Source organism: Metopolophium dirhodum, chromosome 1, assembly GCF_019925205.1.
Source record: "Metopolophium dirhodum isolate CAU chromosome 1, ASM1992520v1, whole genome shotgun sequence".
NCBI classification, from domain to species: domain Eukaryota; kingdom Metazoa; phylum Arthropoda; class Insecta; order Hemiptera; family Aphididae; genus Metopolophium; species Metopolophium dirhodum.
In genome coordinates, this window is record NC_083560.1 from 6,184,340 (window position 1) to 6,245,287 (window position 60,948).

The 60,948-nt window shown below is 28.6% G+C and overlaps 1 protein-coding gene and 1 pseudogene across 2 annotated transcripts; both read left to right on the forward strand.

Annotated features, from left to right (window-relative positions):
- Window positions 1–35,010: 35,010 nt before the first annotated feature.
- Window positions 35,011–46,842, forward strand: LOC132935149 (transferrin 2-like). Of its 2 annotated transcripts, XM_061001615.1 has the most exons (17): window positions 35,011–35,106; window positions 35,218–35,344; window positions 36,139–36,296; window positions 38,740–38,872; window positions 38,971–39,113; window positions 39,181–39,298; window positions 39,565–39,744; window positions 40,177–40,340; window positions 41,374–41,553; window positions 42,092–42,256; window positions 42,332–42,420; window positions 42,500–42,666; window positions 42,943–43,078; window positions 43,151–43,209; window positions 43,306–43,449; window positions 45,401–45,572; window positions 45,636–46,842. In XM_061001615.1, the coding sequence occupies exons 4-17, from the start codon at window positions 38,854–38,856 to the stop codon at window positions 45,805–45,807; spliced, it is 1,908 nt and encodes a 635-aa protein (XP_060857598.1). In that variant the 5' UTR covers window positions 35,011–35,106; window positions 35,218–35,344; window positions 36,139–36,296; window positions 38,740–38,853; the 3' UTR covers window positions 45,808–46,842. The 2 variants fall into 2 exon arrangements, with proteins under 2 accessions (XP_060857598.1, XP_060857597.1); XM_061001614.1 differs by lacking the exon at window positions 36,139–36,296 and having other exon boundaries at window positions 42,943–43,209.
- Window positions 46,843–49,394: 2,552 nt separating this feature from the next.
- LOC132941948 (uncharacterized) lies at window positions 49,395–56,281 on the forward strand (annotated as a pseudogene).
- The last annotated feature ends 4,667 nt before the right edge of the window (window positions 56,282–60,948 follow it).

Consider the following 60,948-nt stretch of genomic DNA (forward strand, 5'->3'; position numbering starts at 1 on the left):
ATAGGCAACTGCCTCGTCGAGTGTCGATGTCGAACCTCTAGCGGTGGAATTCTGGTTAATGGAACAAGAAATTAATTTAACTATATTTCTAATTTCTTATTCTAGTAAATGGTTATGTAATATGCAACATCAATAACAATTTTTATTTTTATTATATTTATTATTTAACTGTTTATAAATTAACTTAACTTGAATTTGATTGAAAGTAACTCGTTATTCATTAAGTTAATATCAATTAAAATAAGTCAAAGAAAATTACATTTTAAAAATTTGAGTTAAAAAGTTAAAATTAACTTAAGTTTCAATGTCAATATAATTTTCACCTGATACTTATATCATCCTATACATAGTAATAGTATAATATAGGTAAATATAGCTATCTCTATATGATATTATATACTTATATTTAATATTTATATTGCCGCTGTTTAAGTAATTTATTTTACTAATAGTAAAACAATGTGTTGAATTAAATTTTACTTAAAACATTGCATTATAAAACTTAATTGTATGTATAAAATATAATAATATAAGTAAAAGTTATAATTCAACTCAAATAATGTTTTTGAATCATAACAAAATAATGAATATCGTTAATCTTCGTTTAAACATCTAATTTCGTCCAAGTTTCAACTTAATAGAATTTAAAGTGTATAAAAAAAATTGTGCTCATATATGTTTTAGATTTTTTAGTAACAGTATTACCTACTTATGAGATATCTCGTTTTCGGATCAAATGTGTACCAGTTATTAGGTATTTTTTCAATGCTCAACATTTTAAAAATATATAGATCTATTAAAAATTTGATATAGTTATACAAATAGTATATATTATAATAATTAAAAATATAAAATTTATCAAAAAAGGATAATGAAAGGATTGCTGAATCAAAAAACTTAAAAATTTATCCATAGACCATAAATTATTTCATATTAGAAGTTCAACACTATTAAACATATAAAAATTAAAGGCACACATTTTTTATAAACATTTTAATTCAAATTTTGACAAAATCTATCATAATCACTAACATTATCAAATTATTTTGTATTGAAAAATGTATATAGTTTTCAATTTTTATAGCTAAGAACTAAAAGTTCAAAACATGGTTAAATTATTTATAAATATAAGTTATACCTATTTAACTATTTCAAATCATAGATAACAAAAATTGGCAACAAAAAACAGCGGTAAAACGGAAATATTTACTCTACACCAGTTTTGAATTAAATTTATTTTTATATTTCTTTTGTAATGAAAAATGATTAGGTAACCCTAATGAATTAAAATCTTAATCAAGTACTTAAAGTACCTACATTTTATATAGACCTGCTATTATAATGTCTAAAATATTTTATATTTTGTATAGAGTCTGCATAGTACTTACCTAATAACTTATTATTATAGCAAAATTGAAAATATTATTATAGCATAATAATTATTCTATTTGATAATATTCAATTTTATTATTTACTTATATTATTTTTTTTATTAGAAATACCCACTAAAATTATGTAGGTATGTACAAAGTACCTATCTCCCACGTATGTACTATTTACATTGAAATAATCTTTAGTCATAATATGAACTATCATTACATTATACATATTTACATTATTATATATTTGAAATGTCAAGCAAATAATCTTATTAAACATTAAAGTATATTATTAGAAATACTCACTAACATAGGACGCCCCTCCAAACACAATATCATCGCCCACAGAGCGTTACTGTGTCCACTCGTGGATACATATAGATATTTTTATCCAAAGAGGCTTAACTTTCTCCATAGACCATACTTGGCCTATAAACCACATTCGTTTCTAAGAGTGTGTCTTTTAAGCTTTTATCAAATAAAAATAAGTATTAATTTATTACGAGTGTACGATTCTTATTTCCTATTTCTTCTTCGGTGTATGGCAGAGCGAGAAAAAATTCCAGGGTTCGAGACTGGTAAGAAATTGAATCATCAAATAATTTATCTAATTATCTCTATCGACAAATTAACTGTCTAGGTTATAGGATTCACGACCCCCTCCCCCCCCCCCATAATATCACTATAATTTAGGGAAGCTTCTGCAGACTCTTCAGTTGCTAATAATTCAATTATTGATGTGCTAGGTATAGGTTCCCTGTGTATAAAAATATTGTGTTTGATGTGTCTAATCTCATTCTATCATCAAAATATACGTTATGTATTTGTATAACAATTTAATTACCTAAATAATTAGGTAGGTAGATAGGTACTTACCATTTTGGTGTTATTTTCTTAAAATTATTAACTTTAAAATATATATTTTGTTTTTTGACACTTTTACGTCTCGACGGTGTTCTTATTATAATTACTAAAGTACCCAATCCATTTAAAAAATAAGTGGATGAATAAAACAAAATTACAAATGCGTAAATTGAAAAAAGACACTGCTTTGAAGACTAGCGTCTAGCAGTAAACTGAAGTATTTCCTTTGCAAACTATAGATGCATAGTTTTTCAAAACTAATTTGATTCAAAAATAGATTTTTTCTATTCTTCGTAAGTCGATTTCTCGATAATTTAATATACATAAACCATATAGATAGTTCCTACTAATTGCAGTGTTTATGTTACTATGATGTAGCCATGTAAGTAATTAGTAGATTATTAGCTATAATATATTATTTGTCTTATTATAAAATATGACGATGGACGGTGGTAGACTACATTCAATAGTAATATAATACATTATAGACTATAGTACATATTATTATGCTAAAATTCTAAATTTTTAGATTAGGTATAGGTACTATATATTACTAAATGTTAGGTTACTAACATACATAAATCATGATGGATACTTATGTTTGCATTACTGCGTTAGTGCTCAATAGAATTCAAATAAAAAATCATTTATATAAACATCTTGACGTGATCTCACTATCGCGTATCGTGTCTACACTAGACAAAATATTACTTTTATATTAAATTATAAAAGATCATCTATGTTCAAAATAAGTGTTGTGTATATAAATAATTTACTAACTATAATGTACCATTTACAAGATAATTATGATAAACCATTTAGCTGCGGGCTTGACTGCTTGAGTCAACGCGCAGTAAACAGAAAGTACAACCAAATATTATATTATTATTATTGAATATTATAATAATTATATTCTAGGCCATACGGGAATACGGGATTACGGAAGACGACGTTATCGCGGTAGTGCCATAGTCGTGATGAATTTTTTTGGGGGGCTATAGCCTTTTTTTGTTATATGTCGGAACTTCTTGTGAATTATTTCGCAAAAGGGCTATAATGATTCGAATATACAGAACATAATATCCTACAAATATAACTATAGACAAATGCACAAATGTAAAGGAAAATAATATAAAAAGGATTAAAGAAGTATTTAAAGTAAAATATAAATAAATCATATACTACCATACATCATATTATTATTATCAAATACATATTTTGTATTTGAATTAAACATAAAAAAAAATATTTTAAAATGGAAATTACTACTATAGTATAAGGTTTATTTTTGTGCAAATATATCAAGAATATCTTCAGAATTAACAATATTAGCTAAATTAATTTCAATATGAATTAACGATAGATTTGAAAATCTATATCATAGAATTTCTAAGCCATGTTTTTATTCGCTATAGTAGGTAATAGAAATTTTTTCAGTTCTCACATAATATCGATGTATAAAAACAGCAAACTTTTACACAGGGGGTTAAACAGATTTCCGGGCGGCTTAATAGAATAAAATAAAAATAAAATTATTTCTGAGGGGTTATAGCCCCCCTAGCTCCCACTAGTGGCGTTATTGCGGGTGGGGGGGGCAAGGAGGGGGGGAACTTGTCCCCCCAGAAATGTTTGTGGAGGCAAAAGTATCATTTTGCCCCTCCAAATAATCCACATTTAAAAAGTATTCTTAACAAGACTGTTAACATAATATTAAAATATTTTTTTCCTCAAATTACTTTATAAAAGTTTATATTTATTTTAGGTTTCTCTTGTTGAATGATATTATGTTGACGTATTGTCAGTGTTATTGCTATCGCAATTATCGCATTACTCGTGACTATTATTTTCTGTTATTCGTGAACACGTTATTATCTTGAAATCGTGATTATGAATACAGGAACGGGAGGTTAATTTTTTTGCCCCTCCCCTAGATTTTTATCCAGTTACGCCACTGGCTCCCACCATTCTACGCCTATGGCTCAGTGCTATTTTTATTAATATCACAGGAGTTCAGGACGGACATAATTGCGTTGTAGTCGTTGTAGAGTGGGGCGCCGCCGCCGCCGACAGAAATAACGGAGATGCAACTCGCCAGCTGACGGTGTAGAAAACTATACGCATTTTCGTAAAAACATTTTTCGTATTTCAAGTGCTACGAGGTCATTAATAACCAGGGTTGGGATTCTATAGCACTTAGAATTGCATAAATATGCGCTATAATATTGCCTTAAATATCGCTAAACATGCGCAAAAAAGAGGGGGGGGGGGGGCAAAGCGGTCATTTTTCCAGGGCCTCGCGCTCAAAATTTACATAGGAAAATATTTTGTATGAAAATCTTGTACTAAAACAAAAGAACAATATACATAATATTTTTTTATTTTTTTTTTATTGGGTAACCCGCGACAACATAGGCTATTGGATGTGGGGGAGGGCACTGTAGGTTTTTAAATTGGGTAGGTCGGTACACGTGTGTGTTGTGTTTTGGCAGAATTTCTAATGGGGCACCCGTAGGTCTCTGCCGTGCCCCGGGTGGGGGGATGGCGGTACTTGTTCTCCGGACACCGTGATTTGCCTGAAGAAAAATGCCGCCCGCGGCCAAGGTATCGAACTCGGGTCGGCCACTCCGTCTCCCATACATAATATTATAATAAATATGTATGCGTCAACGTGGATATGTATCTGCGTATGGCACGCCGGGTATGGTTGAATTGCACTTATTTTAGTCGAACTGCACTTGGGTTTAAAAATGGTAATGGCTGAACTGCTCTTGAGCTCAAAAAAGGTATTCCAAAATAAAAATCATGCATTTGAAGGGGTTAAACGTTTGTAATACACTAATTTCCCTTCACACTTACAGGCTTAGGACTGACAATGATTTTAATTATTGGTGTAGTTAAAAATGATTGTTTATGCATACCATGATTGTCCATTATGTTCATAAAATATTATATATACCATATATTGAATCAATATATTATATATTTAATCACTTATGTTATCAATTTTGATAATTTTTCTAGTAATAATATATTATATATAATTTTTTTATTCTTTTTTAAAATCGTCAAATATTATTACAATCATAAAAAAGAACGTCAATAGTGACCAGAAATTGTAACTGCTTTTTTTAAACGAGTGCAGTTCGACCATTACCTTTTTTGAAAATTTTTAATAAGTGCAATTCGACTATCCCGGGCACGCCGCACGGTATGGAAACCCGGATTCCTAGAAAGTTTTTCGCATTATTAAATTAAATTAGTCATTACCCGATATCGCGAGCGGCTGTCAAATCATCAGTAACTTACTGTTGTCACCAAGTCTGATAAGATAATATTATTATGATGGCTATACTATGAATTACGATAACTATACATAAAATTATTTAATGTACCTATTTGGAGGATTTGTGTGCGAACGAGTAACGACCACATTTGAAGTTGGATATTCTCAATTGTTTTGCGACTGTCGTCCTCGTCCGTTTCAAGAAGAGTTGGTAAATTTCAATTTATTTATCCACTCTTCAGGTAATAAATAGTTGAATATTGAATACACTTTATAGTCAAATACTAGTTTAATGATTTAAAATACCTTCTGAGCGTGTACACACAAAATACATTGATCGGTGTATTGTGTAATAACATCGGAATTTATCAATATAATTATATCAAATAAATTTTAATTTGTATATACTAGTATATTAGAAAACGGAAAAATCTAATATTCATAAACTTAAAACTAATAACTCAATTTATACGAATTATACTGAAAAAATCCGACGCGCTATTTAGTAAGTATACTCCTCTATGGCTCTATATACCTATACTATATAATTTGTATTTATTTATTTATTTTTACTATCAGTATAAAAACACGATAACTTTCATAAAATATTGCTCTGATCTTTAAACACATATACCTACCCTGTTTTTGGTAGTACTTCGTATTCTTATGGTACTTTGACATTTCTCATTTTAAAATTAAAAAAATTACATACTTACCAATTACAACAAATGCGATTTTTTTCAAAATGAGTAGTCAGCAGCGAGATAAGTATCGCAAATTTGTTTCAGACCACCAAAAACGACAGATCATTAAAAAGTTGAAAATTAACATTTACTAATGTATTTTTATTTCAATAAACATCATAGGTGTAACTAGGGTCAACATTTTGGGAGGGTTCAAGTCTTTAATAATTTAAAATTGTTTTATTTGGGACCCACATTTTTTATGATTTTTCGCCTTTAATTACACCTATGTTCTATGTGCTACAGGTGACTATGGTTATTGGTTAAATAAGTTTTCTCTAGGGCCTCGCAAAAGGTAGCGCCGGTCCTGGTTAAAAATATGCAATAAAAACAACAAAATATGCAAAAAAGGAAATTTATGAATTAATAATTTTTTAATCACTTACAAATTATTATAAGTAGTTACTTAAGATTTTAAATAACTTAGTCACTCTGATTAGAATCCAACGCATTCAACGCTCGTTCGTTGATAATCGATTAATAATCGCAGTAGAAATCGACAAAAAAACCGCAAAAAATCAGCAGATAACAAAAATTAGAACCAAATACCCAATACGAAATTATCGTAATAACTCAATTGACAAAAATCTAAAAACACGTTTACTAAAATATAATTTCATAAAATATGACCGATTTTGATTCAAAAACAGCTAAAAATGAAAAAAGTCTCAAAAAGTCCAAAAAAAAGCACTAAAAACTAAAAAATCGCAGAATATGCAAAAAAAGTAAAATAAAATTTTCATTTTGGGTTCTCTGTATCACGAAACACATTTTTAGCTTACTCTTTTATTTTTAAGCATCTCATAAGAAATATGTAAATGCTATAAAATCCCAACCCTGTTAATAACCATAGACACATAAGTAAAACATTGTTGAAAATGTGATAATTTTGTCTATGTTTTGTTGGAAACAGATTTCTGAAGATAAAATTAACAAGTGAGCATTATGGCATAACAAAAGATTATTTTATAAATATTAAATTATGAATAGTTAAAAAAAAAAAGAATGAGTGCCTTTGTACTCACGAATGATGTGTAAACATCTTAGCTGTAGTACGACTTTGATTGGGGAATATAATGCATGGTTTGAGTGGGAATTTGTATAATAAGGTAACAATAATCATACAAGATCGCGTTCTCTTTAAAATTTATATTTCTTCAATATTTTTTATACATGTAATTATTGGTTTATGGTAGCTGAAATAAGATATATAAATTTCTGATTGTATAACTTTTAAAAATCGCGCGAACACACCGTCTAGTGTGATTGGGGATTAAATGAATGGATGTTATGATGGCGTGATATGATAAATATAATTGATAATAAAATTGTATCAATGTTAAGTCATTATTTTATTATAAATGCAAAATATTTTATTATATTATAATATAATACATCACGGGTACCTATTGTAATTGTTCGCAACAGTAGGCAACAATAAAAGTAACCTGAATTGTTTTTCGTTTAAATTGTTTAAATTGTAGAAAAACGGTAGCGTCGGTAGGCACCTTTAAATATGTACATTACATAGGCGTGTCTACGGTGGTAGCCTAGGGTGCCTGGGCTGCCCCTGCAATTTTTGAAAGGTGCCGGTCAACCGAGTTTTAAGTCAGAAGGGTTACAATACTTATTTTTTTTTTTAAACTTGATTTTTTTGTGGGTATTGTTATAATTACCATTTATTTACAAAGATTGATTTCCTGACTTCCGAAATCGGAAAAACCTACTATAAAGACTTTAGACGGACGACGACGGTACGGTACGATACGCAGGTATTATTGTTATTATTGTTGTATTATTTTTGATTTGTAGCTAGGTGCCTAGGTGGTGTAATCCAAGGCTGTAGATGAATAATATTTCTGAAGTTACTGTAGATTATTATTGTAAATAGATAATTTAGACTTTTTTTAAATTTTATAAATATTGTAATAACGTAGAATTAAGATAAAATAGAAATAAATATAAATACGGCTTCTGCCGATAGTTATATTAAAATAGTAAAAGTTAGAATTGTAAAAATTACGCTATTACCTTCCTCCAGATGTTCAGAGGGCTCTCGAGATCGTATATTCGAGAATTATATCAAATACACCGTACAATATGATTTTATGGAAAAAAGCACATAGAACGTATTGACTGCAATCAACATAAAATATTATATCATATGTCTTACCTGATTCGCAGTTGTTCGTAGACAATATTGTAAGAGTTTTAGGTTTTAGATAAAATAAAGTACTACTTCAGATACACAAATTGAATTAACGAACGCACTGATTATTGCTTGCATAAGAAGTCCAGTTGTCGCTCGTTGAAATCGGTTTCTTTGGTACTTGAGAGGTTGTTACTTCGGTGGTTGGTGCTCATGCACTGATTTAAGGGACGGACGCGAGGATGCTGACCAGAGAGTGGTGGGTGGCTTTTTCACTAAATTATCGTGGGCCTGGGAACTAGATTATTCTTTGGCGTCAGCATAAAATAAAGTCACACACATCCTAAGTAATATTGTTATGAGTGCGTGTCAATATCTTAGTTGTCGTTATCAATGGTTTTATTTGATGCGACCGATTTCTACAAGCGACAGTCTGGCTGTTGTTTATTAATCTCTAAAATTGTAGTTTATTATAATGGTGTGTGAGCATATCATTACAATATTTCATTTTGGAGGGGGCTTAAAAAATACGGCTTTGGGTGTATAGGGCTTTTTTCAGTTCACTAATAAGGTAGCGCCGGTTTATTAGCTAGGCTGCCCCTGCCGATGAAGTCTAGTCACGCCTATGGTACATTATCTGTTTTTTTCGGGAATATTATTTCATATTAACGTTAAAATGTTTATTGTTTAAAGACAACTTATCGTTAACTAACTTAATGATTATTTAATTATTTAGGTTGATAAATATAAAATAAATATCATATTTCCGTAATAATTATCCATAGAAAATAATAGCTTTTATAGTAATTTATAAAAGTGCAATCTGATAGTATATAGACTGATAGTATAGCTATAGCATAACAAATGTATTTCCCGTTTGTTATATTACGAACTGTATGTATTAGGTAGGTATACGTAGCATACCTATACATTCCATCGAAAAAGTAATATTAGATCACAAATTGCAATACAAAATTAAAATATAAGAGGTGTACGGTAGTATTGATATTATTGAAAATTGAAATAATAAAATAAAAAATAACAATATATGAATAGGTATAAAATGAATAATACGATTAACCTAAGACGCGTATCATACTCAATATTTTAAATACACCGTACTTTCCGATTTCCGTGCGTGCGCGAGCATCAACGCATAATAATGAATAAAGATACGTGGGTATTTTCGGCGTTGTTGACTGTAAATTATATTTAATTAAATTAAATCAAAAAGTAATTACTTATTACCTTTTCAATTGATGAACCACAGTAATGTTTGAGTTACTCAATACCTCGTAATAATATAGTAATATAATATACATAGTAATACCTCGTACAGACACGACGACGACGACGACGACGCACAAAACGAGTCCGCACGGGCAGTCGTAGTGTATAATAATATTATTATACGATATTAACACGGATTCGCGAGTATACGTAAACGAGAATAATAATTAATTAATAATATGTTGGCAGCACACCGTACGAATTGCCACCCCACTCCGCCCGACGGTCCCCTCTACGCGCATGACGTCCGCCGCCTCCGCCGCCGTGTATGTTTGGTAGCCTGCGCGACGACCGTTGTATTTATAAACGCGGCCGACGTCCGCTGCGGCAACGAGTGATCGTGGTGGCAACGTAGGGTGGCGGTGTCGACGACGGCCTTGCACTGGCGGAGAGTGGCGGTGTCGACGACGGCCTTGCACTGGCGGAGAGTGGCGGTACAACGACGGCCTTGCACTGGCGGAGAGTGGCGGTACGACGACGGCCTATGCACTGGCGGAGAGTAGCGGTGCCGAAAATGGCGAATGCAACGACGGAGCGTGGCGGTGTAGACGCTGGCGTATGCACACCAGCTCCAAGTCACGTACGCACCGAGTCGCACCCGACGAACCGCTCACAAAAATCGAACCCGGCGACGGATGAAACGTCAACCCGACGCGCGACACAAAAACTGTAGAAACCACAACAGCTTACGGCAGACTGACTCGTTGTCACGCACACAGGTATGACCAGCAAATGCCGGCCGGTGATAACGAACAATGCGTGACAACGAGCGATAGGGAAAAGTTCTCGAATATTCCTCGTCCGCCACGCGCTCACGCGGACCGGTTCGAGGAAAAGGCGGCGGCTTGAACACATACCGTGATTTATTCAATGCGCTGAGGTATGTACAACGTCCGCGACAGTTAAGCCCGTGTTCCATCGATATATATAATATATATATATATAGTCGCGGCTTCTTTTTTTTTTTTTTCTTTAACTAGAACGGTAATTTCACTATTTATTTCATCTACAGAGCTAAATTATTCAATTAGAAAATAATATGTGTGGATTTTTGTAATTATGCATAATGTATATATTTAACATATTTTGCACAAACAAATTGTTAAATTCACAAGAAACATGAAGGTTTAACTTAATTAATAACTATAACAACATAACTAAAACTTATCTATTTGGCGTATATTCTCAGCACGTCAGTAATTGCCAATATTGGTAAAAACTGATCACAGTAAGGATGGATTTTCAAAAGTTTAAGACGGACACAATAACATTACGCGTGTCAATATTAAAGGTGTCGGTGCCGGTCATTTATTAAGGGGGCTGGAGCGTAATCCATTCTAAGGAGTAAAAACTAGGCATTTTATATTTCAGTTCATATGGGTTGTAAACTCCACCAGAATACTGGTTGGATAAAAATTTAATGAAAAGGTCTTATGTAAACTCCGCGCTCCGCCAGTTTTATTTTCTTACCTGTAATGGGCAAGCCCGGATTAAGGCATTTTGAGGCCCGGGGGCCAAAATTTCAAATAAGGCCCCTGTACGAAAAAAACGTATATTATTTAATATAAGGTACCGGTTATAATAAATATAATAACATATAGATATTAGGTATATAGCAATAAATAATAAATAATGTATCACTTTATTTATAAATTATATTTTACAAGTTTTTTTCCTAGCTAAATAATAATCATCGATTTTTTTTTAGGTGAGTTGTGCAGTGTTATATTGCCTATAACGAAAATAGTAATGGACAAATCAAAGGCCCCTAAATAAATTCTAACTATCAAGGCCCGGAGGCCATGCCCCCCCTGCCCCCTCCCTTAATCTGGGCTTGTTCACAAGAGCGCATGTAAACTCCGCCTCGAGTACCTTTTTTTAGTGTAAACTCCGCCAGGAAAATAAAACAGGCAAAATAGATAGGGTTCACGTAAACTCCGCCAGTGACAAAAATCAGGTAAAATTGAGTTCATGTAATCATGTAAACTCCATCAGTGAAGAAAATCAAATAACAGTACACTATATAATTAATATAATATACAGAATATTATTAAACAAAAAATAAAAATAATAATTGTTCGAACAAATCATACAAACTGCAATTGCCAGTATTATGTTAAAAATAGACAATTGTAATAAATAATAATAAAAAATATGTAGGTAGGTATATTATTATATTATTATGACATTATATGTTATAACTGTGAACTAAAATTATGAGACACAATTTGTAGATATCCAAACCATTAAGTCTAATATAAATCCATTATTATAACAATTTAGTATTTATAGCTTTCTCTAACACAATATTTTTTTTTTCATTTTGAATTTTTGAATTAACTTAGTTGAGAAATATCATTTAGTTTTACACAAGGAAGGCCTTAATACTGGCGGAGTTTCCATATACCCATTACCAAGCCCGGATTAAGGCCCCTCCACCATTATTAATAATGAAATAAAATTGTTCTCAATTTTATATCACGAAAAACTACTATAAATAATGAACCATGTTTGTGTTACGTACCCACGTATTAAGTAGTCATATATTAACTATGTACAGCGCGCCGCACGTTTCTAATAATATTTGACACTATAACTAATAAGGCAATTAGTATAGTATAACATGCGGAGGTCGTTGCAAAAGCGTAGAGAAAACAATTAAACTATGGAAGGTGTCGTCACACGTATCTTTCCTGGAAAGCCAACACCCATAAGCAGGATACGAGTCGACCAGCATACCAAATACGAGACCCGAACTCTGTCTCATGACCGAGCTTAGCCACTACCACAACCACCCACTCAAAAGGACACAATCATATATATAGAAGCCCAGGACAAGAGCTCTTCAGACGGTTAGGGACATTCAGAGTCAGGTCGTAACACCACTCACAGTTTAAATTCTATCTTAAAGAGTCGTAGCACCACTCTTTTACACCATATATTATTATAACATTGTAATTTTGTACTAAACATTCATCATACCTAGTACATCACGTATTTCATTTCTGCGTTGATGTATATATCGACGTCGGTTGGGACGTAACATTTGCAACAATTTGTTTGTTTGTTTTGAGAATTTTAGATTACCGATTTAATTATTTAAGTATACAAAAAGTTATTAGAAAAAAATATTTAGCTTTTGTAAATTAGGTATTTCAGTTAAAAGAATTAATGCATATTATACTAAAATTACCTAAGTTACCTAACCAAATGTACTAAAAATGCTATTAAAAAATTGCCGTTTTAATAAAAATTCATTTTCATTAAAATATAAGTATAAAATTAATGTTTTTAATTTCTTCAATTAAGCCCTAGGCCTAGGGTGCGATCGTCACGTTGACAAATCTAGTATCAACGAGCCGCAACTATATGATTCTATGATATAAATTTAAAATCATTCGTTCGTTTTCTAAGTTGGTAGACTTGGCCTCATTGTCTCCTATAACGCTTTACCACTGCATAAATTATATTTGAGTAGTTGGCATAAATCCTAATAATGTTATCCATTGTGATATATACACGACTTACACCCCTAATTCCTAAAACGTTTTGTTTCGACTTTCGAACGTCCAAAATTAAACGACATATATAATATGACCATGTTTGGATTTTGACGTGAATTATCTTATCATTATTACGTTGTACATATTATGTTATATAGGTACCTACTTTGTGATGATATTTTCTTATTTATAATTGAATGTCTAATAATATTGTTAGCTTAACATTTCAAATATAACAATGTAAATATATTAATATATCGGTAAAATGGTAATTCATATTAAGAGGACGTCACACCCACCTGTTGTCTCCGTCTTACACACGTACCTACAACATAGATAAAATGCGTTTATGCAGTCCGAAAAGAAACACCTATTATAAAATTAAAAGATTTAAATTTTGAGTGGTATTTTAAAAACGTTGATATTTTTGCTATTTCTAAACGATATTGGATATAATGGAAAAAACGCAATGACTTGCCTCAGAAAATATTGTCACAATTCAATTTTTTAATAGGTATTACTCTAGAACCAAAATTGAGCGATTTGTAGGTACTCAAAACGCGTTTCGTCTATGCCGTACGTGTGTAGGCCGGAGAAAACACATGCGGGTGTCACGTCCTCTTAATATTATGATTAATAATTTGATTATAAATGATTATAAAAATTATTTTAATGTAAATACCAAGTACTTTCGTGTGAAATTATGTTGTCGTAGTAGGTACTTTACACTTTGTACATTATATGTTAGTGCGTGGATCTACTTAAGAGGATGCTAAGCATGCATTTGTTGTCTCCGTCTGATACACATTATACGACATGGCAAATTTTCGTTCTCTAGTTTCAATAGTATGCTGTTAGTTTTGATATTAGAGTGACCTATCATACATTTTTAAGATAATAACATTATTTGTGGTTAAGCGTTGGCTTTTATTCGTTATTTTAATTTCCAAGCGAGATATGAGCATATTTAATTTTAGATTCTGAGCGAAGCGATGAATGTCTTGATTTTACAATGATGTGTGTTTTTTTTTAATTTTTTTTATTTTTTTGTCTGTCATCACCTTTTAGGACAGTAAAAGTGCTTGGATTTTCTTCAATAGTAACTTTTCTGATAGGAAAGTGAATCTAGTTGGTACTTTGGGGGGTCAAAAGTAAAAATTTCCCAGTAATTTTCAAAATCGCCGTGAAAAACAAAAAAAAATGAAGGAAAAGCTAGAATTTTTACTCAAAATCTGTTTTTGAAAAAATTGATTTTGGTTTTTGGTGTAACTCTAAAAAAAATGACCGTAGGGACATGAAATTTTGACTGAATGTTTATATTAGCATTTTCTATACACCATAAAATTTACAAAATATTTTGACTCTTTTTGAGCTGTTTACGGCCATTGTCAGTTTTCAATTTTTTTAGTTTTTTTTTCTATAAATATCATTAAAATTTTATCTGTTGAGTAAAAAAGCTTGAAAATTTAATAGAAGGCTCCTAGGTTATTGTTTCAAAGGCAGATGAAAAAAATTAAAAATCCTTAGTCACAGTTTTTATTTATAAGCATTTAAAGTTCAAATTTTGGCAAAATACGGAAAACTCACGAAAAATAGCAAATTATTTTGAGTTGAGAATTCATAAAAATTTTTCTTTTTAAATCTAAGATTTGAAAATGCAATATAAGATTACTCATAAGTTTGTCTACCTTTATCAAAAAAAAAAAATGTCTAGAAGAAACTTAAATTACATTTTTATGAGCGTCTGAAATTTATATTTTTACAACATTTGATATTTACTCGATTTCTCATGTAACAATTTTCTTATTTTATTGTAATTGAAAAATGAATGACTGTAGATACTTGAAAATTTAACTGAATGTTTATATTAGCATTTTCTATACACCATAAAATTTTGAAAATATTTTGACTCTTTTTGAGCTGTTTACGGACATTGTTAGTTTTCAATTTTTTTAGTTTTTTTTCTATAAATATCAATAAATTTTTATTTTTTGGGTAAAAAAGCGTGAAAATTTAATATAAGGCTCCTGATATATCGTTCTAATAGCAGTTGAAAAATATTAAAAATACATAGGCACAATTTTTTTTTATAAGCATTTAAAGTTCAAATTTTGACAACATTTATCAAATTTATAATTTATTAATTTTTTTATGGCTAAGGATTGAAAATTTAAAACAAGGCTCCACGTAAATAGGTTATATATAAATTACTTTATTCACAATAATATCATCAAATATACTTGGTAAAATCATAGGCTGACTGACCGTTTTCGTTCAGAATCGTTTTTCTTATACAATGATATTATATCATTGAATTCAAATTTAACACTATCCATTACAGTGACCCACTTGTAACCTACTGTACAGCAGAGCGACATCCACTTATCCACCTTTTTGATATTTCATATACCCATATCTTTCTTGAAACTGAAAGTTTCGAAAAATCGAAAGATCAAAGTTTTATAATAGATCAAATCACTCTAGTATCAAAACTAACAGCACACTATTGAAACTTGTGAACGACAATTTGCTATGTCGTGCGTGTGTAAGGCGGAGACAACAAATGTATGGGCAGCGTCCTCTTAATGTTTGTATTTTTAATAATATATAAGTTAATTGCTTAACCTTTCAAATAATAGTGTTTATAAGTGTTAATAATATGTTAACAGTGCTCGAAATGGAAAATTTTACGAACCAGAACGCTCATAAAATTAATATGCGGGTTATAATATTATTTTAATTATTTTAATATTCATGTTTATTTTACAATACAATATAATTAGTTAAACAGATACAAATAATATGAGTAATTTTAAACTTAAAAAAGGTGGGTAAGTGGATGTCGCTCTGCTGCACAGTAGGTTACAAGTGGGTCACTGTAATAGATGGTGTTAAATTTGAATTCAATGATATAATATCATTGTATAAGAAAAACGATTCTGAGCGATAACGGTCAGTCAGCCTATGATATTACTAAGTAGTAAGTATATTTGATATGATATTAAGATGAATTAAGTAATTTATATATAACCTATTTACATGGAGCCTTGTCTTAAATTTTCAATCCTTAGCTATAATTATTACATTTTAAATTTGATAATTTTGTCAACATTTTAACTTTAAATGCTTATAAAAAAAAATTGTGCCAATGTATTTTTAATATTTTTCAACTGCTAGTGTAACGATATATCAGGAGCTTTGCATTAAATTTTCACGCTTTTTTACCCAGAAATACAATTGTATTGATATTTATAGAAAAAATGGAAACTGAAAATGTCCGTAAACATTTCAAAATATTTGAATGCTAATAAAATGCTAATATAAACATTTAGTCAAAATTTCATGTACCTATGGTCATTTAATTTAGAGTTTCAACTCTAAAAATTGAACTTCTCTCTATATTAAGTATATTATATTTTGTCGAAAGGAAATTTTATAATTTTAATCCTCTAGATTGTGATACTGTTAATTTTAACCAACCGGAACGGAGGCAAAGTTTATATTACGTCCATCTCGAGCACTGAATATAATATTATATATCATATTATAATATATTGGTATCATGACACAAACCACCAATGCTCTATAATACGTGGCTCTTACCATCCCCCGCCCCTCAACTAATCCAGCGATAACATATTGTTACGAATATTATTACGATTGAAACTGACAGTTGCACCGAATCGGCGACCGTCGTCCAAATGACTAAAAATAATATTTCTATCAATATAACAACTATTTTGTAGGTTTACTCTCACTCTGAGCTCACAAGTCACAATCGTTGTTTATGATTATGAATGAACAACTTTTAATATAATATATCGTGTTGTCGTGTAGTGTAGTGTACCGTGTAATCCAGTCAAATTAGGTTTTCAGCTCGGAAAAATTCCCACCTAGCTGAATTTTGGTACAAACCTTTATGACATCGTTGTAAACAACGTGTAAAAAGTCGATCTCGATATCATGTACGCGTTAAAGGTTATTTGTGATCAAAGTTGTAATATGCTTGGCTCCTTGGAACCTACTATCGTAGTACTAATAGTAGATAAGTGGCTGCCAAGATATTATAGATGCAGGTCGCAGACACTTTATTTGATGTTGAAGTCGTGGTTAATGAATAAATAAAAGACAGATGTTGTTTATTGTGAATTTTATTATATTGTTCGATAATTTTCTAAGTCCAAAATAATGTTGTACAGAGTGGCGTGAAGGTGCTTGCACTAATGTGTGGTAGTACACGTCTGAAAACAGGCCGATTCGGGCTCCCTTTTATATGAAGTTCCCCGTACCCCTTGCCTATAGATACTGTATCTCGGCTCACGGATGTGATTTGTGTGAACATTGTTCCAGCCCACGCATTTTATGACTTCCAGTATAATTCTGTGTATTAAATTTGAAATAATCTTTTTAATATAATTTTAATATTTTTATAATGACTATCGTCGCGTACAGCGTTGTAATCAAAATAATCATATAGTATATATTTTTATATTTGAACATTTGTCTTATACAGAGCAATTATATGGTTCAGTGAGTTCCTAATATCTACCGTCTCTTAACCAAGACATTAAAATGTAATATTATTTACTAAACAGAAAGAACCCTTACCTCCGTTTCTATTATCCGATTTATGCCGAATTACAGTATAGTATAATTATGTACCTGTGTAATTTGTTTTATTGTTAAGTAGTAACTTGCTTACTACAAAGTTCACGGAATTTGCCTTTTTTTAATACCTCGATTTTTATTAGTCGTTCAATAAAAAGTTTTGGCTACAAATTTTAGAGGAAGTAATTACCTATAAAAAAGATTTTGTGACATTTTCACATAAAATTTATAGTTTTTGCGTTCAAGGCCAACAAAATGTACACTTTTAATGAAATATGATTTTTTCGCTAAAAACGAGTAGCCTTTGCGTTAATATCTCGCTGTATACTGGTTGTACAAAAAAAAGTTTTAAACAAAAATTGTAGAGGACAAAATTATCTACAAGATGGTATTATAATATATATTATATCCAATCGCAATTGTGGTGTACGAATTTTAACCGTACAAAATTACAATAATATTTAATAACGATAATAAGAATACATTCGTATTGTGCAGGATGTATTATGTACATTGTACATATTTCTGTCATCTGGATGCCAGGCGGCTAACTGGGTAGTCGTGGGGTAAAATGTTATTATAATATATATTGAATTTAAGGATTAAACGTCCTTTTCTTTGGTAACAATAGACGCTGCCGAAACCAGCTGCCAGTTGCACGTATACAATTGCACACTACACTACTATGGGATGATCATATTTAAAAAAATAAAATACAGGACAAAAATATTATCATATTATTATATATTTTAATAATTTAATAATATATAATATTTTTAAATTAATAAGTATTTATTATATTTATTTGTTGTCCGATAAGATAACGCTTGTGCACGGCATGGAGGTATAATTAGGCTATTATTAATATTTATTATTCATTAGTAGTGACTACTACATAGGCGTGCGCAGAATTTTTTCGTTGGGTATGTCAGTATTTATAACTCCCCAAAAACTCCTAAGAGCGTTGCATTCTCTATCGATTTTTCGTCAAAACGACTTAAACGTCTGACAAAAATTAAAGTACCTACTTATAGTTGTAGGATTTTAAAAATATAAAAATATTGGAATTGTTCAGTAGGTCTCCTTTACATCAGTGGGAGTGGTAATCGGAATAAAAATCCCCAAAAAAAAATCCCCGACCAAGAAAAAAAAATACCTAGACTACAATATTTCTCACAACCACATGCAAATGGTAGCACAAATATTTTTTGAACGTTAATTAGTATCTATAATTACCACATTATTAATATTTAATTACAAATACTATTATTATATTATACATATTCTACCATATTATATCATTCAAAAAAATGATATTTAGTGATAATAGAATATTAATGATAATATAATATAAATAATATTTTTATATGTTATGTTTTTACTGTGAGTAGGTGACTACATTCAATAAATTATTGTTTGATAATTATTTTATTATGTTTACAATTATTATTATTAATACCACTTATATTTTCAATTTTGTATAACAATTTTGTATACCTACTATGTTTTGAACTGTATTATTTGGCGTATCGATCACTCGAAATATATTTATCTGCTTTTTTTACTGTAAGTAGGTGCCTCGTGCCTACATTCAATAAATTATTGTTTGATAATTATTATTATTATTAGCAGTATTTTGTATAATATTTTTGTATAGGTAATATATATTACGTATATTAGATATAATACATGATTAGTAGATTTTATCATTTTAGTAACGTATCTTTCACACAAAACTAATACTAAGTTGTATTTTAAATGTTCCAAATTGTATATTTCATTAGTTTTATGAACTTTTTTTGCCCCGAGATTTTTTTTCCGTTCCTTGTTTTTAACTGTATTATTTGACGTATCGATCACTCGAAATATATTTATCTGCTGTTTTTACTGTAAGTAGGTACCTCGTGTCTACATTCAATAAATTATTGTTTGATAACTATTATTATTATTACCTATATTTTGTATAATATTTTTGTATAGGTACTATGTTTTTAACTGTATTATTTGACGTATCGATCATTAGAAATATTTTTATATGCTATATTTATGATGGTGAGACATGAGTAGGAAGGTACATTAACCATTCATTATTATTTTAATTTTAAACTACAATATTATAATTTGCAAATTTTTGTAGTTAAGTTGAAATTGCACATAATATATTATTGTAGTTTAAAACAAAATATTATTTATATTATCATTAATATTCTATTATTACTATATATACATTTTTTTAATGATATAATATAGTATAGTATAATATAATAATATAATATACGTATTTGTAATTAAATATTAATAATGTGGTAAATGATGGTTATAGATACTAATTAACGTTTAAAAAATATTTGTTCAACCATGTGGTTGTGAGTAATATTGTAATCTGGGGATTTTTTTCACCGGGGATATTAATTCGCATTTCGTAGGAATACCTATAATATATATTTTTTAATTTTGAAATATATTTAATATTGAAAGTTGACAAATTTATAGCATTTTAAAGTTTATTATCGTCAAGTATTATACTAAAAATTTAAAAAGTGCTCCAACCGATGCAAATTAAACTTGTTAATGCATTTAAACATCTTTACATTTTTAAAATCAAATCACTGGATGTATTAAAAATGTTGTTGTTTTAACTTTATACACTTTTGTTGATATAACACACCATATCAACCTACCCTAAATAGGTATTGGGTACCTAGTAGATAAGTGGATAAGTATTATAACTAAGGTAACAAATAAAATATAAAATATAATTTACAAATTTTATAGAATCGCGGAAAATTTTAAATACGGGCTCCACAGGGTGTTAATACAAATAACTCGCCATAGGTATAATGCGAAAAGAATAACATGCATTTTATTTAGCTTATCAATTGGTTTTAGAAATTTTCATTACATTGTAAACATTACTGTCGTCTAGACGCCAGGTGGTTAACTGGGTGGTTGTGGGGTAACAAGTTGTACATATATACAGAGTGTAACAGGAAGAACTGACAAAAAAAAAAAAAATGATGCTATTTAAACGTTTGAAAAAATTTGTTAAAATTATATGATTAGTAAATAATTTTAGATAAATACTCATGTTAACAAATTCCCAAAAATTAGAGCAAAAGTTATTTCATCTATCAGGTGGCTTTCATTTGGGCGAATGACCCAAAATAACATATCGTTTGGGCGAATTTATACATATCATTTGGGCGAAATTTACACGGACCTTTAATTTATCTAATACATCGTTTGGGCGAACTTTTGCTTGTAAAATGATGGTAATAGCGGTAAACCAAAGAAACATTTCAGCCAATCACCAATTTCTGAGTTATTGTTCAAGTAATGATTATGTAAAACAGTATTTTGCTGAATTTTCTTAAACCAATTTTGTGCAAGATGGAAGACACAGCAATTAATTTGGCATGTTGGAAAGCATTTAAGTATTGATTTATGAGCAGCAATTTCAAAATCCGAATAAAATTTAGTAATATTTAATTTAATATTTACTAATGTTCTACATAAATGAATAATTTCATATCACATTAATTCATATTGTTGAGTAGTTTTAGATGAGAGGAAACAAAATGCGACGGGTACATAAAACTTTTGCTTGTACACGTGAAGTGTATATAACTGAACAAAATGTTTTGGGGAGTAAGAAAAAGTCCCATCACCAAATACATATTCAGAATCGCATAACAATTTAAGATTAGTTGAGCATGTTATTATTATCATATTTTTTTCTTGATTAAAAAAACAAAACTGTTCATCATTAGAAGTAATATTTTCTTGAATTTCATAAAGTAAACGATATAATAATAATATTTAGCTGTAGTATTGTATACGTAAGTATGTTACTTCCCTATTATTCAATAATTTATAAATTCGCCTAAACGATCAGTTAATTTCTCGCCCAAATGATATGTGCTTTGCTCAGGCTTATTCGCCCAAATGAATGACGCCCCATCTATCAGATGTTCCTGTTACACCCTGTATATATATTGATTTAAGGGCTGGCCCGTCCTTTTTTTTGGTAACAATGGACGCTGCTGAAACAGCTGCCCGCTGCACGTAGGTATACTGTATACAGGTCGAGTAAAATATATTTAATATTATCATGTATCATTTTAATGTTCTAAACATAAATTTTACTGTCATTTATCGATTACGACAACGACGAAAGTCGATAGACGGTAAAGGTGAAGATGACACTAAAAGTGGTGTATCATATCCGAAAAAATAATAATTCAGGGGCTAAAATACTGTGTCTCCTGAAAATCGAAGTGTGTCCCCTGAATGACAAATGTGTGACCCAAGTTTTATAAGGTGATTTTAGTTTTGTAGAAATAACAAACATTAATCATTTAATATTTGAATTTACAAGTTGCCTATTTTGTTAACTTAAGTTACTTACCTACTTATTTTATTGGGTATAACACGATTGCGTATGAAAATGTATGCAACGTTGTCAAATTTATTATTTTTACCATTTACCTAGGTACCTAATAAATATCTAGAACATGTTCACTGCTTTAATAATCAATATAAAATAATAACATATAATGAGAATTAGTAAATAAGTAAAAACGTAAGTTTTTAATTTGGTAAAATAATTAATAACTAAATAGTAATAAAATAATTAATAATTAATTAAAACCGTCAATAAATTATTTAAAAATGCTTAAATTTGAATTCTCTGACATCTATAACCTACTATTTTTAAATATTGCATTACATTTTTGTGGATTTTATACCTAGTAGCCTTTATAATATTTTGATGTCTATTTAAGTCTTTTTTCGCTATTTACTGTATTTTCCCATTATTAACTGATTGTATAATCGACCTTGTCCGCATTTGTGTTTCATTTAATATTTGTATGACAACATGTGTGGAGGATGAGCACTATGAAATTGTCCGTTATAACACTTATAACTTATAAGTTCTATGAAAGTTTTCAGGTCCATTTGTGGTACTAACAATTATAAATAAACAATTAAGAATATATATATTGTATATTGTATAAATAGCTCACCGAGGATTCGTGATTGGTTCTTGAGCCCACATTTCTGGAGGAAATGGACATTCCGGTTCAGTTTATGTTACAATATACATAGTCTGAAAAATTGTGAGGTATTTTTCGTTTGGACACGTAGCCATTAGTTCAAGAAAATCATCCTCGGTTTGAGAAATGGAAAATATGCAAGAGCAAAGAATGATTTAAACCATGTTCCTAATTGGTCACTTTCATTATAAGCAATTCTTAATACTTGTTCATGTTGTATCTAAAATTTAAATATTAAATATTACTACACATAACATATTACACACGTAGACGATCAACGACGAACTGAAAACCAGAAAATAGCCTATATATCGGAAATAACAAGATTTCTATGGACAAGTTTGTTACAAAAAAAAGAAGAAATGATAATGGGTCAACTCAAAGAACTTAGGTACCTGACTTTGTATAAAATAACTAAACATACAGGTTCATAAAATAGGTATTTAAATTATTTTATGCAGTGTGTATTGAATTACAATATTGTTTACTATAAAATCTACCAACTGAAAAGTTAACCATAGTAAGAGCATCGTAGTTTATAATTTAATATTATAATTTGTCATAATATTATATAATTAGGTATAGGTACTATAGCATATTATAAATATGTATTGTTGGTTATTTTAAGTCTAAAATATGTTAGAATATAAAAAAAATTAAACTTATTAAACCGATAATAATCTAGTAATAATAAACTGATTATAGTCATAAATCGGATTTTAGAGAATTATATAGTTGTTTTGAATTATATAATAAACTAGCTGTCCAGGCCAAAGATTTGTATTTTTAATAAATATATTTGTACAAAATGTATAAACCATATTTCTTCTAATTATAATATTAATATAATATGTAACAAATTGCAAACCATTTAGATTGACAAAAAAAAATTTATTTTTTCGTAAGCTAAAAAAAATCATGTGTAAGCTACCCTTTACCTATCTACAGCCTATATGAGTTGAAAATTCAAGCTGTATACACTCTTCAATTTTCAAGTAATAATCTATTGAAATAACTTTTATTGACTTTTTTAAAACCTTCCCCGTAGGCCGTAACTCGACCGATTTATTAGTGAAACCCGTATTAAAATAAGTAGAGTTCTTTTCGAGATATGCTCGTACATACAAAAAAGGGGCAGTGGTTCTCTACTAAATTATGCATGTTATAAACATATAAACTTTCCTCTTTAAAAATCTAAGCATACAGAGAGAAAAAGATACTTTGTTTTATAATAATTATTATGTTAAGATATAACTCAAAGGATCTGCATAAATAATAATATACATATAATATTATATTATAACAGTATATTATTTAACAAACCCAATATTATTTTCTGAACATAATAAAATTTGTTTTTTAAAAACCTTGAATATTCTTATAAACTATTTCGTTATGTACATAAATTATATTCTAATTTATGATTATAAGTGATAACATACAAACATTTTAAATATTTTTCAATTTACTACACACATACTAGGCTTTTACTGCTTTTAGTGATTTAAAATAATTACGGTAGATACAAATAATATTATAAGATATACTTAATATTATACCTAATCAGTGAAAAACACAATTTATATATTTACACTATTATAGTTATTAATTATTACCTATTCAATTATTACCATTATTATAACTATATTTTTAGTATAAAAAATATAAATAATATCATATAAATATAATATACCTATAATATGTATATTCAATAAAATATACCAGGCAAATATTTTCCAAATAAATATATTATATGCTCGTATGTTAAAAACAAATAAAAATGTACCTAAGTATATCGATCGATATTAAATAAATACATATAAAAAAAATACCGCTGGTGGTAAAAATCGTGCGGGGCTGGTTTTTAAAATTACCGTGATATTTCACAGCTGCGACCATTTTATTGCTGCTGTGTGTGGACACTCACAGAAGTATAGAAATAATAGAATGCACTTGTTCTGTTTTACCTCCACCACTCACCGCAACGCCAACAATACCGCAACAGTGTGTAGCCGTCAGAGGCGGAACTAAGGGGGTGAAGTCGGAAATTGATCGTACTGCAGGTGTACAATTTCGGTTGGGGTAGATTTTACTATGGACCTATTTCAAGTCTTTAGTAAGTTTAGTATCGGAAGTTAGAAGCCTATTTTTATTTCAAATAATTAATTGTTTATGTAAATTATGATGCACAGGTCATTTTATCTTTTTATCTGTAAGAAATCTATCGATTGCGATGCGTATAAACTCTTTTTTACAAATTGATTCCGCCGGTTATCAATCCACTGAATATTTGTCAATTATTTATTTTAATATAATAACAAAATGTAAAAGGCTTACATTTACATTTATGTTAATGTTATTTTATGATATAAAATATGTTTTATTTCATTAGTACACTCTATAACACTGTAATTATATGATAATTATTCAAATAACAAATAGATAATAGGTAGGTACCAATGATTTTACATAGTATATTTTATATTATATAAATCTATTAAAAAAAAATTACAATTTTACTTAAATTTGTAAAACTAACAATCACTAGGTACCTATATTTGAGTTATATTATTTTATTGCATTAACAAATTATTCATTGTATTTTATTGTTTTTTTTCCTGCCGTAATAAAATATATATAATTGGGTTATATATTGTCAGTTTTGGACGACAATGTTTTAATTGAAATTTGAAATATTTTTATTCAAATAAAAAGAAATACATATTATACTATTATGGTAAACTCTGTGTACCTACCTACTACCTATACGATAAAAATTATGTACAATAAGATACATCGGTTATTGTTCAATATAAACAGTCGGCGGAATTGATATTAAAACGGCTGGGTTGACCCCAGGGTCACACATAATGTGGTATTAAACTGTTAGTACCTACTTATGTATACAAAGAAGTTTAATAAGTGATAGTTTTACTTCAAAATAAAATATTACACAACCTAATTCATAATTGGAATTAAAATATTTAAAACTTATAGTTGATTTTATAAGTTTTTTATGTTGTGATCAAAATATTTGCCAATGATAACTAAATATTTGAATAAATATATTTATTTGTGCAAATTAATATGCTTATTAGTTGAAAACAATTACAGGAAGAGTATTTCATATTACTTAACTTTAATTTAATATGTAATTTACTTATATGCCAATATGCCGTGTACTAATATGTTTCACTGTTTATTTATTACTTATTTTAAATCTTAAAAGTATTTGAAATGTATTTTAAATATTTTCTGAATAGACATTTTACGTGGACATTATATTATGTGTATATTAACGATCAAGAGGACGCTACCCACCCGAATTATGAGAGCAAAAAAATGGTTCACGAGTTCTAATATACTGTAGTCTGTAATGATACTAAATTCTCCAAATTTATATTGACAAATAAAAAAGATATTATTAAATAGATTATCTATGCTTAAGCGTTCTAATTTTTTTGATAAATCCAATAATTTGTTTTTGATACGTTTTGAAAGTATTGAGTTTTTACCTACACATAAAAAAAGAACGAAATGTGTTTTCGAATAATTAAAACGCTTAAACACAGATAAAGTTTTCCTCTATTTACTGTAAATATTTGGAGATTTTATTTCAATTATCCACGTGATAGTATTCATTCGCCCAAAACACTTGTTTGTTAAATATTAGAAAATAATAAAAGTTTATTATGAATTAATAAATATCAAATACTCAAATCCCCTCTTATGAAACTACCTAATCCTAGTAGCAAGAGGGCCGGATACTGATTAATGTTTAAATTCCAATAACACACATAAGTATACTAAAATAATATATAATATTATTACCTCTACTATTATTACAATAGTATTATTACTGACTACTGTATTAGGACAATATCTGAACATCCGCGTGCTGAAATTAAAACGTTACTTGTATTTTAGTTGTTAACTGTTCAAGTGTTATGTAGTAGTTGTAGTTCATATTCGATTTTAGTATTTGATCAGTGTTTGCTGAATTACTTGTATGGGATCGAATTTTATTTTTTTGTATCTACCTACAATATTACATTAATAAAAATATGCAGGCGCGGACTGGCTGGGATGCTACAGCATCCCTTGCCCTAAAATATATTTGCCTAATATTATTTATTATATATTTAAAGACTATACACACCTTATGAACAGCAGATTGTTACCAACTTATGATTACTATTAATCTATAATATTGTACAACTTTGATTGAAAGTTAGTTATAACTTGGTACTTATTTACGTTTTTAACGTATATTCAATATTTTTTTAAAACAAAATACAATATATTAATATTTTATAAATAATCTACATGTATTTGTTTAAAATCCTTAACAGTAAAAATAATACCGACTACACCATATTTTGGGCGGATTATAATAATATAATAAGTATAAACTATAACCTAAACTATTTTGTTTTTAACTTTAAAATGTTTAGTCATATAGCCATATAGGTAGCATGGACTTTTATAGAAGATTGTTTTAGATTGTATATATTATAACTAATTATTAATAAATAGCAAAAACCACTATGCAATGAAGTTATAATGTGTGGTATGTGCAATACTAGGTCTATGTTCATTTTTAAAAAAAATATTTTGGTGTGAAATTAGATGTGCAGTAGCAAAATATCTTAATTTTAGTCCGCGCGTGTAAATATGGCACCAAGAAAAATCCGTGTTCAAAACGATCCGACATGCAGGAGAAAATTGATTCAGAGAATGAAAACCTTGGTAAGAAAAGAAATAGATTCAACATAAGTACCAATATATCAATAAAGTATAATAATATACTAAAAAAGTTTCAATTTTCCAGTAAAAACATTTTAAATTTGATAATTTATTCAATAAAATTTAAAACAAATTTAAATTAAGGATGGTACCTAGTAGATATAATTATTTAATACTTTTATTTATAACTTTTTTTCTGAAGGGTGTCTATTATTATTTATTACAGCGGCGGCTATCCTATACTCAAGGTGTATCCGTCGATACGTCTTATAGTTGGGTGGGTGGTCAATGGTCATGGACCACGGTGTGTACAGTGGGTAATGACTAATGACCCTAAATTAATAAAAACAATATATTTAATAATCCAACCGGTGGCTATAATTAGTGTAATATAATTAAATACGAATAGAAATACTAGGTAGTAAATACTAAATAGTAAATAGGTATATTGGAATATTGGATGTAGAAATTGTTTCAGTGTTTCAAATAAACTAATAAACAGTACAATTAAATTAGCTAAGAATATTATATTATATTATTATATTATGAATTATAAATATTATTGATTAATAAATAATCATTAATTAATGTTTATACCTACCTATAGTGGAGATATGATAGTTTTTATATTTTATGTTTCATTTATTCTGTGGCTATACAGTAGGAGGTAGTTATACAATATAGTTGAGTATTGACTGAAAAAAAATAATCACTAAAATATTATTTGTTATTGGTTATCGTGCTATCGTTAATCGATGTAATTATTACTTATTAGTTATTATATTGAGTAGAAGTATAAACTACGAATACCTATTTGAATTTAAAAATACAAAGTTATGTCTGATTGACCATTTTTACATGCAAATATAGTATAAAATAGGTAGTAAATTTAATAAAAAAATCTTAATTTATTTTAGATTCTAAGTGGAATAATGAGTTCTTTTTTTTACTATTTTTTTCTTTGTGTCGATAATCACTAAAAGGTATAATAAAGGCACAATAAATTTAACCTAACCAAACAATTTTCTTCTAAAGCATCTTTTCTGGTTGGAAAATGAATATAGTTCTGTACTTCGGGGGGTCAAAATTAATCAGAAATAGTTAGGAAAAACAAACAACAAATTAAGGAAAACTGAGATTTTCACGCAATACAAAAAAAATCGATTTAAAAAAAATAACTGTAGAAGCATTAAATTATCACAGAATGTTTTATATTATGCTTTTTGAACTATTTATAAATTATAACCATAAGAAAATTACGAGTTTTATTAGTTTTTAAATTTATTATTGTCGGTAAAAAATTTTTCATTCAGTCGAATAATTTGAAATTGTAATACATCGGTTCTCATCGTGCGTTTTTGTTACCTAGTGGATATTAAAAAAAAGTTGATCGTAAATCCTCAATAGTTTTTAAGAACGTCTGCAGTTAAAATTTTAACAAAATTCAACAAAATCACGAAAATTGGCAAATTAATTCGAGTTGGTATTTTATTCAAATGGTTTTATGTATATCTAAGATTTGAAACTTTCAAAATTACCTTAAAGTATTCCTACATTTAACAAAAAAAAATGTTCAGTAACAGGAAAGACTAATTAAATTTTTACGAGTTTTTAATTAGACATCGGATATTTACCCGTAATTTAACAAATTTCCATACAATTTTCTTATTTTGTCGTTATTCAAAAACCATTAACCAGTAGGTACTTGATATTATATTGAATGATTTGAAGGTTGAAGATATTTTGGATATTATTAAAAACTCATATTATCATACTTTATCTAAATTATTATGGTACACATAATTACATAAATATATAATTTATAAGATTTAATTTGACATACTGCTACTTATTGAAACTGATTTATACCAATATGTACTGATATATTTTACATTTTCTTTGTAATCAACATAAAAAGTTCCTAAATCCTAATTCTTGTACTACTATACTATTGAGAAAAATATAATGTTTAGTTAGTTTAAGTTTGGCCGATAAATGTAGGAAAATGGGCCGGTTGCTTACAGAAAATAGTGGTCCGAAACCCTTCCATTCCGGCCATGATTTAGTACTTATAATAATAATACTAATAAATATAATTTTTTTGATTTGTGTATTGTATTATTAAATCCTGTATGTCCTAATTAAATCCTAGTAGTAAACTAATAAATAATAATAATTAATATTTAATATTATTCAATATATTATTATTATAAAATATCATATCATAATATACTGATAATATAATTGTTTGGACAGCAGGTCTGAAGCAGACTGTCACGGTTTCCTACTAGCCTGATGTTGGCCTGATTAAGACTAGAAAGAAGTGGGACAGTGATGAAAGACAAAGAAAGATATGATGAGACATCACGACGTAAATTGACGATATTAATTTATAATATCGTCTTAATAATTCGTACAACAAATTGGCTAGGGGTGGGCGCTTATGACTATACTAAATAATAACATAAAATATATCTTAACATATGGATAGTAATGATTGGTAACGTTACGTGACCCTGGGTTGAGATTTGAGATAGGGATCGTCTCCCGGCCAGGGACGATCTAAAAAAAAACCATGGAGGGGGGGGGGGGTGTAATATTCAAAATTGCCGATTACAATTTAAAATCAAAAAATTTGTTAACTTTAAGTTATTTTTAGTTACATGCTATAAATTTATAATTTCTTTACTACCTTATGTTTCAATTTTTAGTTTGAACTAAATTTGAAGTTGAAACTTAGAAATACCTAACTTATTATTTTTTTACTATACAAAAAATATACAGAGTGTATCTTATGACATTGTACGCAGGTTTCTCTTAACAATTATGGATCGATGATAGGGAGTTTCGTTAAGACAAAAAAAGACACGTATTTCTTTATTTTTAACATGCAATTTTTTATAACATTTTCAAAAATTTTCAACACGCAGTTGTACCAATAATAAAATCGACTTTATTTTTTTAAATGGTAACCACTATATTTTTTTAGTCAATCATTTATTTAGATATTGTGTTCCTGTCTCTAATTACGTACGTTATATATATATATGGTAATTCCCCTTTATTCTATATTTTATTAGCAATTTTGGATATTTTATGTAGTCTTTTTAAAATATTACTTATTAAATACGTGACTGGTGGTGCATAATAATGGATTGTTCAATTGACCTCCTTCATTATTTTAATTATGTACCTGCATATAGTTGGTAATTGATAGGTTTATTATTATGTTCGTTTTCTTATTTCTATTATTCCTTATACCTATGTTTATTATTTGCTATACATTGTAATATTATATTTTTATTATTAATTATACCTATTACCTATGCTCATTATTTAGGAGTAGTAAACGGATATTATCCATTACAGGCGTATTTCGTTTGACTGGCTAATGAACACAACGTTATAAATTATAATATGCGATTATACGTGAATATCAATTTAGCATAATATTATTGCGCCTTCGGTAATGCAACGCAGCGAATATGGTAGGAAATACTCAAATACAGTATACTACATGAAATCGGTAAAAATTGCTTTATTTCAGAACACCTTTATCCGATGCATATCCATCAGACAATCGGGTTTTAGTTATGATCACGATCCACAGATTAATCCTGATTGAAACTACGATGCATTTTATAGAACATGTTTTATCATTTCGATGGCAATACGTACCCACAGCGTTACATTGCCGAAGTCGCAATTATATTATAATCGACCGCTAATGATAAAAGTGCGTGCGAGATTGTGTGTGTATATGAGTGTGCGTGTGTAACGGCCGATGATATTATGGAGGACCGGTACGAGACGTCAATAATATTATAATTTATTGTTCCGTTTTCGGGCGGCAACAAGATAATTGGATTTTTATTTTATATGACTTACGCTATCAAGGCATGCATTTAAAATTATTGATGTATAATACTTGATGATATTATTGTGAAGAAAGCAATTTATATATTTACGATTTACCTATTTACGCGGAATCTTGTTTTAAATTTAAAATTTTTTTTTTTTGTCGCAGCGCTTTTGAAAATTACTGATAGAATTTCACTTTTGACCCCACAAAGTACCAACTAGAATTACTTTCCTATCAGAAAAGATACTGTTGAAGAAATTCCAAGCACTTTTACTGTCCTAAAATGATGACAGACACAAAAAAAAAAATTAAAAAAAAACACATTATTGTAAAATTAATACATTCATCGTTCCACTCAGAATCTGAAATTGAAAATGTCTGTAAACATAAAATTTTATTTGTTGGGTAAAAAAGCGTGAAATTTTAATATAAGGCTCCTGATATATCGTTCTAATAGCCAGTTGAAAAATATTAAAAATACATAGTCACAATTTTTTTTTATAAGAATTTAACAATTTATTCTTTCTAAATTTTAAACAAATTAATAATGTTTTAAATAAAAATAATATTTTACTCGATTATGTTATAACTAACTCAGATACCTGCAATGTTTCCTTAAATACTTCACCTATAATTAATGTCGGTTTACATTACCCTCCTCTTAATATTAACTATTAATTTCCTTACCTTCATATACATAATCTGATACATCATGAAATATTATATAATGGAATAAAGCTAATTACAGAAAAGTTATTCCCAAGTTAAGTGCTATAAATTGGCATAATATTTTTCAATTTAAAGATGTAGATTATAATATAAATTTATTTTACTCTTGACATTTTTTCAATTATAAATTATTTTGTTCCAACTATTTCAGTATCTAATAATTCAAATTTTCCCACATGCATAAGTCATGAATTAAAATGTATCATTAAAGAAAAAAAAATTATACCACTTAATTTTTAAAAATTCTAATAATTTTTCTGATTACCTTAAATTTTCTAATTTAAGAAGCAAATCTAAAATGATTAGGCAGAGACTATAATAATTATATGAACAAAATTCAATACAGAATAATCCTAAATATTTTTGGAAATTCTTTAAAGGCAAAAAATCTCATAACTCGATTCCAAACAATGTTTAACATTCTAAACAAAAAATTATAATAAAATTATTGCAAACAATGGTCAAGATATAGTTAGTTTTTTTTGGAAAATTTTTCTCAAACGTATACAAAAAACCTCTATTAAATATGTGAGACATCTATACTATTGAATCACCTTTCTGTATTAATAACTTTGATACATCACTCGAAGATGTTTTTTATGAATTAGATAATCTAAAATTAAATTTGTCCATCCAATTTTAATAACCTCTATACTTCCAAAAATATTTTTAAAAAAAGTGGATAAGTGGATGTCGCTCTGCTGTACAGTAGGTTACTGTAATGGATGGTGTTAAATTTGAATTCAATGATATAATATCATTGTATAAGAAAAATGATTCTGAACGAAAACGGTCAGTCAATCTATGATATTATCAAGTATATTTGATGATATTATTGTGAATAAAGTAATTTATATATAACCTATTTACGTGGAGCCTTGTTTTAAATATTCAATCCTTAGCCATAAAAGTTAAACATTTTATACATTTTTAACTACAAAATAATTAATAAATTATAAATTTGATAAATGTTGTCAAAATTTGAACTTTAAAGAAAAGAGATTTTGCGTTAGAAAATGCTGCCGAAGGTAAATTAAAATCACCAAATAATAAAAATTCAGCATTCAGGTAATTATTAACATATTACCCACGATAAATAAGAATAAATAAGAAGTATACAAATCCACTGATGAACTGATAGGAAAATATACGGAACTAACAATACATATTTTATTATCTAATTTTATTAAAACAAATTTACAATTTCTAATGAACAAGAAGATATATTTAACATATTATGTTCTATAAAATGTTAAAATATTATGCTCTATAAAACATCAAAATATGCATTCAAACATCGTATTTCATAATAGTAAAACATATAAATAATTTAAATTAAATAAAAGTGGGCTAGTGGGAACTATTCTGCTGTACATAAGGTGTTATGTGGGACAGATTAATGGATGTGTTAAATTTGAATTCAATTATGAAAAATCAGCGTATTTATGTATATTTTATGATATTAATGCTATTAAAGTAATATATTTTATTATCAGTAATACAGAATGTTACTAGTATAACCAGTCAATATGAAATTGTTACTAAAACTTTTACAGGGGTATTTTATTGATATCTAAATTAGCATTATTTACATAGGTAATATAATAGCAAATGTTTTCTAATACACCCAAATTATTATTTATTTAAATTAATAACAGCAACTGAAGATGGTTTAAAATGTTTAGATATATATGTACAAGAAATAGATGTTTTCAACAGTACAATTGATTATATATTAGAAAACCATTCAGATTTGCTAACCTTTCCTTGCCCAGAACACAAATCAGACATTTTGACAACCATTTTGAATCTTTGCTATGTTCTAGGTGCCTGGTAGCTGGTTGTAATTTATAACTGTATAGTAACCAGTGGTTATACTAATTTATTGTAACTTGTATAGTGTATTAGTTGAATTTGTAATTTGAAATTGGAATCAATGAAAAATTACTATTTAGTGGATACTGGATACTGGAAATTTGTGATAATTTGATCTATTTCCATAAGTATCCACTAATAGCCCTAGTATTGCTAAAAGGATAAATACCCCAATGTAGATCCGTGACTACCACAGATATAAACATAAAAATACATGTACGTAAGTACGTTTATACATCTGACTTTTAGCTACTGACTTGTACTTTGTAGACATTAAGAGGATGTCACACCCGCATGTGTTGTCGTCATACAAATGTACAACATACCAAAAACTGTTTTGCGCAGGACAACTTTTCTTGCACCATATTTGCTGAAGAACTACCAAAATTTCACAACACGTAAAGAAGAACTTTATCTGTGCAACATCGTGCTTTTTTTTAATAGCACTATCTAATTATTTTTTATAAGCAAATGAAAAAAACAAAAAAACCAAATGTTTAGAAGCAAATAACTTTTATTGTATTTATGTTATCTAAAATATGGGCACGCTGTTGCATAGATAAATTTCCACCCTATATGTTCAGAAATTTTGGAGCTACTACTATAAACACAGAAAGATAAAAGTTGTACCGCGCGAAACAGTTTTTGCTATGACGGAGACAACATATAACGGGACGGTGTGACAAACTCTTAAAGTCTTAAATAATATTAACGAATTATCAGCTATAATTTCTTATCACGGGGCCCACCACAGTCCCCATCGAAGGTGTATCAACTATCAATACACCTTATCCCCATCCCACGTGACCTGCCACGCCCACTTGTAGCGGTTATCAGCACGGCTGCTACCTACAGCCGTGGTTAATGGTTATCATTCAGTTATTTGTTTACAAGCTTACAAAAATAATAAATTGCCGAATGTCGGATGTCTAAAGTACTCTATTACTCTATAATAAATCTATATTAAACATTTGAGTACGAGTGTCGGAGTGTACCAGACACTACCAGTGACTATATAGTGAGTATTGAGTAGTGATCATCGTGTATTCATGGATGATGGCCGTGAACTTCAACTTTCTTCAAATTCATAAATTGTCGTAGCGTTTAATTCAGTATTTGATTTATATAGGTAATTTTCTGTTTGCTATGTATTAAAGAGATGTTTCCACCACAAAAACATAGAATAAAGACATCCAACATTTTCCTAACCTTTTTGGCTGTTTGTTTAGTTTTGGCGAACATTGCATTCGTCCATGGTAAGTATTTACACATTTATGTCTGTACGCATAGCAGGGGCGTAGGTATATATTATTAATGGGGGGGGGGGGGGGGGGGGGTTTCGACTTAATCTACATTTTTATTTGAAAAGGTTAACGTATAAAATACGTGTGTCGCGAGTAAACTCAAAAAACATGTGTGTTGACGTCGGTCACCGTGGCAAGATCGTGAACATCAACTATGTGTTGACATTGGCGATTGGTAGTGAACGTTGTAAATATAAATGACAAAACGAAAAACAATTTTAAGTTGACCCCCCCCCCCCCCCTCCCTTACCTACGCCCCTGACGCATAGTATACATGGTGATTCACCAAGCATGCACATTCCCATTTTTTCTTTAATACAATTAATACCTAATTATTATTTTTCCTTGAATTTATTTTGTCAAATTCTAATAATTCATTGGAATTATTGGATAGGTAGATACCTTAAAAGTCATATCCAAAAATACTAACAATATTTGATGCCATGTAAAGATTATCCTATGACAAAATAAATTTAATTGTTAATTTATCTAAATCAAAATTTGAATGAGTAGTCATTAAAATCTATATATCTACTACAAAAACAAATAAGGATAATTGATATAAATTGAAATATATGAATATTAAAATTTGCTCTTTAAGTATAACTTATTCCAAAAAATTAGAATTTAATAAATATACAAACGCAAAGAAATGGGGGTTAACATGCTTGGAGAATATATTGTTTAATGGCAGCGATTCCTATCCGCTAGTAATATTTCATGTTCGTTTTATAAATCACTTACAGGGGATATATCAGATCTACTAGACGATAAAATTAATTGTATTACTTGGTGTACTTTAAATGTCCAAGAACAATCGAAATGTTTAAATTTGTCTGCAGCTGTTAATAGAGATAGACAAAGATTTAACCCAAGAGATTTTATGGAACTCGTTTGTAAACCGGTAAATATTTAATTTTGGACAAATTAAAGGTACCTATGTACCAGTTTTGTGATATGCCTGGGTAAAACGTCCAATTCAAATACTTTATAAGTATTCAAACATAATTTATATTCTAAATGTTTTGAAAAATAATCTAATCTTGTTATACTATTACTATCAGATAAAATGTTTACAGTTTATTGTGTAATATTGTCGCATATGTATATATTATGTAATTGTAGATTTATAATAGTCTTGTGCTGATAGTCATATAAATAAATAAAAAAATTTTTTGAAAAAAGTATTCTACAATTCTAAGTACTAAAATACTTTCTGAAAGTAATTGTATTTAAAATCAAATACGTACCGTCTACTGATTTTGAAATACTTCTTTTGTCTTGTTTTATATAATACTAGCTGATCCCGTGCACTTCGTTGCCCATTAAAAATACCAACGCTATATGAATAATATGTTTTTTTATAATATAACGGTAACCATAACAACAATTTTAAACCAAAAGCAACCAATAATTATTATTATTTTATCTTCAAAATCCATGGCAACCATTTATAAACAGAAATGTCTATAGGAAATCTTAAAATCCCTGTTTGAGCACCTCCCGGGGTTGGTCCTATCCCTTTTTAAATTAACCTATCTTCTGCCAAGAGGTCTAATCTATCCAAATGTTTCCATGTACTACATTGCCCGACAACTAATAATTATTATTATAATAGCTTCAAAACCCATGGTAACCATGGCAACAAAAAGACACAGACAGACATACATTCATTTTTATATATTATATAGATTTACCATTTTTAATTTAATCACTTTAAATAGAAAATATATTTTTAATAAAAAAAATCCATTTTACCATTGTTGGAACTTTTCTGTTTGGCATACTTGTTTGACATACTCAAAATGATGGTGAAGTCAGAATTTGGCAGTCAAACTTAGTTTTAAAGTTATAGCTAATTTAAATTTATAGTATTTTCATAGACATACACCTTTCATCACCCGCTCGTACAATTAAAATCGAAAACATCCCTTGACTTGTTACGTATATCTTTGAGTGGGTCTTGGACTTAAATAGCTATAACTTCAAAACTTATTTGACTGCCATATTTTGACTTCCTCGTCGTTTTCAGCATAATTAACCATACGTTAAAACAAAAACAAAAAAATATTGCAAAAAAAAGATGTCTAGTAAAAATAAAATATACCAAAATCTTAAAACATCTAGTATTATTTTTTTACTGAGTATTCAGATATGTATTTTTAAGATTGAACATTTATAATACAATATGTCAATTATTATAATGTTGTGCATTAATCTATTTTATGATAAAATACTTGTATATTGCAAAATCATGCACTCATCAGGTAGAATCTTAAAGTAAAAATATTGGTTAGATAAATTACCCTTGAGCATAAAGTCCATTTTTACATTATTGACCATCATTTGTTCAGTAGATTACTACAAGGTTTCTAATAATTATTGAAAATTTAGAAAAAATCAGAAAGTCTGAAATATTCTATTAGGAGGTTACCTATAATACTTATATGTAATATGTATATCATGGACAAAATTATAGTTGTAATTCCTATGTTTTTAAAGTGCTTAAAATAATAATCAATTACAAAATAATTTATAATGATGACTTATTATATAGGTACACCCATAGTGATTTGTTTTAAAATTGTTTTATCAACATTATGGTAATTTAATTGTTTTCATTAGAAATAATCATGTTCAATAATCTTTTTATTGAGCTAAAATTATTTCTAATGAAATCATTTTATTAACATTATGGTCATTTAATTGTTTTTATTAGAAATAATCATGTTCAATAATATTATTATTGAGCAAAAATTATTTTATTTCTAAATTAAATATATTTTCAAAATTTTCATTCAACCTTAAGAAAAATGCATATGTTATTTTTTAATGAGTTGGTAAAATACAATTCTTACCAATCCTATAAAATATTAGTACATTTAAATACAGTATATCTGAGTCTGTTGCAATCTACAGTTTGGAATCTCTTACTGTAAACTTTTTATATCAAGAATTTAGTTAAAAATCCTGAGAAATTATCTGAAAGTATATAATATATAACTTTTAGTATTTATGTATTAGATAATATATAATATGACGTGTTTGTGTATGCCTATGATATGAATTATAGAGGCAGTTAATATTAATAATAATGTAACAAAATCGTTGTGATACTAAATCTATTTTATAATATACTTATTTAGTTATATATGTAAACATTTTTATTATTGAATACTTAACTTGAAATGAAATTTTCTCATACAGATTTAATTGCATAGTAAAAATATTATAGATATTTTTTTGAATTATTGTAACCAAATAACTCATATATTTTTGGGTTAGCATAAATTTAGTTGATACATAATATAATACACTTATTAATCTATTTAATCAAAACATTTTAGGGACTTAATAAAGATGACTGTATGATGAAGTTAGATAACAATGCAGCAGATATTTTGAGTTTAGATGCTGGAGAAGTATTTGTTGGTGGCTGATATAATGGTTTGATACCATTAATGCAACAAATATTTGAAGGTATAAATAAATAAATTTTAAATACAATTTACACTTATTACCATGTTTAGACATATTTTATTTACAAATTTAAATATTGTTTTATAATTTTTTTTCAGATGGCTCTACTGAATATTACTCTGTTGCTTTAATAAAAAAAAACACCTTAAAGGATGTGTATAACCTTGGGGATTTGAAGGGTAAAAAGGCTTGTTTTGCTGGGGTCGGTACTCAAGCTGGATGGAATGTACCAATAAATACTGTAAGGTTAACCATCAATCAAAATTGATTAATCTGTTTTCTAATAATATTTGAGTTTTTGTTTTCAGCTTATTTCTAAAGGCTATATGAAAATTGTAGACTGTAATAACCATGTGAAAACTACTATAGAATTCTTTGGTAATAGTTGCGCTGTAAATTCATTACTTGCCATGTACAACCCAATGGGTAATTCATTTTTATATTTAATACTGTTACTAATTATAATTTAATATATAATATATGTATGTATTATATATGCGTGTAAATGATATATGCTATAAACCATAATTTAGTAACTGAGAAATATGATGTGTTTATTTATGAAGGGGTTAAGTTTAATTTAATACCATGATAAAATGTTTAGTAAATAACATACTGAATATATTCAGCACATTTATTCCTCTTCCTTATTCTCAGACATAAAAAGTACTTATTTATCAACATTTTTTTAGGTGATAATTCTGCCCGTTTATGTATTCTCTGCGCTAGCAAAGTTTCTGGCCAAAAATGTACATCAAACGATCCATATGCTGGTGACGAAGGAGCGTTCAGATGTTTAATTGAGACGGGTGATGTCGCATTTTTACGACATACAACTGTATTGGAAATGTTAAAGGATCCATCATTATTCAGTAAGATATAAAATATAACCAATCATTCTATATATTATATTAATACAGTGTGATCACGATAAGTGGAAACACTCAATAACTATGTGCAGGCTTTATATATTTCAATTCTGCTTTTTCGGCTAACTAATAAACATTATTATACACATTTTCAAATAATTAGACTATTTTTTTGACAGTTAACTTTGTGCATGCGCACAATAACTTTTTTTTTTAAATGGCATGATCCATTTTTGACCACAAATTATTTTTTTTGGTATTTTTTAATGAATTTTAGTGGTTGAATTTCTTTTCTAAGTCAAAAAATGACCGAGTTATAGCAATTTGATTTTACGTTATTTGCACGGGTATAACAGATTATAAAATACGTAGTTGATAATAATAAATTTCTTCTTTATGAAATATCTGAAATATTTTTACCAATTAAAACTTAAGGTAAAATCAGAGAAGATGATTTAGAATTATTATGTGTGGATGGTTCAAGACGTCCAATTAGTGAATACAATACCTGTAATTGGGGACCAGTGCCTACTGATGCTATTATGACTACATCCGCCAAAACATCTTCTGCTCGTATTTCATACCAAAGATGGCTACGGGTATTTTGTACCATTAAATAATTTGCATGATAAAAATTTCAAAACATTAAAAAAAAATGTTTTTTTTTTTTTTTGTTTACGGCCTTTTAGACCAAACATCCAAACATAACTGCCTCCATTTTTCACGGTTTTGTGCTAGCACATGCCAATCTTCCTCCGGCAGAGAAACTGCTACATCCTTCCTGACACAATCCTCCCATCGCATTCGGGGTCTTCCTAGTGGTCTTTTCCCTCTTGGATTCTCTTGTAAGACCGTCTTTGTCAAAGCATCAGGCTTCCTCCATACATGACCTGCCCATTCCAATCTTCTTCTTTTTATCTCCTTAACAATATCCGGTCTGTTATATAGGTGATGTAATTCCTCATTATGTCTTTTACGCCATTCACCTGTTTGCAGGTCACGACATGGTCCATAAATCCTTCTTAATATTTTTCTTTCAAAAACTCTCAGTTTTGACTCTTCACTTTTCCTTACCGTCCAACATTGTGCTCCGTATAGTACTATAGATTTTATTAGTGTGGTGTATATCTGAAGTTTAAGTGTCTTTGAGAGAATTCTTGACTTAAGTAAGTTATCCATTGCATAATAACACTTGTTACCCATTTGGATCCTTTTAAGAATTTCATACTCCATATTATTTGATTGAGTGATCATTGAACCCAAATACTTAAATTGTGGTACATTTTTGAAACTATAAGGTCCTACCTTGAGAAACTCCTCGGCTTGTTTTCTGTACCGTTGTCTACTCATTTCCATATATTCTGTTTTCTCTTCGTTAATTTGCAATCCTACTCTTTTCGCCGCTGTTATAAGTCTTTCGCACATACTTTTCACTGTATTTATATTTAAAAAAAAATGTATTAGAGCAAAAAAGCTAAATACAAAAATATTGTTGTCTTAACACTTGTTTAATGCCATACTTTAAGAAAATCCCATAAATACTATAACTTACATTTTGCATTTTGTCAATTTCCATTAGCTGAGCAGTATCTTTTTATAACTTTTAACATTATTTAAATTGTATTTCATTAGAAAGTAATTGAATTATATGGAAAACCAAGATCTCCACAACAGTTCACATTTACGGGTCCTGACATATACTGGGCAGGAGGATTCATTCAATCTCAGTCTCAAATCCACAACAATATTACCAAAAGTTTTGATTTATTTGATTCTTCAGTTTATGACAATCACCACAATCTTTTGTTACAGGTAGTTTATAATTATTTGAAGTAGAAATTGCAAATAAAAGCATGTACATAAATATAACACTAGAAATTATTTTTAAATAAAAATTAAATTTAGACGTATTTTGTTTTATTCTTATAATTTAGTAGGTTTTATTAGCATAAATATAACAATTTAAAATTTGGTTAAAAATTAAAAATGACATACTATTTTATAGAACTATATTTAGTTTTGTTTCAATGAAAATAAATACAACATTTACACTTTATGCTAAAATACATTTTATATTTATAAAAAGCAAAAATTAAATTAATATCGTATACATTTGTCATTAGTAAAATAGGAAAACAATCGCGATAATTTCTTAGAATCCATTGTGTTTACTGTTTATAGAATAAAAAGCCAGTGTTAAAGAGTGCTGTAGCTGATACATTATGTTATCAATTAATATAATTAAATGAATTTGTATATTTAAACAAATTAACAATTATTAAAAATAATTAAAAAATATTGCTTTTATATATTTTTCAACTTTTCACGAAGTACCATTTTATTGTTGTAGGACTCAACAAGAGGTTTACGGCTCTTGGAAGAAACCCAACAAACATATACAAGTTATTTAGGAGAAGCCATGGACATTATACTCGGAGTACGGTATTGTCCTGTTTCCAAAATGACACTCTGTGTAACGTCTGAGCCAGAAATGGATAAATGTATTAAAATGAAGGTAAATATATTTAATATATTATACATATTTATTTTTTTACAAGTTTATTATTAATTTTCTTTTTGTATGCAATAGTTGGCTTTAAGACTTCAACTTTTGGTTCCTGAATTGCATTGTTTCCGAGGTTACAGTCATGTGCATTGTATGCAAGCCATTAGAAATGGGTATGTTAAAACTCAATTGTTATCACTCTATACAGTGAACAAACAAATTAGTAACATTTATGTCTTGTTGTGTTAACAGAAATGCAGATGTTGCAGTGATGGATGCTGGCGATATTTATACCGCTGGACTGCATTATGATGAAATACCATTTATCACTGAAATGTATGATCTACCTGAACCAGAATATTATGTTGTTGCTGTTGCAAAAAAAGAGGATCCGGATACTGAAATATCATTTTTAAAAGGTTTATTTCAAACTTATTAAAAAATCTAATGGGTCCTGGTGTGACTCGGTGGTTGGCCTCTGTCACTAACGTGTTCTGAAGTCAAGCAACTAGACATCTCTAGTTCCCGAATGAGTAACTACTCGGGTTTTTAGTAACGAATCCTCACCCCACATACATATGTTCCTCGACCATCTATAATCCCCCTACAAAAAGCTAATGGCCATAGTTGTCGATGCTTAAGATTAATAAAATAAAAAATCTAAACAAATACTATACTGTTGCCAACAATTTTAGGTAAAATGACATGTCACTCGGGTTTATATTCTGGTGGTGGATGGATAATACCAATGGCATTTTTGTTGAGTAATGGGTGGATACGAAGTTATGGATGTGACTCAATACAAGCTGCCTCTGAATACTTTAGTAAATCGTGTGTACCCGGTGCATTAAGTAATGAATATAACCCAGGTTTACCGTATGATAACCTTTGTCATCTATGTAGAGGTTCTAGTTATCGGTACTGCAGACGTGATGCCACTGAAGACTTTTATGGCTACACAGGTAAAGTTGCTTTAGAATTAAAATGATTATTATATTATTTAGTAATTATTACTTATATTAAAAATGAATTTATAAATTATATTTTTTTTTTCCTAGGAGCCTTAAGATGTTTGGTCGAAGGTGGTGGAAATGTAGCTTTTGTCAAACATACCACAGTGTATGAGAATGTAGGTGGAAGACGCAAACAGTTGTGGGCAAGAAATACTTTAACTAATGATTTTGAACTTCTGTGTCCTGATGGTAAGTTTCTGTGTACTAAAACTGTACTAGATTGTAGGTTTTTGTTCTGCGTGTTATTTATAATGTTTTTAATTTAAAAAAAATTCTGATTTCAATTATTTACCATTGCTTGGAAGGAATTTATAATGAGTGTTTGGATATGAAAAAATAATATTGTTTTGAATCATTTGTATTCTGAGGTTATGTTTATTTTTTTTTTAAATTTGAGTCAATTCAAATGTTTCTTTTGAACTGTAGAATAAATTCATACAAATTAAAAGCACAGAGAAAAAAATGTATAAGAAATCAAGATTTTTTTTTTATTAAATGTAAATTGAATACATCAATATTCAATTACATTAACCTACTCTGACGAGGTATACTATAAACCTGCTATACAGTTTCTGTCTAGCAACTACAGATAAAATTTGTACAACTATCTAAGTAAACACCCAAAACTCAATAATATAAATAAAGTAATTGTACTTTGCTTTAAATATCAAAATGTTCATCATTAAAGGGGGTTATAAAAATGCAATTTATTTAAATACATATTGTTTATCCATTCAAATGGGTATTTCTGTATTCAAAAATATGTATTGCCACACATGGTAGTTGGGATGGTAATTTTTTCTGACTACCATATTTTATTCTATTTCAATTTAAAATTTTTTATAAATGTATCATAATAAAATATTTCAGCTTACAACAGGGTTGTCGGCAATTACTTTTTAAGGGGTTCAGATGATTTGAAAAAAAATGCTAATGTCCAAAAAGCTTGTTTTTTAAATTTTTTTTAGAATATTAATCCGGGTCTACTCAGAAAAAAATAATAATAATAAAAATTAGCATTAAAGTAAAATATATTTGACGGTTCGCATTTAATTCCAAGTGCCGGCTAAAATCATGACTTTTATTTTAACTTTCAAACATGCATTTTAAGTATATTGTATTTTCTTAATTTTATATACAAAATGCCTTTACGGTTTAAGCCTTGTATAATAATATTTAATATAACCAGTAGCTGATTTAAAAAAACTTATATTAGGTATAAAAATAGTTCAAATATATAGTTATAATAATTATAATTTAATTTTAATACCTACTTTTGCTATCTTTAATAATAGCACAAACAGGCATTTTATTAAACTACATTAATTTACAATAATTTTAATAAATTTATAATATTATAGTATAATGTTGGTATTTAAAAATGTATTTTTATGCAATTCTTCTCTTAAAGATATTTAATATCAAAATTAAGTTGTCATATTTTATATTCATCTTAGGCATAAATAATAATAACAAATAGTAAATAACATTTGTGTTGTATTTTATTTATAATTAGAGAGATTAAACATTTTTGACAGTCACATATATCTCATCATTGTATTATGATTTATTGCTATATTAATTATTCTAAAAAAACTAATCGAATGTGTATTATAAATGCTTTATTATGGTCTTGAACTATTATAAAACTGTAGTTAAAAGTTCAATATTTATTGAATACTCACATTTTTTGCTTAGAGATTTAATGTAGGTACTTAAAAGGAACATGACTTAATAAACTTCAATTATTTAAACAAAAGAGATCTTTTTCTATTTAATTTAACCTAGTATGTTATTTACATTTTGCTGTGACAGAATTAATAATTGTTTCAACTTCTCAGTGTCAATCCCATTAAATATCTATAACAGTCAATGACTTTTAACCTAATATGATGAGAAGTAAATTAGGCACAAATCTAGAAATTTGAAATGGCAGGGACTACATTTTTTAGAATCAGTATTTATGTTGATGGTATATTTATCAAAATAATTTTGTCAATAACAAAAATTGTCCAAATACTTTAAATTTTAGAATTTTTTTTTTTAATATTGTGTTTATTTTTAGAAAAATTGTATATTAGCAGCAGAATAAATTGATGTATATATTTAGCAACAATATAATTTGTTTTATTTTACACAGGTAGATCATCGATTCATGATTATAAGAGGTGTAGCTTGGGTAAAGTGAAAGCTAACGCTGTTATAACTCGTGGAGGGGAAGCTTATAATCATACCGAAGTGATGGCATTCACCAATCTGTTTATGGCTGCCCAGCAGTGGTATGGCATGAAAACTACTATTGACAAGTTTACGTGAGTGGTTGACAATCTTTGTCTTCGACCTACTGTACAATATTAAATATGTTTTAATTTCAGTTTCAGTATGTTCAAGTCACCAGAACCGTACAGTGATCTTATTTTCCAGGATGCTACCCAGCAGCTTGCATCCATTGATAGTTCACTAAGACATTATTCTGAGTGGTTGGGGGAAAATTTCATGCTGGCACGTCGTCTTGTCGACTGTCGCGCACCTGGTAGTAATTTGTAATAATTAGGGCTCGGATGTTTATAAAATTGCATATTTTTTTCTATTTATCCAATTTAATGCTCACCTAGATACAAATTTAATTCATGTTCTACTGAATCAAAAAATACTATTTTTACTTTGCATATTTTTGCATATTTAATGGTTTTGTATTTTAATAACATATTTAGGGATTTTAAAAAAACAATTTAAATTTTTGAACTATATATAAGTTTTATAGTGGTAACTACAATCTACCACGCATTGACGTAAAATATAAATGTTTATTAATTTAGGGCTCGGAAGTTTATAAAATTGCATAATTTTTTCTATTTATCCAATTAAATGCTCACCTGGATACAAATTTAACTCATGTTCTACTGAATAAAAAAAAAACTAATTTTAAATATTTTTGCTTATTTAATGGTTTTGTATGTTAATAGCAGATTTTGGGATTTAAAAATTAAAAATTAAATATTTATGTTTTTTGTGCATATATTGTTGTTTATATTGGCTAGAAATGCATATTTTATATTTATAGCGCATATTTTGATTGCATATTTCGTAATTTTTTAGTGCATAAACGCATGCATATTTCAGTAATTTTAAGTGCATAAACATCTGAGCCCTAGTAATAATAAATGCTCATTATTAGACAAGGATCAACTTAATGTTGGTTTTGGTGTATCAGTAGAATCAAGATATTTGTTACCTTGGACATTTTATAGATAATCTTATCGCTACAGTATCTGCTACATAAAAATTAATTCTGTGATGAAACAAACACAGTTTCTTTTTCGGCCAACAACTATTTACTCTTTAATTCTTTATCTGCAGGATACCTTTATTTAACAGAAAGTAAATGGCATAAATAATACATGTATATTATTTTGACTGCATAATGTGTACTTATTAGTTATTTATAATAAAACATTATGACATATTCAGGATCTTTTTTGTTATACGTATACCATTTCCTACTTTACGGGACACTCCTTTTTTGGGGAGACGTCAGTGATGCCAGTGTTGCTACTCGCTCGCTGTGCTGCACTCGGACAAAAAAATCGAAAATATCCCTCGTTTTGCTATCTTACACCACCTCTAGTTGGTCACAGGATAACTGCCATACATCCACTCTTAATACGTATTATACGTGTTACACGTATACCAATATTTAAATTGAATAGTCGTAATCAAATAAAGGTTGTTATTAAGAGTAGATACACGGTGGTTATCCTGTGACCAACTTTAGGTGGCGTTGTATAGCAAGTCGAGAGATTTTCAATTTTTTTGTACGAGCGCAGCGCAGTGAGTGAGTGGCTACACGGCCATTATTGACTTGGTAAATGTAAAGATCACATTTTTACTTACTTGTGGAATTTAATATTAGAACCTTGGAGCTCTTAGATTTTCAGCCTTTTGCAGAGCACGAAAGAACCATTTTAAATAAACAAAATAGGAAACATAAAATATATTTGTGACAATATTTTCAAGTCAAATCAATAAATAAATTGTATGCAATCTGTGGTCAAAGACAAAACAACAAAATTAAAGATTAAAAATTATTTTCAATAAATAATGAATTACTAGCTGAATTACCCGTCGCTGCCGGGGTACGGTGGGAAAAAACAAATCTTTGAATAATTGTATATTATAAATAAATATAAAGATGTATCATACTTTTATGTATACATCGTTAGAATAATGTGCAATTAATGTAAAGGAAAAACATATAATGGACAATAATTTAATTTCTTAAGATTTAATTACATTTATAGATAGGTATACACAAGATATTTATACACGGGAAAACTGTAAATATTCCACCCAAAACAAAACAATTGATAAACAAATGATTTTCAACGATGTATTGATATTGTTATAGAATTTCTTTATAAACTATATTCGTTGTATCTTTTTTGTTGTTTGGTAGTATTTGTATAGTTATGGATTTATTTTAGATAATACATTGTGTAATTTATCAAGTAAATAACTTTTAAGTAATATATTTTGTGATTTGTTTAATCTAACTTTGTTTGCTTCAGCTAAGTCTAAAATATATAATTGACCATACGATGGATTTTGGCCTGAGCTAGGATAAAGGGAACTAATACGATGATATATATCACCATGTATTTTAAAACAATAAGGCCCATACCCCGATGGTAATGTTATGTGAGAACCAAAAGAGTCTAATGACATCGCACTGTTATATTGACGTATATGTTCTCTAAAATGTTTGGACTCATTTTCACCAACAAACAAATAAACTATTTCATTAGGCAAACGGCTCTCCGGTAAAGATTTTTGCCATTACCACAACATAAACTGAAATGCCCTCTAGTTGTTTTTTCACACTCAAAGTGCAACGAATGACAATGCTCGCATTCAAATGTTAAATTACCCAAATTATAAGGAGTAACGTGAACTATATTATGTGATAAAGCGCATTTATAAAATAATTTAAACAATAATACACTGTGATTCCAGGTTTCTTTATGTTTTTTTCTTTCTCGTCTACCAGTTAAAGAATGTGTTTTACGCTTACAATTAGTGTTTGCAGTTATTTCTTTAGGTAGGATAAATGAATTTTGAATATTCATATTATTACCAAAATCTAAAACACTATAATGTCCTGCGTCACCATTGCCAGAAAAAAATAAATTACACATTGTAACACCAGAGCCATAATCTACAAATTCATTAAGATCATTAGATATATACACACGAAATGTATGATTTGAATAAAGTCGACTAATAATGCATTTAAGAAGTTCGACGTGACCAGCATACTCGCCATCTAGGCTCATCAACTGTTCGTAATCATTAGAATTATAAATAGGTAGTCTATACGAAAGATCACCAATGATAAATTCTTTGTACACATCCCAATTATTTACCACCAAGTTAACCACTCTTAATCGAATATTTCGATGTTCTTCTTGCGTGCCGAATATTAAATGTGACACGGAACGAAATAAACAATTTCCATCGCCTGGCATTGGAATTAATTGATATTCCATTTTAAATAATAATAATAAAATAAAATAATATTTTTGTTTGGGTTTTTCGACGACGATTCAGACGACGACACTACAAAAAAAATACGACGATAACACAACAGTAACAGTGCACAATGCGTAAATGCCAAATATGAAATAATACATCGCTGCCGACGCGCGACGACGACACTACGACAGTACTGCAGCAGACGTAGGAGTAGTGGGGGTTCTAAAGATGTGTGTGTGCACGGCAAGTAACGCGCATCGCTATGTAGCAATACGGCAAACTTTATGCTTCTAATATCTATTTAAATAATTATTTTTTTGGAATTTTCTCTTTTAATGGCTTATCTACACACCGAGTACTAAAATTGTGAAAATCGGCCCGGTAGAACTTCAGATATAACTGTCACAAGAAATCGCCTCACGTTTTAATTATATAATATAAAGATTCTTATCATCAATTGCTTGCAGTTATCTTGCCACCGATATAGATTATAATAATATTATCTATACCCATCTGTGTAATGGGTATCTTGCTAATTGCTTACATTTCGTGAATATTGAAGGAATTTATAAAATAATTTTTATATCCCGTCTTTTGTTAGCTCTGACGCCCTCTCTCACTCGTTTTTCTTCGTCGACCCTAGCACCTGTTTATTAACTATTGTGATACGCCGTAGACATATTATAATCTAAATTGTGTGTAATTATTGTAATTAATACGATATTCGTGGAGGCATTCAAAGCAGTCTACAGCAGCTACTTCTCGACAACAGGTTGTAGTCATACGTTTTGAAGTCGTACGACTTTTCATTCGCAAGCGTGGTGTCGTACGAAATTGAAGAATAAGAAATAATCAAAATCGTTCGACAGTAAATTCCTTTACGACTAATAGCGCCGTTCGAGAATTGACCACCATAAAAAACGCAGCTCCAATAACGTAATATATTTATATGTTTAATAATACTTATTTGGCTGTATGCCCGTATAGCTATATTTTATATTTTACGTTTACGTACGTGATTAATACGTAATGATATAATTTATTGTATTCAATATTATGTTGGTGGCTGCGCTTCGTGGTAGGAGGTTACTTAGGTTGAGCGGTAGCCGCAACTCCGGTAATCATAAGATTTGATAAGGACTTCGGATATCTCTGATATCTTACTATCTTAGTCCACAAACAAATTTAACATAATTTATATTGCTCGTGGAAATTATTTAGTTTCGAACAATTTTTGTGTAATATAGGTAAGTAGCAATGTTATAATGATCAAAACATATTTTCTCGACGTACTTAAATATAATAGAATATTGTCTCGCAGACGAGTGGTAAATAACTATTTTTCAAATATTTCCATTAATGGATTCACTCGCGCCTAGTTTGTGTGTACTCGATTGATACATTATAATTACGGTAACAAAGGTAATAAAAACCTTTTTAGACATTTAAAATCAAAATTAAAACATACGATATTTGACTTTAAGGCTTTGATTAATTAATTGTTCATTGTAAAATTCGATAAATAACAAGTATATCACACAACAGTTCAAGCACTGCTGCAGTTGAAATTGTCATTTGTTATCAAAATTCTATTTGTTACATAACTGTAACATACATTTTAAGAATTATTATATGACAAGTTTCTTCATTTTTTAGGCTACAATTATTTTATTGGCAAGAAGTGTGTATGATAAAATTGATGAGGTGGCATCGACGACACATGTAAATTTAAAGTTAGCCGCTTCACATTGCATCTCAAAGATGGAACCCAGATAGCATTTTGTTATGATAATGTTATGATAATAAACAAAAAATTACTACCTGGGAACGAGGCATTATCGTAAACGTCAAGTAAGTACGCTTATATTTTGATATTATAGGTATCATTCATAACTTTATTTACCAAAAATATTAACGTATCCACAAAAGCGTATGCAGACATTTCGGGCACGGTAGTCATACATAATACATTAACACACACATACATAAGTATATATATTTACATTAATGCCTTTAATTAAAAAACTAATTTAGGTGGGCTAACCTTGTTTAACTACATTTACCATGCTACAAAAGTATTGTATAGGTAAATATAAATTAAATTATTGACTATCATAATAATATTGAATATTGAATATTGAGAGGGGAAGTGTACATAGAAGTCAAGTTCCTACCTCTAACATGACCACACCGTATACACGCTTATACATATCCAAACAAAACAATCATAATATATAATTTAAGATGTTTGATATTATATATACCCAAGGGCGTCCGCAGGAGGGGGGCAAGTAAGGGCAGTTGCCCCTCCCTTGGCTTTTTCTGGGTTGATTTTCATATATTATCATTGATGATTTTAATGTTTTAAAAAAACTAAAACTGACCTAACAATTCTAAATAAAAATAATTTAGTCCACAAATTATTTTTATTTAAGATTCTGAGCGAAGTGATGAATGTATTGATTTTACAATGATGTGTGTTTTTTTTTTTTTGTGTGTCTGTTATCACTTTTTAGGACAGTAAAAGTGCTTGGATTTTCTTCAAAACAGTAACTTTTCTGATAGGAAAGTGAATCTAGTTGGTACTTTAGGGGGGTCAAAAGTAAAAATTTTTCAGTAATTTTCAAACGCGACGTGATAAACAAAAGAAAAATTAAGGAAAAACGGGAATTTTTACGCAAAATCTGTTTACGAGAAAATCGATTTTGGTTTTTGGTGTAACCCTAAAACAAATGACCGTAGGTACATGAAATTTTGACTAAACGTTTCTATTAGCATTTTCTATACACGGTAAAATTTTGAAAATAATTTGACACATTTTGAGCTGTTTACGGACATTTTCAGTTTCCATTATTTTTAGTTTTTTTTTCTATAAGTAGGTATCAATAAAATTTTATTTGTTGGGTAAAAAAGCGTAAAAAATTAATATAAGGCTCCTGATATATCGATCTAATAGCACTTGAAAAATATTAAAAATACATTGGCAACATTTTTTTTAAAAGCATTTAAAGTTCAAATTTTGACAAATTTATCAAATTTATAATTTTATAATTATTTTGTAGTTAAAAATTTATAAAATGTTCAACTTTTACAGCTAAGGATTGAAAATTGAAAACAAGGCTCCGCGTAAATAGGTTGTATATAAATTACTTTATTCACAATAATATCATCAAATATACTTGGTAATATCATAGGCTGACTGACCGTTTTCGCTCAGAATCGTTTTTCTTATACAATGATATTATATCATTGAATTCAAATTTAATACCATCCATTACTATAACCCACTTACAACCTACTTTACAACAGAGCGATATCCACTTACCCACCTTTTTAATATTAAAGATATAAATTCTTATATACATTTTAAACTTTTAAATGATTGTAGAAAAGTTTAATAGATAGAACTTATCATTTAGACTACTTATTTAATCTGAAAATTAATTTTTTTTTTCTGTAACTATAGGTTTAAACTTAAGATCATATATTTGCTATAAAATCATATAGAAACATGTGCAAATTTAAATTTAGAATAAACTTCAAAATGTTCTAAAAATCTTTAAATGCAAAAAATGGCCTTAAATTTAAAATCGTCAAAAAATTCAATGTAAGTATGTTATAAAACAAGTATCGCGTGGATTTGGAAAACAATGCAAAGTTCATTATAATCTCAACCTCAATCATTACCGTTTTAATATAAAATATCATAAAATAAACTATTTTTAAATTAAAAATAAAAACATTTTCTTTTTTTTTACAGAGTGAATTTTATTACACTCGATTCAGAGTCAGAAATAAAAACGTTGCTTTTATAGATTATTAGATGTAGTGGTGGGACCAAGTGCAATATGCTAATACTGCAGTGTCAATCAAGTTTTTTTTTTTTGATAAAAAAATTTAAAGTTCATAGATGGCATACCACCTACAATAGCTACAACTTTTCAAATTTATAGTATCAATGACTGAATAAGCTAGAAATATTAAATTTTATAAATTACCTAAAATTATAAAACCAACGGTAACATTTTATCTATTAAAAAAAATGTATTTGATAATTTAAAATTACATAACAATTAATTACAATTAATGCTGCAAGATTAAGTTTTAACTAACTATACGTACGTATAATTCATAAATATTTTTACATTCCTTGTCTATATGAAAGAAAATATGTCGCAAAAATACTTTATAACTAATAGGATAGTGAGACAAAAAATTTAAAAAAGAAAATATTTTGCCCTCCCCTTGACAAATTCTTGCGGACGCCCTTGTATATACCTAGGTGACTTAGCTTTATTTATATATCTATATGTACAAAATTGATAGCACAAACTGGTAACAAACCCCTAAATTATTATTTTCTTTTGACTAATTTTAGAAAAAAATTACAAACTCTAATTTGCTTCCAGAAACTGCAAGAAAAAAATCAAACGCATAACCAATCCTTTCACTCAGAATCTAAAAATGTATATGAACATTAATTTTAGTGTTCAATATGAATGATTTAATAATATTTAAATTACAGGGTGAAGTAGAGCTGATGAGTACAGATGGAACGATGGGTCTGTGGATTGGCGGAATTAAATCTGAATGTTGGGAGATGGAAACATATTTTATTCTACTAAAATCAGATTTTCCAATCTCTGTATGATTCATTGCTCCAGTTGCGAAGTCGGTTAATGGAATCGAAAGGGCATAATATAATTTGGTCTGTTTTTCCACACGTTCAGTAACAGCACAGGTGTGTGATCCCAATTACGTAAGAATATTTTATTATCTAATTTTATTTTATACTTATAATACATAATTTGTTGGATTATAAACTCAGCATTGGATGATCATAAATGTAATTTATATTTATTACAGTTTGAAACACTACCGCATCAGAATCAAGATTTTCTGCAGCCAACCAATAGGCTACATTACTAATACAATGTGTGGATTTGTTTGGTGTCAGCACGTTGTAGTATCTATACATTGGGAAATATGTAGAAAATCTAAATTTGAATGACAAGTAATTTAATTTTAGACATTATTATTTTTTTTTTTAATTTCCATTTTAATTCTTACTAGATTTTTTTATTTTAATTTACTATATAGATTAATTGATAGCGGATTTTGGGCTATTTAGCAGTAAATTCAAGTCGCGCACAACTGCTTAAATCCTATAATATATGCAGCACAAAATGTACGTGGACTGGCACAAGCTTGGCTGTTACCCAATGGAAGAAAACATTTAAGAAGAAAATGTCAATGAACCATTCGTAATCTGCAAGAATAATCATAATATTAAATTATATTTTATACTATGTACCACTCACACCAGATACCTATACTTTTGCCGGTGCTTAAAATATGTCATAGGTAGGCACGTTAATACGTTATATAATTTTTATTTGCATTCCCCATTTGTTATTTATTAAGAGAATGTCAGCGCATTATTTATTTTCTCTCTGTACCACGGCGCAACAGACAATAGCATTAAAGCAAAATCATTTTTTTTTATGTTTTTAAGTAATGTTCGAGTAAAATCACCTATTACAAAAAAGATAGAAAATAATATTTTTGTGGGGATGACATATTGATTTTATATTTTATTATTATTTGACTTTGTATTCGACTTTTAAAATAAACAAAAAAATTTTGTAAATTTAAATTATGTTTAAATTGTTTTGAGACAATATTAAGACAAATTGATATGTCATTCCCTTAAAAATATTATTCTCTATATTTTTTGTAATTGGTGATTTTACTTTAAGATTACTTAAAAACGTAGAAAAATTATTCTGTGTAAATGCGTTTTGGCTATGCTGCGCGTGGACCAGAGAAAGAAAACAAATAGTGCGCTGAAATCCTCTTAGGGGCCGTTTTACAATCATAGCTTAAACCTCGGTTGGAGTTTAAACCTAGTTCAAATCAAAATGGGTGTATTACAATATCCTAACCGTGGTTTAAACTGAAGTTCACTTGAACCACCAATTTCAGTGAGCTAACGGGGGATCAATGTTGATCTGAAATTTGATTGGCTGCCAATTAATGTTGATAAACATTATAGGGGAATATAGTATTTATAATTGAATAAGTAAATTTATGTGTTATTTTCTTTTTGGTTGTTGACACTGTACTAGCAGAAGAAAAAAAGAGAGGAAATTACTTAATGGTCAGGTAATACAACACCTTTGCTTCGCCGGTTTATATAATTTTTTGCAGATCGATTACGATCGGTTGAAAGTAGAGTACGGAGGGAAACGTTACAAACAATCAATGGCCAGCAAGTGAGACAATTAACTATATATGGCTTACATTTTTGAAATTAATTTTAATTTTAATAAATCAAACTTTAAAGGTACGAAGATCTATTGTGTCTAGCAGAGACACAAATAACTGCATTTTGGTTGATGCTCTACGAAACATACGCTATGACACAATGGCATATTTAAGAAGAGTATCTTATTCGGTGAGAGGGTATATAGATATGCAAATAGGCCCTTTAGCTAATGGTAGGTACCATATAAATTCAATTGGGTGTATAAACTAAATGACAATAAAATGGAATTATAGAAATCCTTCTCGAAGATTTCATTCCTGGACAGCTACCAATGGTTGGACTTCAGCCTCTGCCATTTGTATTGCCGCTATTCCACATTCGTGGAGCACTGGAGCTGGTAGACCTAGGAGGGGTCATGGTTGTCAACGGGTAGCTGCAGTTCCAGAAAATCATGGAATGGTCCGGCATCCAAATGTGCGCCAACTACCAGGTGGTGGCAACCTTGGATTAATTGAAGATCACCATCTTCTCGGTATTATACAACTATACATTTAAGTTAAAAATACATTATATACTCTAGTGACTATACTTTAAATATAAATATTATAGGGAATACAGATAATATTGAGGCGCCATTCCAGATTCAAGGTAAGCATATAGAAATAAAATATGATATAAAATATATTGTCTTAACGAAATATGACTTTTTTGTTTGTATGATTAGCAAATAATGAAGACCGAAATGAGCCCTTTGATCTTCCAGAAAACGAAAGTATGCCTTAGAGTATTTCTATAAATAAAATGTTGGAATGTCACCCTTGGGTGGTTCTCCACCCAAGTACTAATGTTTTGTAATTTATTCTTCTACACTCATATGCTTATTATAACTGTATTACAGATTGTATATTATTCTAACAAATTTAAAAATAATAAATAAAATAAATAATTCATGAATAAATATTCACTTACTCTACAATTTAATTTGTATTAAAGTTGAACAGCCAGATATCGATGATACATTAGCGGAGGAAGAGGTCTATGAAATAGTTGAGCTTGGCATGGATGATGCTTTTGTTGACGGTAGATTGATTTTAAATGTTATAATACTGAAACATTAGCTTAATAACTTTCCATTTTGTTTCAGAACAAAATACTCAACCAGCTCACCAGGCAGTTGATTTAGATAACCCTAAATTCGAAGGCAAGTTATTATTATTATAATAATTTTCCTTTAAGAGGACGTTACACTGACATTTGTTATCTCCGTCTTAGAAGTGCGTAACATACCTAATTTTACTCTCAGAAAATCATGTTTAGCTCCACTAGTTTAGAAATTAGAGTGAATTTACCTCATAAAATATAAAAGTAAGATTATTTTGTAGTATATCTCATAGGCTTTTTATTATATTTTAATTTTAAAGCGAGTTATAAAAATGTATTTTTTATAATATTAATATTTATTTTTAATTTTAAAATTGTAAATTTTATGTTACATATTAAAATACTCATAACTCGCTTTAAAGTTAAAATATAATACAAAGCCTACGAGATGCCATATAATAAACTTAGTCTTAAATTTTAGAAGAGGGCAATTTAATCTAATTTTTAAACTAACGGAGCTAAACGTGTTCTACCGAGCTTACAATTTGCTATGATACACACTTGTAAGGCGGAGACAACAAATGTCCTTGTAACGTCCTCTTGAACAGAATTGAAGAATAAAAACTCACTTATACTTTTTATTCTAAAGGTGGCCCTTTAGACAGATGTTTTATTTGCCTTGAAAGTTGGAGCCAAGTAAAATCGGCCAACATTTTGGTGCCTTGCGGTCACGGATGGTGCTGTGACGAGTGTGCGATTCGATTAGATAAATGCGGAGTTTGCAAAGTAGAATTTCCCACAACACAGCCCATCCATATAATGCATGTTAACCTAGAAGATGGTAAATATTAATAATGATACAGTAAATTGAAGATTTTTTCTTTTATAATTAAAATATACAATTTTTATTAAAAGGTAAATGGATGCCAAATACTTCATTACTCGATCCAACTGGAAGTCAGTGCCTTGGATGTATGCGCCATGTACAATATGTACCAGACCAGGCGCAATACATACTGTTGGACTGTGGCCATGGATGGTATTGTGCGAGCTGCATCTCAACACCTCCTGCCACATGTGACGTCTGTGGTAATATGGTCGAAGGTAGCTTAAGAATATTTTTAAATTGAAAAAATATTTCATAATTTTTTTGTTACTTGTTAATATACTTATATAATATATATTATATATCGTCGCTGATTTGGCAATACCTTGTATCTGACATTTCAGTAATTTTATTGTTCAGGAGGCACATAAAACCATTTTATTTTGTTTGTAAAATAGGAAAAACCTCAATTCTTTAATAGTTACTAAAAAAATATAATTCAATCACTAATTTTTAATTATTTCAATAAATTTTATTAGTTTTAATTTTTTTAGTGCAGATACGTGTTATTCCAACAAAAAAAGTTTTACAAGGTATTGCATTATGACGATACAAGTTATTTCAAAAGTTATAAATGTACTTACGTGGTATAAATTGATATTATTATGTAATTATTTTTTTTTTTTGTATTTTACAATTTATATTTTATCTGACTATTTTTAGATTCTTTTATTTATACAAACTATGAATTAATTAGGAAAAATATTTAAAAAAAAAAATGAATCAATTAATTCTTTAATTTTGAAATTCACTTTTTTATTGATTCTAATATGATTATTAGAAATTGCACAGTTTTCTTTAACATTTAGACAGTTTTTTTAGTCAAACAATACAGTATAACAACATAATTAAAAAAATACAAATATCAAAATTCTGTTGATATTAAAACAACAAATAAATTATTTTGTGCTTACACCACTCACTTTATTAGAAACAAAATATACTTTAAAACTAAAAATATTAAATCATTATAAGGAATTTCACAGCTTACTTTTACATTAAGAGTCTTTTCTTTTTACTACATTTCATAACAAAACTTAAAACTCAAAAACTTAACTTTTTTTCTTTATAAGACTTATTCATACTCAACAAAATAAAATGTTTTTCTTACATTTTTTAAGTCAAACAATACAGTATAATAACAAAATTTAAAAATACAAATATCAAAATTCTGTTGATATTAAAACAACAAATTAATTCTTTAGTGCTTACACCACTCACTTTATTAGAAACAAAATATACTTTAAAACTAAAAATATTAAATCATTATTAGGAATTTCACCGCTTACTTTTACATTAAGAGTCTTTTTTTTAAAATAAATTTCATAAAAAAACTTAAAACTCAAAAAAGTTAACTTTTTTCTTTATAAGACTTAAAATTATCAAACACTATACTAAAACAATAAAATTTAACAACTTTATTCAATGTGTAAAGAACAAAATAAACTGAATAAACTAAAAATATTAATACTTAAAAGAAGCTAGACATTTTCAAATTTCTTGAACTTTCCTCTGCTTATGTGAAGCTGCATGAGGTAACGTATCATAAAATGAATGTGTGTCAATTGGTAATACATGTTTTAGTTTCTGTAAATCAGTCCATTTAGATTATGTTAATGGCAATTGGCTACTGTATAGTTTTTCATAATCCTCAGTTAACTTAAAATATTTATTTCTAGGTAAAGGTAACATTTCATAGGAATCGGTGAATACGGTTTTAAAATAAATCATTTTAGTAGCAGGATCATACTTTAAACATCTCAGGTCTCTGACTTCTGGATCTCCCTTACCTTTACCTGGTCTGATAGAAGAATACGTTTGGTTTTTTTTTATAATCATTAAAAAATGTATGGTCTAAAAGAGTAGCTTTATATGGAGAAGGGTTAACTCTAGCTTCTTTAGTAACTCGAATGAAGTCTGATGGTAAATGTATTTCTGTATTTTTTAATTTCCGTTCAATACAACTGTGGACACTATCACAACTCATCTGCGTGTGACCTTTTTCCAAAAATTTTTGTTCTATAACTACATTATTGAGAACAGCAAAGTTTAAAAGTGCATTTGACAAGACAGAATTCCTGTTTTGATATCCACAGCCATCAGAATAAAGAATTTTATCTTTTTTATTACCGTTGTTATCCTCGTCAATACAATAAGTTTTGAGATTATGAATGATTATACTAACAAATACTGAAGCTTCAAGTTCTCCTTCACACTCATTCCACCAGTAATTGTGACAGTCATGTTCATTACCTACATTGTATAGTGTGAAGTTATGCACTTTTAGCTTCATTGAATAGTAAAGAGCACTTGCGTTCATGGCCGGACATAACTTTACGGCTTGTACATCCATGGTAAAAACAATTTTTTCTAGATTTCTAGCTTTTTCTGTATCAATATCTAATTGTACTCTTGCCATGTTTTTATTCAATATGTGTTTATGATACACTTCTTCAGACACTTGATGTGTTTTAAAAGAACAGCATATATCACATTGGTCTTTTCTAGGTCTGTATAATGAAAAATTCTTTGATTTTAAATATTTAGAAAAACAACTCCTACTTACAGGTTCAATTTGAAACTCTTTGGTTTCTTGTAAATATAAATTATATAGTTGTTGTTTCGAATCAAATGGTCCCTCTAAATAAAGCCTCTTACTTTCTTTTCTGCAGTAGTGACTTTCTATTGCTGGAAGTCTGGAGAACCAGGTAGTAAAATGATTGTACCTAACTGTAAATGATGTTTTGAGTCTTGGTACTTCATTTTTAGAATCTTTTTTATTTTGATTATTAGTTTTAAATGTTTTAATATTTTTAGGAGATAATTCTTCGGACAACTTCAACCAGTTGTGTACCATCCAATCACTAAGATCCAATGTTGCTAAGAACATCTTTTTGCAAACAAGGAGTTTTTTATCATTTACATCTCTTAAATGATACTTAAACGAAACAGATCTCCTGCTGTCAGTATCTTCACCTTTAGTTTTTCGTTTAGTATCAACTTTTTCTACTAAATTAATAATATATGATTTTTTTACTTCCCAAGTAGTAGACCAAAAACATGCAAATAGGTTAGATCTGTCTTCTTCAGAAAAAAGATTACATTTTTTAGATTTTTGACACACACTGGAGTTACAACGTGGTTTGACCTTCCTATTTTCTCTATCAATGTCTTGAAACACTGTTTTTCCTAGTCTATGATATCCAATATATTTTTTACCATACATTCTTTGATTTTTGGCAGTAATGTGTTTCATTTCTCCAGTCTTTTTGTTTCTACTATCACTTTGTTGATAACTAACTTCAGTGTGAGTTATATTTTCATTTTGTATAACTAATTCATTTATTCCTGTGTTTACATATTCAACGTCACCAAACTGAGCCATCATTTCAATGCCATCAATATTTATACTTTCACATGAAACTTAAAAAAGATTTAAAAATTGTTTTATTTAACTATTATATTTAATTCAAGTCATATTATACCTAATGTTTTTTTGTAACATTTCAAAGTGAAATTTCCTTTGACTAGAGAACTATGTTGCATAGAATAACTTTGTTGATCACTAACTTCATTGTGAGTTATATTTTCATTTTGTATAACTACTTCATTTATTCCTCGGTCTATATATTCAACGTCCCCAAACTGAGCTATCATTTCAATGCCATCAATATTTATACTTTCACATGAATCTAAAAAAAATGTAATTCAATTAAAGTTATATTTTATTGTTATATTTCAAAGTAAAATTACCTTTGACTGGAGTATGTTGCATAGAAGGATCTTCTATTATAGATTGTGAAGACTTTAGACTGCTATTGTTTACATTTTCACTATTATACAAAACTGAAAATAATAATCAATCAATCATCAATTCAACTTTAACAATGAAATGCATGTA

Coding starts and splice junctions, on each gene's coding strand:
- LOC132935149 (XM_061001614.1), top strand. Junction 39,114..39,180: donor GGAATGTACCAATAAATACT/GTAAGGTTAACC, acceptor TTTTGTTTTCAG/CTTATTTCTAAAGGCTATAT. Junction 42,421..42,499: donor ATGCAAGCCATTAGAAATGG/GTATGTTAAAAC, acceptor TTGTGTTAACAG/AAATGCAGATGTTGCAGTGA.